Source organism: Aplidium turbinatum, chromosome 5 (genome assembly GCF_918807975.1).
Source record: "Aplidium turbinatum chromosome 5, kaAplTurb1.1, whole genome shotgun sequence".
NCBI lineage: Eukaryota > Metazoa > Chordata > Ascidiacea > Aplousobranchia > Polyclinidae > Aplidium > Aplidium turbinatum.
This window is the reverse complement of record NC_137476.1, coordinates 26,258,440-26,329,671: the sequence shown is the minus strand read 5'-3', so window position 1 is coordinate 26,329,671 and position 71,232 is coordinate 26,258,440. Positions and strand designations below refer to the sequence as shown.

Below are 71,232 nucleotides of genomic sequence, written 5' to 3'. Positions count from 1 at the left end.
CAACGGTTTAAGCCACCGAACGTCACTGCACTACGCAGTGACTCTATGAGTGGATTAACAAAATCAGGACATGCCAAGGCTTTGACAAATGCGTGATGCGATGCAAAGAAAATGAAAGCGTTGCAGCAAACAGAAATAAAACTATATTGTTTCTTAGAGGCATGTTACGTTTGCTTTGTTGTGGGCATATTCTCAAACGTTTTAACTTGAATTTTACAACCTTTTGGAGCAACTTTTTGTAATCCTTTTATTCTTTAAATAGCTCAGAATAAACTGCCTCACGTCGAAGATATTGGTAGTGTTGTCTAGAGGATTGCAGAGCTGAATGGTGGAAAGAGCCGAAGAGGATATTTTTTTGGCAATTTTATGAGGACGTCTTTTAAGGACAGCCCTTAACTCTTTTTTGTGCATTAAAATATAAAGGCATCATCAAAACGAGTAAGCACAGATTTCTTTTCTATTCCATTTTCTAGCTACTGCACTCTTAGAAAATTTGATATTTCCTACCGAAATTTCTCTTTCGTTCCATGTGATAGCAGGCCGCTGACAGTGAGTAGCCTATTGACACAGCCTGGCGCGGAGTCACGTGAATTTCCGATCGCTGCGGTTCATCGCGTTTTGTTCAAATCTGCATTTGACAAGCTCCAGTGCACACTACAGTGACTGCGCAGCAATACCTGATCGAAGGTAGCCTACACAGCGCAAAGCTACAGAGCGATTGAAAGGCAAGTTACTAGATATGTTTGAGGCTGTTTAGTTCAGTAACTCAGTTGCTGTTGTTTTTATTTCTAACCATCAAAGCGCAAAAAAAAAAAATCAATGCTTGCCATAGCGTTGCAAGAATTTTCAGCAGAAAAGAGTAGAAGCAACGAAACGCAAGGGTTAAGACGTGCGTGAGTCCACTGGCAGATCCAGCAAGTAGTCTTAAGGGGGGGGATTTCAACAAAACACAATGATGTGTAGGTCTACATTAATCTGACCTTGCAAATACGCAATGAATAAAACTACTTTTCTGTGTTTCAAGGATCGATCACTCCGATCGGCTTCCTTTGGATTCGCCAATGCTTGAGACCATTTAAAATAATTAACACGTCCGCAACACTCCGAAAGCAGCATGGCAAAACTACAAAAAAAGCAAATCTTGTGTTGGTTGGCCTGGGTGCCTTCTGCGTTGTCAAGCGTGTTGGTGGTCGGTGTAGCGAATGCAACTTTTCCAAAGAGCAAATTCTGCAGACTGACTTGCTGTTTGGGTTGCTGCATTAAGCTCAAGGATTCTTTTGACTGGGGACCGAGCGAAACTCCACGTTTCATCTAGCAAGGAGGTAAATACCGAACACATTATGAATGCCTAAAATCTTATCTGAGGAAGCTGTTGAGGTAAGTTTATTCTAAGACGGTGGTAAATGAGCAAGTGAAACTTTATTTTCCACTTTTCGACTGCCTACTAGGCTAATACTAAACAAAAGAAGGTAAGAACCTCCTGGTTTAGCTGATCAAAAAATAGAGAAAGGTAGACAAATAAAATTCCACAAAAAACTCTTACTGCAAACCATGGAAATTAAACAAAACCTTTTTGATTGCAATACACGCATTCAGTGGCGTAGCCAGAAATTTTGAAAAGGGGGGGGAGGGGGTTCACGGCCGGCGGGCGAAGCCCGACAGCGTGTTCGCCGAAGACGACACCAAGCGGCGGAGGGCCTCTTCCAGAAAATTTTTGAATTTGGTGCATTCTGAGAGCATTTTCAACAAAAATGTGGGTATGAATATTCCTGTAGAATGGTGCTGTCCGGTGGCATAGCAAAAGGATAAGATCATTTTTCGGAAATAAGGCTAAATCTCTATGTTTTCTTGTTGCTAATTCCTGGCTGAGATATTTGAATGTTTGGTATTTTCAAAACTCGCTCTTTTAATGCAGTTTCGTTTAAAATTAGGCAAACTTTGTTTTAGAGACAAAGAGACTGAAAACATCATTCTCAATATCGTGACGTCACACGCGTGCCAAAGAGGGGTTGAAACCCCTAACCCCTACTCCCCTCTTGGCTACGCCACTGCACTCATTGTGACTGGTAAGGCTGATACATGAATCATAACAATGCGGAAAGTGTTAACAATTCAGGTTGTTATTATTCCACTTAATTTTTGTATAGGCCTAGGCTACATACAAAACGTGTGGCACGTGTTGTTGTTTTACATTTTAAAGCAGGTAACTTCACTTTTGATCAGGATCACTCTGGATATATTGATGATAAAAATATATGCATGACAGGACTTAATGGAAAAGCGAAGAATAAGCTAGCAGTAAAGAAAAGAAAGCATGAGTTGTAGTGTGCTGCAACGACTTACCAGTCCGTAGGTGCACAAAACACCAATCAATTACCGGAACTGGAAGCATCAACTCATTTTGTTGCCTACGCAATGGCATGCGCTAAAGATAAACCAATAGTCTATGGTAGGCTACTGATTCACGTAAACAACATTATGTTGTTTATGTGAGTACCACTACCAGCGCTGCAGCATATACTTGAAATGCGGTAGCCTACTACTGCTTTACGCTGATCGGTAGAATCGAAGATTTATATTTTTACTTTGAGTGATAAAAGTGCATGTTTTCTGTTGCCTACTGCTAAAATGTTTGAATTGTTGTCTCATTAAGCGTACTCCCATTTAGCAATAATAGACAGGAGTTTAGCTTGAAAGCTAATTGTTTTATTTACCAGACTATTTTATTAATCTTGTTTCTTACTCTAAAACAGGGGTCACCAACTGGCGGGCCGCATGCGGCCCGCCACGCTTTTATGTGCGGCCCGCGGAAGGTATCAGCGTAGCCTACATGTATGCTATAACCAAAAATACTTTTCTTGAGGAGTTAAAGAGCATGAAGGCAAAAAATACTTTCCGGGAAGCATATTTTCGCTTCGCATACGATTCCACCGACCGACCAATCAGATTGCAGTTCTAGGTAGGGGTCCTGTAAAGTTATTCCAATGCAATGTCCAGCCACACTGTCCCAGTGGTTGATTAAAACGTCTGTTTTCGAATTTCGAAAATGTCGGTGAGCACAGGGTTGCTTATTTTAAGTTTGTAAATGTCCTTTAAACACTAGTGTGCGTTTCACCGTTATTGGGTTTTACGAGCAGTGTTCCTTTATACAAATTTTGTTGGCAAAATAGGTCGGTGTGCCAACTCAATTTATAATAAATTGGAAAAATATTAGCTTATATATAAATTTAAAGACTTTTTCTGGTATTGTGAAAATATTTAGCTTAGTACTGCAAAATGTTGTTAATCAACAATTCTTGCCATGCTAATAAGCACCGCAAGTGACATTTGTCTAATAATCAAGGAAAGACGGTTTTATAGACTCTCACAAAAAGGATGAAAAACCAACTCATTGCTTTTTTAGAGGGAACACTGTTCATGAATTACGATGGAAACGTTTTTTCGTTGATTTCCACAAGCGTTTGTTTCATGATGCCTGGTTTCTTTTTCCCTGTTATTGGAGCCTATTTTTCGCTGACTTGTTTGCAGGTCACTATTGTTGCCTGTATTGCGATGTGTCAAACATTTCCATGTTTACTGAAGCTGTTAATGGCAAGATATATTTTGTGAAGCGAAGTGACAACACCACGCTTGCTTGGCGATGAATATTCTGAGGAAACCGGTCGCCTCGCTATAAGTGCGCTAAACAAGTGGCCTGGTTTATTAGGCATTGTTATAGAAGTCAAAAGTGTTGTTAAAGGAGCTTGGCCTGGCGGTAGCGTTGTTCGACTAATTTTGTTGCTGCGGTATTCATTAACAAAATGTAATGCTGGATACTGGGTACGAAATGCGTTCTTTTCTAGCATAAGTGTCAACCTACCTAAAATTTTATTAGTGCGTCCCGCCACAGCTCTCCTGAGTGCTAAAGTGGCCCTCATGCAAAAAAGGTTGGGGACCCCTGCTCTAAAATGTCAAGAAGCTAGGAAAGCGGAAATTATAAAAAAATACTTTGCAGCATCACTTAGCCCACCTTTCTACAGTAGATCGACATGTGCAACATTTCTTTCTCAAGAAATTGAATAACTCATTTAGTTGAAGACGTTGTGTGATGACATGATCATCGTGCTTGGCAATGACGCGTTTTAAAGTTTCAAGTTTTTTTTATTTATTGTGGTAGCCTATATGGAACATTCACGATGGCTGCAAAACGATTATTTTTTGTGTTTTGAGAGTCACTTTTAATAAGTGTTTCTATTATAGTTGAGCATAGAGTGAAGTCGGAGTAGAGTGAGCCAGAGTTTGTCAATTTTTCAGAAAATAGAGTGGATTCGGAGTTTCTTTTTTTACTAAAGTTTCGGAGTGGAGTGGATTCGGACTTTGGTTAATAAACTTTGATTTTTAGTTAAACCAAATAAATAAGTCCCGCATATTTTAGTTCTGTTTATAGAAGAAAAAAAGAAAAACCGTTTCTAAGATTTTCAACCTGTGATAATGCTTACAAGCTCAGTGTGTGCCACAGAAAACATTCACGTGCTTCAGAAATTGACAAAAAAATTTTGAACCCTTGAGCTATTTCTTGTTAGCCTATAGTCCTTCGCATTGGCTAGTATTACGTTAACTCATAGTCATAAATAAATCGTGGAGTGGATTCGGAGTTTAAAATGTTGAAATTCTTCAGAATCGGAAGGAGTTCGGTTTCATGGAGAAGGAGTGAAGTCGGAGTCTCTAAAATCACACTCCGCTCAACACTGGTTTCTATGAGCAAGAGCAAGCTACTAGAAAAGTCTTTCAAAGTTGTTGTTAAAAACCTAAAATCTGCTGTGGCGAAACGTAAAGGTTCCAACATTGTCAATTTTGTTCGTTGAACTCGACTTTCTCTGAAAACCACTTTTTTAAAGATATTGGTTATGATTTTGCATTTGCAAAGTTTCGATAAATTGATCCTTGAATTATTTATGAAAATAAACTAATTAACATTAGACATTACTACCAAAATTTATTATAGATGTATGAATTGCAGTACATGCAATAATTGTGCTCATTCAAAGACTACATTTGGAGCACGTTTTCTATTGTATTTCGAGTTTGTAGCCTACTTTATATATCGATATTTTTCGTGGTGTAGAAAATTTTTATCAGCTTACTGTACCTTTGAGGGAGTAATGATGTAAAGATAATGGCAATTTGTGCAAATATTCAAGGGCAGGAAAGGGTTCCTCCACGGGAAAGAGTAAAGAAAAATTAATCGATTTTCACACGGCGGTTCACTGATTGTTTCTCTATAAAAACAATCACAGAAATAAACGATCACAAAGCTCTGAACATTCAATCTAAAACAGCTGTAGCGTACAAAAGCGATTGAATTTCTTGGTAAGGTCTTTTGTTTCCATCGCTTTCACTTGGATTGAATGTGTTATGCCGACCAGGTCTCACAGATCAAAACAGGCTGTAGGCCTACAAAGTGTGCAATTGTACATGGCTTGTTGTTTTCCAGCTAGCCTGTTGTCAGGTGGTTAGTTCGTTGCTCAAATGCTCAATCAAGTTTAAACCGTCCCCTGGCACTTGAATTTAGCCAAGGCAAATAGTAGCCCAAGGTAAAGAGAAATATGTTGCGATTGTGCCATCAGGCGTTACAATCGTGCCAAACATTTAAACTGGCTATCCTGTTTCTGTCTCAAGCACGCAATAATGTTCGCTTTTCATCGATTTTGCTATTGTTTTTCATTGTGATAATCAGAAACAAAAACAAACTGAACTATGCTGTACTTTTTAGGTAGGATTCAATTTTTAATTTAGCATCTATCAATTTTTCGGATTATCTTTTCGGATTTCCTGTTTTTGTTTTATTTTTGCGATTTGTTTTTTTGGGTTTTGTGGCGTGCTAACTGCTGATATATAGCCTACTACATGATTTTCCATTCAGGCACGTTTTAAACCTTTCAAGGTTTTGTCACCTTTTCCCGTTCATTAACATGCTGGTAGGTCTATATCGATTTTTGTATTTAGCCTATAGTATCTTTTTCGTCTCGGACGCGTTAATGACAAAAAATAAATGATTGATTAATGATTGATTGAATCTTTGTTGAGTTGTTGTGATTTAATAGATTGAGTTTCCCTTTTGCCAGCATGATCGTTACTTATTTCGCAACGTATTTATATCAATTTTTTCACTTACGTAGGTGAACACATTTAGAAAGACATTGCTGCAAATCTTGAGTAACAATGGCCGCATTTTTAGTATTAATACTGTGCGTGTTAGCTTGGATAATGATCACCAAAAGAAGCCAGATCTATGACCTCATAAAGTTTAGATCTATGATATCAGAATTGCCATCAGCATTCGAAACCGCTTTTCCATTGATTGGACATACTTATCTTTTTGTGGGAGATCCTGCTGAGTTTTTCAGTTACATTACTGGCATGGCCAGCGAGTTAATCGAAAAGACAAAGTTAAAATTTGTCAATCTTTGGCTGGGACCAGTTCCTCTTTTGGTCATGGTGCACCCTGATGCCGCAGAAGCAATTTTAAGGAGCTCTAAACATATGACCAAATCTTTTGTGTATACTTTTCTTCATCCATGGCTGAGAACTGGTCTTCTGACGTCTGCAGGAGAGAAATGGAAGCAAAGGAGGCGACTGATTACGCCAACTTTTCACTTTTCCATTCTGGAAGACTTTCTTCACGTAATGAACAAGCAAACACAGACAATGATCAAAACCATAAAAAAAAAACGGGAACTTGGATGCAAGGTGGATGTTGGGAAATCAATAACTATGTGTGCTTTGGACATCATTTGTGAAACAGCCATGGGTCAGTCAGTGAATGCGCAAGCGGATCCCGATTCAAAATATATCAAAGCTCTTTATCGGTAAGAATCCACGGAAAGTTGAAATTGTAGAGTTGCAAAATAAATGCAAGAGTTGATCTGTCAATGAACAGGCTATTACTGTAGCCTGGTGGTAAAACATAAATACCACATACCTTTTCTTCTACATTTGTTCATCACATGGCCCACCCTTAATGGATTTATCTCATTATAACAAACAGCTGTTGCAGGTTTTCCCGTCATGTCGCTTGTAATGTTTATAAATAAATGTTTTTATAGGAAAGAGATTTTACCATCTAATTGATTTTTTTCTTCGTTTTCTCTGTTCATCCATAAACGTTTTAAGATTTCTTAAAAAAACGACTTTTCAAGAAACAAAAGTATACTACTTTTTTTAAATGTTTTTTTAATATACCCTTTAAAGACCCCCACGTGATGATGTGCTCTGGCTGCTTTTATCAAGCCAACAACCGAGTATTGCCTAGTGGTGTAGCCACAGGGTCTACGGCAAAGAGTAACAATAGTATTTTTTGCGCCTCCTTGTAACAAGTGTGATCAAAAAGCACGATATTACCAAAAATTTTATTTTCTAAAGTAGTAATGCATTTGACACAATATGATACTGTGCCCGGAGACAAATGACCCTTACTCTCTCAACTACGCCACTGTATCCACTAGGTCGGTGTCCAAAGATCTCAAAAGCCCAAGCAGCCAACTAGATTAAATGCTTTTAAAGTAAATAGATATTTATTTTCTAACAAGCATTATACAATATTTCAGAATATCAGATCTCATTCAATTTCGACAAAAAACTCCATTTTTGTGGTGGGATTTTGCGTTTAAAAGAATGAAAGTTGGAAAAGAACAAGAGGAAACTCTGAAAACATTGCATAACTTCACGAAAAATGTAATTGAACAACGAATAGCATCAAGATCGGAGTCTAGAAATCTTCCAAAAAGAATGGCCTTTCTTGATATGCTGATCAATGCCGTTACTGAGGATGGTAAAAATTTATCACTTACGGATATTCAAGAGGAAGTAGACACGTTTATGTTCGAAGGACATGACACAACAGCTGCTGCTATGACATGGGCCATTTATCTCATAGGAAGACATCCTACAGTTCAGGAACGTATCCAAAAAGAACTTACAGAAGTGTTTGGTACTGATGTAAATCGTTCAGCCAGCATGGAGGACTTGAGAAGCCTCAAATATCTGGAACAAGTTATAAAAGAATCTCTTCGACTCTTTCCATCAGTACCCTTGATGGCACGTGTTACTACTGATGACTGTCAGGTTGATGAGTTTATCATTCCAAAAGGGACACAAGTTGCCATCTTTGTGTACAATCTCCACCACAGCCCTAAAGTTTGGGAAGACCCCGAGACTTTTGATCCTGATAGATTTACAAAGGAAAACTCATCAGGCCGCCATCCTTATGCTCACATTCCTTTTTCTGCTGGGCCAAGAAATTGCATCGGCCAGCGTTTTGCGATGCTGGAGGAAAAAGTCATTATTTCCGAGTTATTGAGGAATTTTACAATCACTTCCCATGATAGACGAGAAGACATCAAAATGGTTGGCGACTTGATCCTTCGTCCTGCTGCACCATTGAACATCACACTTACCAAAAGAACGCATTGATCTTTGAATATGTTCTATCAGATTATGTTGAAATAATTGTGAAATAATTAGGCTAATTCTCTGTTTACTTTCTAATCTGTGTTAGTTCACTGTCGTTGAAAAAATTGTTTTACGCCGCGATATGTTAATTTTTGTAAATTTTATAAATAATTTATTTCCACTGTTAATTTGGTGATGCAGTAGGCTTGCTTTATTAGTCTGTTCAAGCAGCCTACTGTACATCTCGTAAATGGTGAAAAGCAAACTGTTATGTTTAATTGAATCTTGCTTCATTGTTGTTTGCAGTTGTGTTTACGAATGATCAGCAAGTTTAGTCTTCAGTGAAACTAAAGTCAGTGGAATACCGGGACGACTCACTGTACTGATTTATCTTGCGAAATGGACGGCTGGAGGGTCACTGCAAAATTTAAAAATTAGCAGAACTAATTCTACTATTCCTAAGTAGAACTTGTCAACTGACAAGTTTTAGCAATCAAATGTACGTTATATTGTAAAGCCGTCCTCGAGTAACGAGGTGAACGTAGCTATTCTTTGGCTATTTTCATGTGGTTCTTAAAAATTGTTAGAGAACTATGTCGATATCTATTTAAACCTGACTTTTTCAAAGGAGTGATGCATTTTTGTAAACTAGAGTGATTGTTATTGCGTGGGGGACCGTGCTTTGCGCTAACTGAGAGAAACGGAAAATTTTAATTCGATAATTTGTTAGGTGACGTATCTTATTTCTAGATTCTAGAACAAATCAGTATTTTACGCCTGTTGTGGCTAACCCAGACATCGGTCTACTTGTGAAACAATTTTCGAAAACCTTTTAAAAGTTTGTTTCGTCTCTAATGCTTGTAGGCTATATCGGTTGTTCGTTTCTAGTACTTGATAAGCCCAATAACTTACGTGTTTTCGTGCAAACAAAAAAACACAAAAATAACAAGAGAAGGACCGGAAACAGACATTGCCGTCGGCTGCAGCGTGGGTCAGGTGTACGTCGGAAGGCGTACACCGATGCATAGCGCTCAAGTCCGCTTTCCCGCAATGCAGGATAAATATATGAAAAACAAACAAACAAACATTGCATTTTTAATAACATCTTTCTAGAGTTGAATAGCTAACTTTTTCAATAAATGGGTCATCGTTTTCAATAGCCGAGTTTGCAGCTGCATTTAGGTACTGGATTCGTTAAATAATTACTCTATACGCAATGTATTTAACAAACATATGCTTACATGTACAAGAACAGAAAAAGTACTTAACTCAGTAAATATTTAACTTTTACGATCATTTTAGCATAAAGTTCGCTCAGTTAAATCATTAAAAACTAGTGAAAACATTCATGCGTCCAATTGCCATGTAATAAAATCTTTGACATTGAATCGTTTGTTTTACAGCAGTCTATCTATGGAAAATAGCATTGATTGAATGAGTGAATATTTTTTAACAAAATGAAAACTTTTTTGTAAATTTTAATCATGAACACTTTCTATCCACCTGAAGTGTTGTTGACTGTTAATTATTCCCTTCCAGTCAGAAAAATCCGCTATTTTTACATTGGTTTAACGTCTGCAGACGTTAAATAATGACGGATTTTGCTATATGGACTCAAAATCAAGCTGCGCTTTTTCGACTCTTGGTGTGCGGTATGCGCTTTAGCAACCCATCTTCATAGACTGCTCTCCAGCGGAGTCTAGTGGATGGAACAACCGAAAACTTCATTCTGACACACTCGGTTACCGGCCCAGCGCCAGTTGTTCAAAGCTTCTGCAGGTTTGCGAAGCTGCCAGAAATAACCTAGCAGTAACTTTCTCAGTCCGCGTATAAACGTTGAAACTAACCAACCACGGAAACTGTCTTGTGGTGTTGTACAAGCTCCTTGAGGGTAGAATCATCGTTGCTTGATTTCCCCCCCTTTTTTTTTTAGAAAGGTAGCCAGGCATTTACCTGCTGAACTATCATGGCGGACTCTTGTTTTCTAGGATTTTTTCAAAAGAATCTGTCGTCGAAACAAAATTATTCACAATGAAGTTTAATTTGAAATCGAAACAACTAGTTTTGCATTGAAACAAAGTATTTCAAATGTTTGCGATACAGCCTGATACAACAGGCATTTCAACAATGTTTTGATATTCTTGAAAACTTGATACAGAAACGTGTTAAAGCAAGTCATTCAGTCAAGCTAAAAAGCCGTGTAAAACGCACACGTGCCCACAAGCGTTTTTGTAATAGCTACTGCTACTCCCTTGAACAGCAGAGGTGCACAGAGTCAGGTTTTCTGAACTGGCCTGCTGTTCCACTACGAAGACTGTAACTTCAAACTTCACTCCTGCTCTAAATATTTTAGGAATCTAAACTCCACTTCGACTCCGAACGCAAACCATAAACCACAATCCAGGTTTTTTATGCTATAACACATATACTTTCCCTACCCTATCTCTCTTGGGGTGTGCGCTTGAGCAACGCATTTCAGGACCTAGTGAATGGAATAATTCCCCGGCAACAACACTTCAACATTCGGAAAACTTCACTCTGCCAATCTCGGTAACCAGCCCTGTGTCAAGAGCCTCTACAAGTATGCGAAATTATCAAAAATAACCTATTAAGGCTTTGTCAGTCCCAGGATAAAGATTCAAAAATCAAAAAAAACATCTCTAGTCATAAAAAGAAAAGCATAGCATAGCCTACATTTAAATGAAACAACTATTGATTTGAAAAGAAAACCACAGAAGTAGACTATACAAAAATAACAACTGCATCAAATACAACGTAAATGTTTGCATACAAGAATCGAAAAGGGTCAACTGTCAAAAAATCAGCCTTCGGTTTCTGTTTTTTTTCCAAGAATTTTAGACTCTCTCTGCAGTCCAAATCAGGAAACTCCGGCTTCTAAATACTCCAAAACTCCGACTCTTAGAGCCTACACCTTTGATGAACAGCATGTTAGACACCCAAGAAGAGTTTGAAGTTGATAGTTGGGCAATGCCACTTGCAGCTGATGACAAACGCTCAGCTGGAATATTACTAATTTCTGACAATGCTGAAAGTCTGTGCTAACTTTGTCGCAATGCGATTTTCAGGCTATAAAACAGATTTTTTGTGCAAACAGATTTCGGTATGTTAAAGCCAACTAATACTGCAAAGTGCAGATACAACTTTGAAGAGTTTTCTATTTGTCATCTTTTTAGGAGGCTATTGAGGATAGCTTACAGCAGTAACAAGTAGTTGGTCAAATTGAGCACCATTGACAAAACTACGACATTTGACAAAACTGATGGATTTCATTGGGTTAGTTGGTTTTGAATCTTTATTCTCGGACTGACAAAGCCTTGATAGGTTATTCGTGGTAGTTTCTCATACTTGTAGAGGCTCTTGACGCAGGGCCGGTTACCGAGAGTGGCAGAGTGAAGTTTTCCGATTGTTGAAGTGTTGTTGCCGGGGAATTATTCCATTCACTAGGTGCCGCTGAATGGAGAGCAGACCTGCAATGCGTTGCTCAAGCGCACACCCCGAGAGTCAAACCAGTGCCACTTGATCTTGAAGCTTCTTCGTTCACGAAGTTACGCGCTAACCAACTGAGCTATCGGGACGGACACTGAGCTATCGGGGCGGACTGATTTGATTGTCTAGAAAAAACTGTCTTTCTGAAGAGGTGTATGCAGAAGTGCCACACCCTTGGTAAAGCAATGTTACCTTAGGCCAGGAGTCGGCAAACGTTTTATCTCGAGGGCCGCAATTCAGAATCGGAGTTTGTTCGAGGGCCGCACTACAGTATAATTAGGCTAAGATTACAAGCCAACACATAAAATCTAAAATAGTCAAAACACAAGTTTTTGTTTAATTTTAAAGTGAGCAAAGAAATGGAGATTTTATATATTACATAAAGATATACAAAACGTTTGTCTCAATTATTTATTACAATACTACCCACATCAAGATCACACCTTGCCAGACGCACTTTGAGCGATTTAAACAGAATACATTTCTGAGCGAATTAACATAAGTTAATTAGAAAAACTGTTGCAGTCGTCCCTCCTGTCTCTACCAAGAGTCTTGGCCTTGGTTCAAAACTAAAACAAGAAAGTCTCGTGATACGACAGGGCGAAGTCAGAAATTTTCATTGTTTTCGTGATTAACTGTTTAGCAATCGGCTGCTTTGACACTAATATGCAAGCTGGCTTAGTACACAAATGGCACTATACACAATACACATTGCTAAAACTGCACTTCACTAAAGAACACAATGTGGCTGGGAAAACAAACCACTACAATGCGGTAAAAAATCTATAATTTATCTTTATCAAAATGAAATATATGAAGAAAGAGTTTAATATCATTGTAGTAATGAAAATTTTCAAGCAATTTTATTATTATTTTTTTATGTAATTGCTTCAGGCTTTTGCGGGCCGTACGAAAAATTGTCTCGGGCCGCATGCGGCTAGCGGGCTGTAGTTTGCCCACCTCTGCCTTAGGCCAACAACAAATTTGCGTTTGTGGTTGATTTTGCCAGCACATGTAACAAAATCTGTCACTTTTGCCACTATGACTAGAAAATGTTAACAGGCATTTTTCACTCGCTGTCACAAACTTACACTGCAGAGTGCACTTGCAGCTTGCGGATTTTTCCAATTGCCGGCTTTGCGATGAACAATGGAATCTGGTGATCATGAATGTATTAGCCCAACAGAGCAACGGGTAGGCGTACATTTTCTTTTTGCGATGATTATAAAACATTTAAGCACATGATAGAAGATCACTACAAAATATACATTTTCAACACTTGATAGGTTTTTAGATTCTTGTACGTTTCGTTTCAAAAGCACCTCAAAACGAAACCTTTTAAATTTCAAAATAAAGTGAATCAAAATTATTTATTGAGAAACTTATTCCGAAACGAAACCAAGACAAGGAATTTTGCTTCTTTGTCAAAATATATTGTTTAGTTTCTAATACCCCTAGTAACAGCACGACAAAGTAGTCTTTCAGCCACCATGAGCAGAAATGACCTAATATTCATCTCCCTGTTCATTCTCTTTAAATTAAAACAAGCAAACAACCAATCATTGTTCACATGCAAGAACAAACAATTTACGGCAATTCAGAGTAAACTTTATTAAGTGATCTGCCATTGACTCAACTAATCTTGAACTTAAGAAATAGTTAAGTAGATAACAAACAATTGCATAACCTCTATATAAAAAAATAAAACAAATTTAAGCAAAAATGAATTTTATTGATAGCTGGTTCATCTTCACTAAAACTATCATGCGAGTTTTAGTACTTATAGCGTGACGTCAGTAAAGACTTATAAAAAACAAGAATGAGTTGCTGGTGTTTAAAAATTCGATAATCAAATCATTACAATGTACTTCAAGTACGACAATATATTCATCAAGCTCAACTTATTGAAATGACTAGACAAAAAAGTTTTAAAAATAAACTTTTATTAGTAGCTTGTGGCAAATTCTTATGCATCACTAAATTGTTTGTGGCTGTCTGATGAACGGCTAAACAGCGTGTTCCAAGTACAACCGAGAAAAAACTTTGCAACTGCAATGACTATAGCTATCAAAGCTACAATTATCAAGTCATGTAGCAGAAGAGCAACTAGATTAGCCCCAACTATTTCCCAGTTCATCCCTTCAATAGGTTTTGCAGAAGTCGTTGTAGTTCCTGCAGGCGTGGTGGCCATAGTGGTGGAAGGTATCTCTGGTGGCAATGCAGTTGCTAACGTTGTGGTTGTTGCATGTGTTGTTGTAGTTGTTGGAGGTTGCACAGTGCTGCCTTTAAAAAAATATTTGCTTCATGAAATGCGTTAGTTAGGCTATAAACTTGAAATACTGTCGCCCAACGGTTTCGAGAGAATTGTGATACAACAGATGTACTGCAGATATTAAAAGATAGCACGATAGAAGAAATTTTACATGCTGTCATACTAACCTACAATTCCATTGTCGTCACAACGTCCAGGACAAGCGCAAGGGCCGGTAAGAATAAATTCCTAAAACAATGAGATTTATTTAAGCTTATTAAAATAAGCATGCAAGCACGATACAAATTAATAAACCTATTGAAAGCTTTTCAATTGCTCCACAATTTGATCAACAAATTGTGAAAATTAAATTAACTAATTTTTTTCTCGAAATAGACAATAATTGCAAAACCCGATTACTCTTATACTTACGTATTGCAACGTAATTAGTTCTCCAATAAATTCAAAACGGTGCTCAAACGAGTCATATTCACATATTAAAAGAACAGAAGAATTTCTGAAAAATATAATTTGGCTTACTTTTAGTTATAAAAATTTATTCTTAAAAACAAAATAGTTTGAAAGACGATGTGAAGCGCTATAGTCATCTTTATGACAATGTTGTTATATTGTTGTTTTGTACAAACGTCAAGCAAAGCCCCAAAAGATCAAATTTTTAAAAACTTTCCGTTAGCGTATAACTTGTGCGAAGATTAAACATATAAGTACTGTTGTCAAAAAAAGTCGCACTCTATTTCTTTGGCAACAGAAGCAGGTCCCTTTGTCAGAAAGTTTTTGCGGTGGTGAAAATTGTGTCAATGACTATACTACTTTCCAAATTGCGTGATTTTATTTGTTTGTTTCTAGTACTAGTATTCAGCCAGCGAGTTGATTCTTGCCCTAAACTTTGTTTGGTAATTACTGAAGAAAAAAGAGTAATGACAGAGGTGGGAATCGAACCCACGCTGTAGAAATGACTACCTTTTAGCGCTAGCCTTAGCCTTTAGGCCACGCTGGCGACGAAAAAACGTTCGATTACAGTAATATAGAGCAATGGCAAGCTAGAAACACTTTTGATCTAAGCTTTTACACGACATTTAACGCCAACTTTTTATATCATATGCATATCGTAATGTTGCAATTCTAGTGGTAATACTTTTTGTGTTTAACCTAAAAATGTGCAATCTGTTAGCCTAGGTACTTTCTCCTTACTTCTTTCACTTGTTCAACAACCAAAAAAGCAACTTCACTCTGTCAACCTCTGTGACCGGGCCTGCGTCAGTGGTTCAAAGCCTCTGCAAGTATGCAAAACTGCCAGAATCAAGCTCTCAAAGAGGTTTTCCCAGTCCCAGGATAAAGATCAAATCAATCAATCAATCAATCAATGCTCCCAACTTTTGTAAGTTAATTACTAAAAATATGCTGAGATTACAGACTATTTTGAAAGCGGAACGTGACAGCTACAATACGTCAAATTGTTGTTTTGAATTGCTAATCAAAAACAAAGTTTGTAAGTGGCCTTCTTAAAATTTGTAAATATTTTAATTAGCTATTTATCCAGATCAAATCAAACCAGTAGGCTACAGGCCAGCCTAGTTTCTAACTAAGCTGAAGTAGGCCTAATTATAAGCCACTAATGCAACAGAGTTAATTACCTGTTGAAAAATCGCAAGCTATCGGCATATTGCAAGGAAAGTCCAGAGGATGAGGAGTATGAAAATTTTTCGGTTGTTTGAATTCCCAGGGCATATTCATCGTATATGTTTCCAGTGTTCAATTGAACAATCTGTGGGTTGCAGTGTATAAAACTAAACTTTGTTTTATTAGCCTACTTGTTTTCATTAAGTTCTGAACTTCTGGTTGATGCATAGTCTAGTAGTTGAAGATTTGAGTTATTAGTGAACAACATTAAATTCACTCTATCGGGAGTAAATTTGCTTTGCTTAAGGGGTAAAATTTGCACCAAAGAAATTTGTGATTTATTTCTTATAAACCAAGCATACAATTGCTCCAGAGTCCATTAAACTTTTTGTTGTACATTTGAACGATCGGCTATCGAAAAGTGAAAAACTTTGCTAGTGCAATTTTGTGCGAAGAAATCAGGGATTCTGGAAGAAATGGGTCAGGTAACCGCACATAGAGAGGTGAGGAAAAAGAAAATTTTAAAAACAAATAAGGAAGCTAATAGCTAATTTAAAATAAGGTGAAGTTGAGGAAATAAATAAATAAAGAAATGATAAAAACAGATTTTGAAGCTGCTTAATTTGGTGATGAAAGGGATTAACCAAATAAAAATGAAGAAACATACAAAAGATTAGTGGACGAAAAGATCTGTGAACCTACAAATTAAAGGAGAGACACTAAATTAAATACTTAATGACTGACAATAGTTGCAGTCTCAAAATTGAAACAAAAGCGTTTTGAAATTACCGATAAACCGGTATAATAGTAGCTTGAAAATGCATTGCAAGGATTGAATTGATACTCCCAACCGACGGCATCTAGAACACTGAATGCCGCAGAACCGTCATCCGATGCTATGCTTTTTAAGTTTACTTCACCGCTGTTGTCCGACATAGAGCACCTGCGCAATACATGAGTCGAAATGTTAATACGCTTGACTTTAACTTTTTTAGATCTTATGGATAAAAATGACGCAAAAATACTTTTGTTTTGGATTGCGATGCGCTGTAGGCTATGTTAGTGTGGTGTTAACAATTGAAAGCGGAAGCTAGACTATTGGTTTATAATTTTGAGATTTTTCCAATGGGTAAGCTAATTTTGAGATAATGCTTCAACACCAAATGCCTGCCCATTAGTTTCCGCTTGCAGTCATAGATTAATTGAGCAGTAAAAAGAAGCTGATTTAAAAAATAATTTATAATGCCGACAAGCTTTGATACAACAAAACGACATACTTGCATCTCTCCACTTTGTCACATGATAGTGCAACGCATTCGTGCAAACAAACTGCAGTACATACAAGCAAAGTATGCAATAGCCGTTTGCAAAACATGATACTACACTTGTTTCAATGATTAATTCAATGTGCCTGTAAATCAGTGAAACGAATTCAAGTTACAGCCTAGATTCTAGAAGCTTGTTAATTATTTAACAACAAAAATAACTTCACAGTGCAACTTGGAGTTGTCTTGTGCATACCTATGTTCTGGACATGACATTACTCATCACAACATTGGGCTATTCCTACTCAATGTTCGTTAAAACTGCAACCGGTGGGAAAGGTTTCGTTGAACTTGCTGTTGTTTAATACGATGTCTTCATTTTTAGTGTGCATAAAAGTTTTTGTGGAGGTGTTCTGGTGTTTCGTTAGTTAAATGTAACGCTTTTGTTTAGAGGGTGCAAACGTCTGGTTTGATTGCTCTCGTGGCGTTCCAATCAAACCAGCGCCTTTGTACTCTTTACCTCAATTTCATTCTTGCGTTGTTTTCTCTGTATAAATTGCGTGGCGTTAACATCACTTTAGGTGAGTCTACTACTGTAGTGCAGGCAAATAGCCTACAATATTTCACTTCCACTTACACAGTATTTTGCCTGTTTTGCCTTATTCTGTCTTTTCTGGTAAGAATACAACATTTCTGGATCAAAAAGTCCTGTAGCAATAGAGGAATGGCGAACGAGATGGTGCCGATACACCCAAGCTGTAGCCATGATCCCACACACAGGCGGCTTACACACTATGGTCGTTGTTCAATAAATCTAGAGCAGGAGTGGAGTACGGCAGCTCCCTGAACGACCGAGCAGCCCTCTCTAGGAATGCTCTGCTCGCCTCCGTAGTCTGAGGACAGGAGTAGAAAAGATGCCCTAAAATAACCTGCTGCAATATACCATGGCCAGCCTGCTGCAACTGGTAGGCTAGGGATCCTTAGGCCTACACGAGGTCAAAATTAGTTCATCTTCGGAAACGAAGGGCGAACATCATCACCATCATCATCAAATAGCCTACTAACTTACCTAAATTTATAGTTTACAAAAATTGTGCATGGGCTATTTAAATTGAATTCACTATCAAAAGTGGATCAGTGACCCTGATACGACGCTCGCAAGGGCATTGGTTCAACACGGCTGAAGAGCACGTAGCTGTGTCTTCGGCAGAGCACTTAATAGTAAGTCTGAAGATGGATACGAAGATTGGTTTTCTTGTCTTCAGGTCTACAAACTTTGATCCATCGCATGTAAGTTGACTATGACAAAAAAGTGATGAATGGTGAACTAAGATTCGGCCGGTTTGCACAAGTTTGCGTAAATCGCTTTCTAAAATTACAAAAGCTTGTGGAACCAGTTCCTGGTAAACTTTTTCGAGTGGGTCTAATATCATCACAGTAGCGTATGCAGGGTTGTCAGATGAGGCTAATTTTAGTCAAAGCAAATCGGTTTTTAACTATATTGAATCACCACTGGGTGAATGCATAGGCCTAGATAAATTGACAGGTTTATTTTTGTGACGCCACGAGGCCATCCACAAAAGCATCGTAAAAAATGTGACCCAAGAAAATAAAAAGAGTTAGCTTGAAAGAGTAGGCTATCCATTCTACGGTGTAGCTTTCAGCATGCTCTTGAAAGTTGACTGCCGACTATACTGTGCCATACTTTTATGTTTGTAGAACTCAACACTTCAAAACTAACACGACACTCTCATAAAAGGAATGAAAGCTTCATCAACACTATCAGCACATCATTATCTTATCTATCAGCTCATCTATTCCACCACTGACCAGGACGAGAATTAATAACTTAAACTGGATCTTGAACTTCAATCGTCGTGGACTACTGCGTGAGAGCAGTCTGACTTTAGGAAGAGCTCAACACTATGCTCTCCTGGGCCACATGAAACGGGGTTTTGCCTGAGGTTGGGTTTATTTTATGTCGTGTTTTCTTTTTTCATTCTGTTAGAATGACTGCTCAGTGCTCATCCACATCAATATTAGAACTGGCAAATTCAATTCACAACGCTTTTCATTAGGCTGCTATTTAATACTACTACATATGTGCTTCAGTGTGTTTTTGCTTTATTTTTTGCTATTTGATGTTTGAGTTTTGTGGCCGTGCTAACTGTAGACATATACTGCACTACCTGAATTAATATTCAGGCACGTTTTAAACCTTTTAAGGTTTGGCCACTTTTTCCTGTTCATTGACGAGCTGGTATAGGTACCGACTATTGTAGCTAGTGGTATCTTTTTCGTTCCGGACGCGTTAATGACAAAAATATAATGATGTGATATAAACTGTTATAGGGGAAATCCAATTTTTTATTTGATGGTACAGGTCAATGGTAAATAGACCTACGTACCTTAAATTCTGTACTGGCTGTTAGGCTTTAATTGATATTAAGCTAGGTGTAAGTCGTGCTAACCCTTTTTACCACAAATATCTTTTTTCTACAAACTGCTGCTTAAAAACGTCACAGAGACATGACAGCACAACGTATGTGATCCATCGAAGTATTAGGCAATATGTCCATATCAAAAGAGCTCAATTTAGTAATAATTAATCAATTTCCAATTGCTTGTGATCAAACAAAACCTCAGGAGTTTTATGCAATCGATTTTGCAGCTGGGGGGATTGCATTACCCTTGCAGACATATGACTTTTGAAAATCATTTCATTGATTGAACTCTAAATATATTGAAAAATTCAAGCTTCATAGATGATATAAACCCTTTGAATGTAACTGCTTGTAAGCTATGGCTATAGGCTATTGTCGATGGTCTTGATATTTAGTCTCACTAGGTCCCCGAGGTTAGTTAGAAAATTTTAAATTGTCGCATCATAGCAGTGGTTTCAACTGTTTTATAGCAAGTTAATAGAATCGTATACGGTACCAACTTCATAGAAACTCGTAGTCGTTTTAGAGTATTTCCGCATTGGTCCACCACTGTAATTACCGATAGTGTAATCCATGGACCGTGCAAGATTTACCATTAGACCATTACGTCTCAAGATTTAGGGGCCTCATAATTTAAGAAGCACCACGTATATTTAAAACGTTTTAACATAGCCTACTCTACGGTATATACTGTATGTGTAAATAGTTTCACCTGGTAGCCTACGTGACTTTTTGGGTAACTATACTGTAGTTGTAATAAAGTAGGTATTCATTTTTGGGTGTTCCGAATAAGGTAGTAACGCAAATTAAATTTCTGAGGTGTTTATTTTTTATGGAAAGGAAATTTGACACAGCTTACGGGTAACATTTTTTACTTGTTGTTTTGAAATTGTCTTGGCTATTCTTCTTCTTCTTCTTTCGTTTGAAACTAGATCAAATCGAATTTCAAGGCAGGTGGTGGAGAGCCAGGTGAGTGTAGCTTCGTCCAGCGTTGCTATACCATGCGTTCCATTTGGTGCCTTGTAGATGGGGCATTCGAGAACGACATGGTCAGCAGTTTGTTCCTCCGCGCCGCATTCGCAGGCCGATGAGGGAGCCAAACCCCACTTGTGCATGTTGGAATGGAAGCGACCGACTCCGGTTCGGATTCTGTTGAGCTTGACCCAAGTCGGCCGAGGCAGGTCCATACCAGGGGGGCGCGCCACCGGGTGGGGTGTAAAACCATGTAGTTTGGTGTCGGTGGCGCACCACGCTGCATTCCAAGTGTCTTCCATGAAGTGTGCTGCGCTGATGACATGATCGCTGAATGGATGTAGTAATTCAACAGCAGCTGGCACAAAGGAATGTCTTGACTTTAGTTGCCGGGGAGATTCCTGAGGTGAGATGTTGAGTTTTGCATGAAGCAAGTGGTTAGGATCCCCCGCCCGGCGAGCCAGGTGTATGATGGCTCCCTTTCGGCGGAGCTCAGCAGGTTGGATGCCTGCAAGGATTGGTAAATACTCTGTTGGAGTTGGACGCAGGCATCCAGTCACAGTTCGCAATGCGTCGTTGATTGGGCTGTCGATGAGGCGGGTGTGGGCACTGCGGCACCAGGCAGGGGCGCAGTATTCAGCAGTGGAGTGAACCAAAGCCAGGGTTGCAGTGCGCAAGGTGTCAGCACCTGCTGTTAATAGTTAATAGTCATTGAGAAAATTATCTGCTAATTTTAACAAGCTGATATTTTTGCACATCCTAGTTCTCTAACTTATTAGTTGTGAACGAATTCACACAAGGCAAAACCATTGGTCCACAAAAGAGCACGCTTTGTCTCATAGGCCACAGACATTTATCAAATTATATTGAAGCAAAGATTTAGATGGCCTTCCTAAATGCAGAATCAATCATTTGGATATTTCTTAGCTTAGTAGTAGGCTAACCAGCTGCTCATGAAAGATAGGTTTTATTCAAGACTAAAAAACGATTTAAGAACCACTTCTTCTTTGTTTAAAAGTTTTTTTGCCACTCCAAAGGTCAGGAGGTTCTGCCTTTTACCACCCTTGGCTTGGCGGTGACTAGGTCTAGATGTTTGGGCAGATGTCAAGCAGCAATTGGATGGATTTGTCATCTAGGTCGCGCAGACCACGCAAACGATTTGGCGCATGATAAATAGCGCAATTGCAGATGGTGTTGTCTGCGGTATATATTCTCCTTGTTACACTCACAGCAATTGAAGAGTTACAAACTTTGGTTATCTTCAAACGATTAATTCCAACACTTGCGTGCTTATTTCTCTATCACTAATAATTCACTATACATGGTATCAATGGTTGTTTGAATTATTGGTTTCTATGGCTGTTAGAGTGGAGGTTGGGGGGTCTCAAAAGGAGAATAGCCTAGGGCCTTTCTTTCTCTAAACCTGGCCTTGTCTATGGACAGTCTAATATCAAATGATCTACAGTTTGTTTGCTATTTTTGCAAATTAAACAAGTCGCTATAGGTTATTTTGATTTTCCTATCGATAAAGTGAAGCAGTTCGAGCTGTTTGAGTTGAATAAGACGAGACTTGATTGCAGCTAATCCATTCTTTCTTGTTGGATGCTACCATTTCGACCAACATACTAATTTAAATGTACTTTCAGTGCCATTGCAGACATTTTCAGAGGAAAGGAATGAAGCTGCTCTAAAATAACACAACCGCAACAGTGTTTGATGGTGTATTACAGTAATGTCTTGTTCAACACAGATTGCATGACTGTACGATGTATGACGATGACGAAATAATGAACATTAGAGAATTGTTTCTATAACACATGTAGTGTTTCATCAATAGCCTACACAGGATATTTCAGTTTTTTTTAACAAAGCTAAACGCTGCAACAAATGAGACAAGGAATTAAAAGTAAACTTGATTTTCAGCGATTTATATGTTTATTATACAAAATCAATAACAAAGAAAATGAAGTAATTTTATAGGAAGCAGTCAAAGCAAAAAGGAATTTCATTTTTTTTTTGGCAATGGGCTTGTTTGGTCGAGACAACCAAAAGAAAATTAAAAAATAACTTCAATGAGACTATAGTCAACTTTAAAATAAAATCTACAGTCCTTGACTTTTTATTTAAGTTAATTCTATTCAGGATGCACACCCCCCCTATGATGCTTCCTCCTTCCCATAATGCCATTACTGACTATACTGTAAATTTATTTACCTCATCATACGCCATTGTAATGGATAATATAACCTAGCTTATTGTACACAGTAGGCTTATACCGTACACTATAGGCTACAGTGTGCGCAAGTAGCCTACAATATAGCCCACTATGTAAAACATGTTCTACTTTATATGATGTTCTAACAAGACAAAACAAAAAGTGTTAAACACTTTTTAAAAATATAGTATTTAAAAATACTATTGAATCACTTTATGAGGTTTTTCAATAAAGGACTTCAGAAGCTGTTTGGTCCTACTATACCATTATGCTGTGTCCATCAAGAAAAAATTAATAAATTCGCTGAAGATGAAAATAAGTTTCACACTACAAGTTTCTCCACAAGTAAGCTTTTGCACAACAAAATTCTATGCATCAGTGAATTGCTTGTGATCCTGTGATGAACGGCTAGAAGGCAAATTACAGCTAAACCCCAGAAGATACTTGACGATTGCAAAAACAAATGCGATCAACGCTATCAGTATCAAGTCATGCAGAAGAAGGGAAACTAAATTAGCCCCAACTAAATTCCAATTCATCCCTTCAACAGGTTTCGCAGATGTTGTTGTTGTTGCTGTTTCCGTAGTTGTTGCTGTCGTTGTTGGGGGCTGTGTTGTGTCTTCTATACAGAATTGTTGTTTGTTTCACGCTTATTAGTTGTTAATAATTAAAATTACCACTGAGTGTACATAGCAGAACCTACGGCTCGACTGTTGGAGCTTATATTTGTATTACCTTCCATGACTTTCTCCAATGTTAAAAAAAAAACACAGTCGTTTTAGTTGTCCGAGGCAACCATCAGGAATAGTTTTTGCTTCCTAAATTTTGTTTTGAGTAAGACCTATGATTTATTATTATTATGGTATCGTATTGTCGTCATTGTCTGTATTACTATAGTTATATATGTTATTAGGTTATATAAATATAAAAATTACATACGTTATATTACTGTCGTCGTATTACGACGACGACCGTATTGTAATATTTGGCCTTGCCAAAAGCTACAGTATTCTACCGATCTTTCGCAACAACGCATGTTCGGTACTATAACTATTGTAGTATTATCTTTGTCCAAATCTTATCATCAACTGTTTTGAAATTTTTACTTGTGACAATTAACTTTCTCTTTTACTTTCTCAAAAGAAAGCTCATTAGGGTATTGTTATGAGCAAAACACAAAAAAATGTGGTTCGTTTTTTTCTATATCACAGACTCACAGTCACACTGTTTGGTTCAAAACTCGGACATTAAGCTTAGGCATTGGATAGTTAGTTTCATTTTGCTTAAAATATAGATTTTTACAAATAAGAGCTGTTAAAGATAGTATCTGTTAAACTTAAAATTGTGTCTTTAGCTTTAGCCGAAAAATAAAAGTTGGTATTTGGTTGATGAGTAGGTCTATAAGTGTTTGTACGTACTTATTATTCCATAGTCGTCGCAACGGCCAGGGCAAGCACAAGGACTGGTGAAGACAAATTCCTAAAAATGTGAGATTTAGGCTGCTGGTGCAACTAAACTCAAATGAAATTATTCAAATTCTTTAGCATATTATTTGATTAAAGTTTGGCTAATGAATGAATGCTTATTGAATTGATTTAACATAACCTTGAACCTTGGAACGGCAATCGAAAGGGCGCCGGTTCGACACCGCTCAAGAGCATGCGGCTGTGTCTGTGGCAAGACACTTAAAGGCATGCGTGAAGGTGGACACGAAGATTGGCTTCCTTGCCTTGCTGTCCACTTAATCTAAATCTTCAACCACTGGGTGTAAGCCTGGATACGACAAACAAAAACAATTTAACATAACCAATAATATGTTTAAAAACTGGTTGTATGCCCTATTGCCCTATTGCTATACTTACGTATTGCAAAGTAATCAACTCTCCAATAAATTCAAGATGATGTTCCTGAGCGCCGGGTTCACATATCAAAAGAACAGAAGAGTTTCTAGAAATTGAGGAAGACATGCTGAGGTTTTTTATCGTGATGTTAAACTTTCTTTCATTTAAAACTACGCTCACTGCAAAGGTGTGTTTTCAAATTATTCATTTATAGAATTGTATTTTCTGTCTTTGAGACCAAGAGCTCAAGTAAAGTTTGTGTTTGTATTTTTGGAACGGGTACAATAGAATGTTTAAATTCCAAAAAAAACTCTGATTTTCATGTAGCCTAACAGCACAACCGAACAAAAAAGCAAAAATGTTCCAAATAAAATTGCGATTTAATGATGTATGAAATGAAATATAAACAAAACTATGTTTTGTATTCCTTGTTTCTTTCTCCTTTCAAATGTCGCTTTTGAGTGAAGAGTTTCGTTTTATTGGTCTCAACTGAAATCTAGTTCAAAAACCCCCTACAAACTTGAAGTGGTGATACAGCAATAAATGCAATAGGCTAGAACTAACTCAATGGTTTGGTTTCGTTTTTGAATCTTTATCCTCGGACTGACAAAGCCGTAGTAGGTTATTCCTGGTAGTTTCGCATACTTGTAGAGGTTCTTGACGTAGGGCCGGTTACCGAGATTGGCAAAATGAAGCTTTCCGATTGTTGAAGTGTTGTTGCCAGGGAATTATTCCATTCACTAGGTGCCGTTGAATGGAGAGCAGTTCTGAAAATGTGTTGCTCAAGGGCACACCCCAAGAGTCGAACCAGCGCCGCGTGATCTTGAGCAGGGCGCGTAACCACTGAGCTAACGGGGCGGACAATCTAACCTGACAAAAAATCCTGCACTATCAGCATATTGCAGGGAAAGTCCGGAAGACGAGGAATAAGAAAAATCCTCTGTTGCTTGAATTCCCAAAACATATCCCTCGTCGATATTTACAGTACTCAGTTGTATAATCTGTAAAGTTCAATACAATGAAATCAGACCACTTTAAAATAACCCTAATTTTTTGCTATCATAGTTTTTACAAACGGTAAGTTTAAGAAAATAACATTTTTATGCAATAAATGGTAAACATTTCATTTGGTGGCGTAGGCTACAGACAGTTAATGGAATAAATCACATGTATTGCCACTTCAATAACAAGTGGAAACTTCACACTGTCAACCTCAATGACTGACCTGCGTCAGCAGTTCAATGTCTCTACAAGCAGGCAAATCAAAATTGTCAAGATAAAGAATGTAAAAAGACTCAGTTTCACGATAACGATTTCACTACTAGCTGCACGTCTAAGCCTATAAACAATTCTTTTGGGGGCACAAAAACTTCAATAGGCCTTAAACCAAATTTTGTCAAAAAAAAATGGACAATGTATTTGAGATCCAAAAAAGCAAATAGTGTGCTGAGGTAGCCTACTTAGAGACTTACCTCCCAGAAAATTTTGACAAATTTGATTTATTTGTCTTTTTGTGTGTGTTTTCAGGCACAATGATATTTTTTTAAGACGTACACATTTGGTCAAATTCATCAAATTAATGTTGAATTTCCGTAGAAGTTTAAGTTGTAAGGTAAGTGATTTAGATTTAAAATGATTTTTTTGACCACAGAAGGATTTTTATAGTTTATTGGTTGACCAAGATTTGTATATAGTGTTGTTTTGTCTGGTTTTTCAGTAAATTTCAAAAATCCGTTTGAAATGCCTCATCTTCCCCTATTGTATTGCAATACAAGTAATATTTCATGTCATACTTCTATTGCCACTGGAATAAGCTACCGTAACTTATCAGTTGGATTTAGCCTACTACCTAGAATCCTAGATAGACATTGATAAAAGTTGTAGTTTTAACATAGAAATGTCGACGGTTTTAAATCTATAGCCTACTTACCGATAAATCTGAAAACCCGAGGGACGAAAAACCAATGCAAGGATTGAATTCATATTTCCAGCCCGTAAATCCGTCTAGGACAGTGAATGCTGCCACACCGTTACTTGATGCCAAGCTTTTTAAATTCACTTCCCCGCTGTTGTCAGACATGGCGCACCTGCGCAATAGATTCGTTACAAGTTGTTTGCTGTAGGCTACATAACATGGTCGCGTCACTTTACATTCATGGTTGCGTCACTTGAGACTAAAAGTAGTCTCGGAAGGCGTTTTTTTTTTTGCTCTAGAACCGGTTCTAAAGCAAAACAAACTCGTTCCATAAGCCCGCTAAACAGCCTACGTAAACAATCCGAGTAAGCACAGCAGGCTGTTTTGCGAATCTAGAGTAGGCTACGCCTAAATGTCATAATACATTTCAAATGCCGATCATTGCACTGGCGAGCAAAATTGAATTTCTTAGATAAAAACCAAATTGCATGCCAATAGAATAATTTGCCGAGCTTGTGATGTGAGTTTCGTTTCAAATTGGAAGCAAAGTAAAATTACATTTCTTCTGAAATGAAATTAAGACAAAGAATTTTGCGTTAAGGCAAAAAAAAAATTCTTTGAAAGCACAAACTATAGGCTACTTGCGTTTACAGTTTCACTACATAATTATCATTCGCTCTCTCCGCTTGCAGCAGATTGCCCATCAAGATGGGCTACTTGACAGGGTTCCATGTGATTTTAGGAGCCGTACTGCTTCCATGCTGGCTCAAGGCAGATTACACTGGCGTAGTCAAAGCAAATTGATTAATACACAGGGCTTCAAGAAGATAATTGGGGCCCGGTGACAATATGATCCTCGGAATTCAAATCAAGAAACCATATCCAAAGAATTTGCGGTGTTTTTTTTCAAATTTCCGGACCCCTTGGAAAGGCTGTGGACCCCTATAATCATTCTGGCCCCGGATCCAAAATTATTTCCTAACCCCCCCCCTGTCAACACTACTGTGGATACAAGCATATCTCTATTACGTTCAGTTCAGTTGTTCCACTACATACGACTTTCTAAAATGAGGTTTTTGTATTTACTACACAAAAGTAGCGGTGGGATGGCGGAGCGGATGAGGCGCTCGCTTTGCAATCATGCAATCCAAGTTCGACTCCAGGCTTAAGCTGGTTGTTGAAAAATACCGCTCACCTTTACCCAGGGTGTGATAAATTGGGTGGGCGTAGCTGCTAAAGAAAGGAAGGCCAAGGAAAAGGAAAAGAAACTGGCCACCCTACTCTTGTTGGTGGCGAAGTCTTAGTATAATAAGAATCTTATCTTCTCATCGCCCAATGCTTGGATCAAGTATGGGATTCACCTTTACACTCAACAAAACAGCAGAACCGACCCAGACAGCCACTTTATCTGGCCCAGATCTGATAAGGATCTGGTCAGATCCGTACCCGATCAGGTACAGGACGGTCTGGACCAGATAAAGTGACTGTCTGGGGAACTTCTTTCAAACGAATTTATTTTCGTTATATTGAAACAAGATGGCTTGAAACATATTTAATGTTACCCACAGGTCCTTGAAGTTTTACAAGCTACGCAAAGTTTGAGTCTCTGTGAAGTATGTGCATTGGTGGCGCCGTGCTAAGCTGCATGTCCGCATGCTCAACTACAAATGTCAGTCTTTTGCGTAGTCAAAGCAAATTGATTAATACACAGGGCTTCAAGAAGATAATTGGGGCCCGGTGCCAATATGATCCTCGGAATCCAAATCAAGAAACCATATCCAAAGAATTCGAGGTGTTTTTTTCAAGTTTCCGGCCCCTTGAAAATGTTGTGAAACCCTATAATCATTCCCGGCCCGGATCTAAAAGTATCTCCTGAACCCCCCTGTCAAAGTACCTCCTGAACCCCCCTGTCAAAGCTACTGCGGATATATCAAGCATATCTCTATTACGTTCAGTTCAGTTTTTTTTTTTTTTTCTGACCACCAAGGTTTGACAAAATCTGATCGAGCCAGTTTTTATGACAAACGTAATTGTACGAGATCAAACGTTGCCAGGGAAATGCTTAGAGTAGAATGAAAATGAAGCCTGGCAAATATTTGCTGACAAGTTTTATAACAAAACCACGTACTTGCATCTCTCCACCTTGTTGCATGATAATCCAATGCATTTGTGTAAACAAACTGCCGCGCATAAAGACACAATAAACAATAGCCGTTTGCAAAACATGATGCCTACACTAGCTAATGTACAGTAATTATTCAATCATTAATTAATGACGTATGTGAACAAATAAATACGTTGTAACCTAGCTAGCATTTCGAGAAATATGGTATTTGCTACAGCATACGCAGAAAAAAATGATAACTTTGTTAAAAAAAATCGATGAAAAAAATCGATGATTATCCTGCGCTGTAGTCTTCCAACTTATACAGTAGACCTATAAACTGTCATTAGCTATAGTTTAATGCAGTGGTTTCCAAACTTTTTCAGCTTGTGGCACACTAAAATAATTATAAAACGCTCGCGGCACACTTACATAAATTTTCAAGCTATTTTCTGGAAATTAGAATGAAAACCGACTTCCTGACGTTTTTTCATCTCAAACACTTTATTTCAATAAAATTGTTGGAAAAAAATTAATTTCTATGCGCACAATAGGCTATTATCTTGTAAAATATTTTGGCTTTGATTTTCATAGCTCTCGTTATTAGCGATTAATTGGCACGGGGCTAAGATAGCCCTTGACGTACTTTCCGTGTACGAAAACAGGTCGTACTAAGATAGGGTTAAGTCGCTTATGCATGTCTGCATGCCTTATTTTAAATATTTATAGCCTACAGTTCTTTTCCAAAATTCCAAAAAGATTCGCGGCACACTCGAAAATATGTGGTGGCACACTAGTGTGCCGCGGCACACAGTTTGGGAATCACTGGTTTAATGTCTTCTACGTTTTAAGTCTTGATACCTTAATTTCTTGTCTCTGCTTTTGTTTTAAGTTTTTATGGCATTGTAAAATTCCTTATCAGTGCAAATTGTTTGAACATTTCACCATATTAAAAACTTATCTTCATATTAAATGCTTTTCTGAAGATGATTCAGCTGCAGTGTCTGCTCTATAGCTAAGTTATGTCCGAAAAAGCACGCAAAACATTTTGAAGAGGGACGCTAAGCTTTAAAGCTTATCAAAATGATAATTTTTTTTCGAAAACGAAATGAATTGAATTCAAAACAAATAATTTTTGCATCCAAACAAAGCTATTTTGGTGCGACATTTTTGTTTTTGCATATTCTTAACCCTGAGTAGTAGTTAGTAGGCTACAGCAATTCTTTCAAGACTCCAAAACAACAAACTTTGAAGAATTTACATCCTTAACTTTACACCCCTTCACTTTTTTTCCATCCAACAGTGCAGACGCCTCGTTCCAAAAGAAAGCGAATAAGCTACAATCAATGATTAACTACAAAATGCTGTAAAAATATTATAAACCAAATAGCCTACTTTCAATTGTGTAAAAGTAGCCTACAACAAATCCTGTATTTGCAATTGCATGGCATATTTACATTGCAAAAAGAATGAAATTATATTTTCGGCCTATTTTATTTTAAACTTTTAAAACTAAGCAATTGATCGAGTTTCACTTTTAACAGCATGATTTGCTTACTTCATAATGTAGTTTTTACAACTGATTAGTTTTTACAACTAATCAGTTTTAAAACTAATCTGACCATGCAAATCAATTTTCTTGAATTAAAAGTAGGCTATCTGAATAAGTTTCAATGATTTAATTTTGCTTTTCAAATAATTTTGAGTTGACTGCACTTTGTTAGGCTATTCGTGATTGTTATAGTCGTCATTTTATTTACGTTGAATATATGTAACTCGTGACCAGCGTCACTACATAATCACAGTTCAGCGTTTTCTGGTACAGACGTTGGAATTGATTACTACCGCACTGCGCGTGTAATCAATTGAGCGTTCTGTACCACGTTCCTTAGTTGATTGTTTTGCGTTTCTTTCTTACTATATATTGCGTTGCTTTTATACACTGAATCAGTAAGTAACAAGAGGTAAATGGTTTTCTCACTTGGTTGGCTATCGCTACAATTATTATTGTTTATTTTATATTAAACGTCTGGAAATACAACAGTGATAATAGGTTTTATGTGGTGCCTTGTGCCTGTGTCCAGCGAAGACATGCATTGTTCTCAGAAACCGTACAGAGAGGATAATGTCACCGACTGGACGTTTGAGAGCATAATTTAGGTCCAATACCAATGACATCCTCACATACATAATAAGACATCTCTAAAAGACGTCTTTTAAAAAAGCCTTGGTAGGTTATTCCTGGTAGTTTCGCATACTTGTAGAGGCTCTTGACACCGGGCCGGTTACCAAGCTTGGCAGAGTGAAGCTTTCCCATTGTTGAAGTGTTGTTGCCGGGGAATTATTCCATCCATTTGATGCCGCTAAATGGAGAGCAGTCCTGAAATAACAGTAAAATCATCTATAAAAGGTAGGTTATAGTTTTCTCTTCAAAAGCAGAAGTTCTTTCTAAAAACTGGATTAGACCCAAACGCGCTTTAGCAAAATAAAGCAGTGTTTGTGTGAGTTGTTCGATTTCTTGGGAAGATACCTGGCTTCTGAAATCGACCAGGGCCAACCCAAACCCTTGTAAACGAGACATTTAAGAACGACATGTTAAGCAGTTTGTTCCTCCGCTCCGCATTTGCAGGCCGACGAGGGAGCCAAACCCCACTTGCGCATTTTTGAATGGAAGCGGCCGACTCTTGTTCGAATTCTATTGAGCTTGACCCAAGTAGGCCGGAGCAGGTCAATACCAGAAGGGGAGACGCCACTGGGTGAGGTATAAAAACAATGGAGTTTGATAGCACACTATGCAGCATTTCAATTATTTTCCATAGAACGTGCTGCGTTGGTGGTACGCCTATGATCAATAAATGATTGTATTTGATAATGTAAATCATCAAGAATACGGTAGCTGGTACAAAGAGGTGTCTTGACTTTATAAGTTGAAAAATTTGGTGGGACGTGGAGTTTTGCGTGGAGAAAGTGGTAAAGATCTTCCGCTCAACGAGCCAAGTGTAGGCTAGATTGGCTCCTTTTTGGCGAATCAACATTATATTTTTGACTTTATTTATTGATTTAGGGCAAGGACAGGTTAGTTGATACAACAGGTTAGTTGATACACTTCCCAAAACAAAAACAAATAAACAATATTTTTGGGAAATACTGCCATCGGCTGGTCAAGTGTTATGATTTAATTATATCAGATAAAGATTTGGCAGCGTAGAGTTGCTTAATTTGGAAAAGATTAAAGAAAGTTAGAAATTTAGAGTTTTTTGTAATTTTTATCAGAATTTCATTACAATGAATTAGAGAAAGTTGAATTAAGGTAGAATATTTACTTATAGGTGAGATTTAGTATCTTGAGGCAAGGTAACAATGTGCAAGTGAAAAAGTTTTCCAACTCTTGTGTTGGCACAATGACATCCATGTTTTTCAAAATTTTAAGAAAAGGTTAGTTGATACATGGGTTAGTTGAGACACTATATCAACTAACCTGCATGACCAAAATTATCAAGGTTTTATGGCAATTTTTATGCAATATTTACATCCATCCCCTCTAACCTTAAGATAGGCCTAGATTGTATTGGGCAAAGTCAATGATGTGATAGTTAAGGGCAGTGTTCCCTCAAGATTTTGACAAGTCTGCTAGTGCCCCAAAATTTAATTGCTATGGGAAAAATAGCAAACTTAAAAGTATTGGCATGTGCCCAAAAAGGTTGCATTATGTTTTACAGATAATAATTCAATATCTTGTATAAATTAATTCAATAAATGGTCTGTGTATCAGACATAACTGGTATGCCACAGTTTTATGAAATGCCATACCCCAATGCTTTAGGAAGGTCTTCCAGAAGGAGCAACTGTTTGAAGTAGTGGGATTTGGGCTACTAATCTGACAATATAATTGTTTACAAAAAGGGCATTCGTTTGTGTGATGTGTTTTATTGTGGACGATAATACTCACTGCCAGGTTTTTTTTTTAAGGTTTGGTTTGGGTGACCGCTAAGTAGTTTTAAGAGACCGCAAGTGTTTCATTTAAATACCAAAAAATAGCCATATTTGCTTAAGACATAGCGAGAAACAACCGTTACTTCTCTACTGTAGTTGCAAGTCCAAATTTTGGGAAACCGCTGGAGAAATTTGGGGGACCGTTTCGGTCCCCCAAAACACCTTAAAAAAAATACTGCTCACTGCTTTGCTCATGAACATTTATTTCCTGATTTTTCTGCTTGAATACAGCCATGCATCAACTAACCTGCTGGACTGCAATGTGTGTATCAACTAACCTTTAGAGTGTATCAACTAACTTTTTTGAAAGGTTAGTTGATACATTATAGAATGTTGTATTCCAAGGTGCATAAACTGATTGCTATTTAAATGCAAATACGACTTGAGGCATTTGAAATGTGGATTTATAGAAGAATGCTTAAAATTTCATGGAAGGATAAAATCACAAACAAAGATGTACTATCCAGAATACAAACCAACATGGAAATTCTACAAACAATCAAGAAACAATCAAGAAAATCAAATCAAGAAACAATCTACAATCAAGAAAATTGAAATATTTTGGCCGCATGATTTGCAATAATTCTACTCAAAGACAACTACTAGAAGGAAAAATGAACGGCAAACGAAATAGAGGCAGACCACCAAGAATTTGGACTAATGATATTGAAGACTGGTCAGGACTTAATTACAAAACTGCAGTAAAAGAATCTCACAACAGAGAAACTTGGCGTATCATTGCCTCCAACCCTCGACGAGAGGAAGGAACTTAATGATGATGATTTAAATGCAAGGAGCCAAACTTGGAGAAAAAGTAACCCTATAAATGAGCTTTCATATGCACTTAAAGTTGCGTCGCTACACCTAGCGTTTCGTGAAAAAACGCATTTTATGTAAAATTTGTATCAACTAACCTGCCTTTGCCCTACTTTTATTATATTTGTCTGAAAATAATTTAATAGAAAACATCTAAAATTCATCAATTAGGCTACAAGCAAATAAATCTACTTGACCTGCAATGACTTTAGTTGTAATTTAGTAGATGTAGGCTAAGTTAGTAGCCTAAATGTTTTATTTGACGTTATTTTTAGGAAAATATAATATGATTGTCTATGCAGGTATTTGGACCATTAATGGTCTGGTCAGAGGTTTCAAGTACCGTAGGCTGAAAAACTTAGCCTATTATTTCATTATTTCAAAACATTGATCAAAACGTTAATTTACGAAGCTACAGCGCATCGTAAGTGATATGTTAGGCTATAGAAATCTACTTGTCAGTTTCATATGCAATAGGCTATGAGGCTACTATATATCCTATAGCATGTTCAGTCGAAAACTTGGGTAATCTCTGCTTGCTTCTTGGAATTTTGTGTTTACACTGCCGGTATCTTAAATATGATTTTTTGGTGCTTAGGCCTATGTTGAAGCGCGGGAACGCTTTAACGATTATTTTTTTAACATTTTATTTTTTCTCTTGTCGGCTATTTTAAAATGGCAAAATTGTTATTTCCGTAGGGTGGCAATTGACTAGTAGGCCTAGACCAGCGGTTCTTAAACTGGGGGGCGCGAAAGGTTCACAAGGGGGGCGCGAGCGATGTCAAACTATGTGACAAAACGCATGTGACTAAACGTCGCGTAATGAAATTTTGGGGTCGTGATGAAATAGTTTAATTTAGTCTATAGTGCCGGTAGGTTGTAGTCTTGCCATGATGTCAATTGAAGAGGAAATGCTGTTTTGCAGACCTCTCGAAACGACTACTAAAGCAGAAGACATATTCCAAGTTGTCACCACATTTTTTGACAACAATTGTCTGAAATGGGATAAACTTGTGGGTGTCTGCACTGACGGTGCTTCAGCAATGATTGGACCTAGAAGTGGATTTATTGCCAGGATAAAGCAAAAAAGTCCCAATGCCATTGGATCTCACTGCGTGATTCACCGTGAGGCTCTGGCCTCCAGGACTCTACCAGAGTACCAGCTGCAATGAAAGATAAGCTTACAGTAATCATACGAGCCGTCAACTTCGTCAAAACCAGTGCCGTCAATACGAGACTGTTTACCAAGCTGTGCAAGGATATGGATTCGAACCATGATGAGACTCTTCTCTTCCATACATCTGTTCGTTGGTTATCGATAGGTAATTTGTTAGCCCGCGTGTATGAAATGAGAGATGAACTACAAGAATTCGAACGCTATTTTCCAGACTTGGGTGACACCGACCTTCCAGAATGGAAGATGACAAGAAATTCCTTTCGTGTTAACGAGGACATTCTTCCCGACGGTTTGCAAGAGGAATTTTTGGAAATAAAGTGTAACTCCACTGCAAAAGACGATTATGAAGCAATGCCACTAACTGATTTTTGGGTTAAATATTTGCACATATACAAGGGAGTGGGTAGCGTGGCGATACGCACACTTCTTCCGTTTTCGTCCACTTATCTGTGCGAAAGTAGCTTTTCTACACTTTTGAACATAAAAACAAAACATCGAAACAGACGCGGATCTAGGAGTTTTTTTTTGGGGGGGGCCAGAAAATTTGAAAATGAATTAAAAAGTAAGAAAAAGATAAAACAGATATGAACAATCAGTGGCGTAGCCAGGAATTTGGGGGTTTTTGACGGCCGGCAGGCGAATCCCGACAGCGTGTTTGCCAAAGGCGACACCCAGCGGCGGGGGGTCTGGGGGGCCTCCCCCAGAAGATTTTGAAAAATTACTTTGAATTTGGTGCATTTTGAGAGCATTTTTAACAAAAATATGGGTATAAATATTTCTGTAAAATGGTGCTGTCCGGTGGCATAGCAAAAGGATAAGATTATGTTTTCTTCGGCATTTTTTCGGTAGCCTAATAAAGCTAAGTCTCTATGTTTTCTTGTTGCTAATTCCTAGCTGAGATGTTTGAATGTTTGGTATTGGCAAAACTCGCTCTTTTAATGCAGTTTCGCTTAAAATTAGGCAAACTTTGTTTTAGAGACATAGAGACTGAAAGCATCATTCTCAATATCGTAACGTCACACGCGTGCCAAAGGGGGGGCTGTAACTCCCAACCCCCACCCCCCTGGCTACACCACTGTGAACAATGATACTACCACATATACGATATGCTATAAAATAGACATTAAAACAGCCATGTTCTTCAATAAATTTTGCTGGAATAAAAATTGCTAAACATGCAAAGTAAACTGGAAATCTAGTTTAAAACCCTGTATGCAGTGTCCGTGACCAATTGGATATTTGTATGTTTGCAGACATATAGCCTACGGTAATTGATTGAAATTATGATGAAGACTAAAAACTATGAAACAATTCAGGTTTCAGATTGTTTCAACTGACGTCATTTGGCTCAGCGTTGGTTTCAGCTGAGCTAGCTCCAACAAATGTTGCTATTAAAATGTATAATCGATGGATAATTTCAACCTTAATAATAACAAAAAATAATATCTCCCCCCCCCCCCCCCCCGGGATAAGTTAAGTCCGCTGTGGGACTAATATCAGCTGTTTAGAAGCATATCAAACCATTCAACAATTTCTCACAAAATTTCGGGGGGGGGGGCCGGGCCCCTTGGGCCCCCCCATAGATCCGCGCCTGCATCGAAACAAACTTATTGATTGTGAAGCCGATCTGAGGTGTGCATTATCAGCTACAAAGCCTCGAATTAAACTTTTGGTTTCCGAAAAAACAATTACATCCCTCACATTGATGAAGGCTAAATATAAATTCCTGTAGTCATTACACTTTAATGTTTGCTAATTTTATAGTTTGGTGGGGCACAAGTTTGGATGGCACGTCAAAGGGGGGCGCGGCTCAAAAAGTTTAAGAACCCCTGGCCTAGACCGTATGGTCGTCTCGTTGTCTGCCTGTCGGTATGGGAACTTGTGTAACTTTTGCATTGTGTAGCCTATAAGTTATATTACTTTCATCTTTCAAACATGTAGGCCAACTATATGTTCCTGTTAGGCAGAGATGTAGGCTACGTATACGCCGTAGACTTTTTGTTTACGCTAACGCTTGCAGCCACATTTTTTAGGATAGTTGTCGCTTGAGGCTATGCCGTAAAGTTTTCGCGGTTTTTTAGCGCATAGCGTCAACGCATACTTTATAATGTCTTTTTTTCGCTACAACACGCCAATACCTTCCAGCACTGCAGTTGAAAGAATGTTTTCAATGGGCAAAAACATATTGAAACCAAAACGCAGCAAAAGGTCAGATGAACACTTTCAGATGCTTGTGTTTCTTCGTGGAAATTCAAAATAAAACTTGTTTGTTTTTAGTGGTTTATAGCCTACCGTGTGAATGTTTGGCACCAAGCAAACAAAATGAGTTTACGCTAGTGTATGCGCTGACGCTGACAACTTTTTTTACAGGTTACGTTGACGCCTACGGCGTATAGTTTTTCGAACGTTTGCGTTTACGCTGACGGCGTCAATATTTTTTGCATGTGCGTAGCCTACATCACTGCTGTTAGGTACTGACAAATAAACGATTGATTGATTATTATGGTTTCGTTGGCTTGGAATCTTTATCCTCAGACTGACAAAACCTTTGATAGGTTATTCCAGGGATTCCTAAACAATTAGGAATCCCTGAGTCATTCTTGGTAATTTAGCATAGCCTATACTTGTAAAGACTTTTGACGCAAGGCCTCGGTTACTAAAATTGACAGAGTGAAGTTTTCCGATTGTTGTTGAAATGTTGTTGCCGGAGAATTGTTCCATCCACTAGGTGCAGGTGAATGAAGAGCAGTCCTTGAAATGCATTGCTGATACGTACGCACACCCCTAGGGCCTAATCAGATCATTTATGGTAGGCACTTTAACATGCAGATATCCAATCCAGCACGAACCAATCAGAAGCTATGCTGTTCATGACGTCATCAAGGTTGCGTTGAGAAAGAACAAAGGAAAAACGCAAATTCTAGCTAAATTAAGTCATCGCTTTGCCATCGGTTGGCTTGGCGCAGAGGGTTAGGGCGGTGGTAGGCTAGTCATTTCATTGACGTGGGTTTGATTCTCACCACTGCTATAGCTCTTTTTTCTTCTGTAATTACCGAACAAAGTTCAAAGTAATAATCAAGTCTCTGGCTGAATGCTGGAATGGTCACAATTGGACAGACAACGTAACATCTGGTTGGTTCGTGGTGGATTGGATATCTGTATGTTAAAGTGCCTACCATCATTTATTTGCATTAGAGAAGAATTCAAATATTCGAACCACAAAAAAAATACAGAAATAAAATGCATAAGCAACTGTTGTATAACATCAGCAGCAGCGAGAAAGTATTAGAAATGAAATTACGAGCTCATTTTGTTCAAACAACCAACCAGTAAAATATAACTTTATCAAACGATGACTGTTGATATCTTTGTGCCATGGCAGCAATTAGGGCTCAGAAACAGCGTTCATAATCTTATTGTAATGAAGACCGTAGTTTAATTTACAATAGCAGACACACCTCAGTGACCTCATCAGGAAAGCAACAATAGAGTTTGACGACGATTTGCATCTTTCAACAAAAGATAAAAAAATATTTCCGTACCACAGTGTTCCGTACCTATGCATAACTAAGGCTATAACTGCTAACTAAATTGACATAACGCTAGCTAAAACTAAGGCCATCAATTATGTGGCATCGACAGTTCGACACCATATTTTGATATATATTTTTGTTAGCATTGCTGAAAGCATGTTAGGGCAATAGAAATGGTCGAAATCACTGCTGTTACGTGAATTTTATCTGGAAACTCTGTTTTAACTCACAAAAAAACCATTAAAAGAAGAAATTGAAAATGCAGTTCGAGTTTCGACTTCTTCGAATCTTCGAGGTTTGATTAATGTTAATTAAAAAACTGTGTGAAAAGTTGGTGAATGGTAAGGGACGGATGACATTTTATCATACCTAGCCAGCGAGAATCGCAGAATATAGCCATATATAATCTTCTTTATTATAGTACCAGATGGTGCTTATCAAACAGAGGGTTCTTAATCAAAAGTATGACTTGCAATGATTTGTCAGTTAATGCTCTGGCTCTTCATTTTGCATCCATGGTAGAAAGTACTTAGTGAGTTAACCAGACTTTTTACATTAATTCAATGTCTGTCTATAATTGCAAAAAAAATGTTCTCATCTGTAGTAATACAGATATATCGCAATGGTACAGGTCTCTTTATCTCGAGCATGAAGCTTGCCTTTTTCAATATATACGTAAGTGTTTGAGTTGTCAGCTTTTAGCAATAAACAAAAACTTAACTAAAGTATCAATTATTATGTATTTTTTGATTTTGTTCGCTTAAGTCAGTGATTCCCAACCTTTTTAGGCTTGCAACACCCTTCAGAAGATAAAAATATTTTGTGGCATCCCATGGCAGACAAACGATCTTTTACCTTTAATGCAAAAGGTTATTGGAATAAATCTTAACAGTTTCACACCAAGCACTTTAAAAAATGGTATCCGTAGCTTCTCTGCTTGACTTTCAGCTTTAATGCAGTGTTGAGAAAAGTTTGCTTGTTGTGCCCATGGTAAAAGCAATCAATAATAACATTTTTAGAAATCAATGTGATAATAGTACGGTAACACTTCAATTTTACTTGGAACTTGAGCACCACTTTGAAACAACATTTTGATAAAAAATAAAATAAAGTTTTCTTTTCAAAGTCAGTGTGAAACTTAATATGTTGCTCCTCTTTTAGTAGACAAAATGAGCAAAAACCTTTCTATGCAGAGCATTCATCTATTGAAGTAAGGTCGACAATCAGCACTGCTTGTACAGACATTGACATCACATGCCACAACACACAATGATATAAGGGTGCCACACGAAGAATTTGTGACTAGATTTCGGAACACTGTTCTCTAGTTATGTGCTATGACGAATGGTGTTGAAGTCAGTGAGTCGTTTAATGCGACTCTTTGGTTTGACTTGAGGCTTCTGTGTGTTGAGTTCCTGTGTTGTTAGTCGTTAATGCTCTGAAATGTTGTTGAATCAAATGATTAATAGATTCGGTGATGTAGTTCTTTCCTTACGGCATGATTGTTGATCTTTGGGTTTGTCTACTTATGAAAATGGCCTCTTTGAAGCATAATTGTACTGCATCATTTTCTCTGGCAAAGATTGCAAAGTCAAAGTCGGCGAGGCACTGTTGTTGATGATCAAAGACCGAGCTTTTGTCTGAGCTAAGGTGTTCTTTCAAGCGGGAGTGGAGTGGCTGGATCGTGCTGCCTATATAGCTTTTCCTGCATTTCATGCATATGATCTTGTATACACAGTTCTTGGTGGTACACATGTCGTCGTTCTGTAGTGGGCAGTCTTGTAGTCGGCAAGATTTGGATTTTTGTCGTTCTTTAAGGGCCGTCTCTATTGATCTTTATGGTGAAATCCACTAGTCAGATGGCGCTGTCTGCTGTTGGTAGTTCTATTTCAAAGTAAATAGCAGGGTGCGCTGGATTAAGGGCGTTTCGGATGGCTTAAAAAATTGTGCTTCAAAGAGGATATTTTCATAAATGGACAAAACCCAAAGATCAATAAACGTGCCAAAAGGGAAGAACTATGTCACCTAATCTATTAATCAACTGATTCAACAACATTTCACAGCATTAAACACAGCATTTCACAGCTTCCTCAAGTCTGGAAACTTGCCAATGTAACTCCAGTGTTCAAAAAAGGTGACCAACATTTGGCACTTAACTATAGGCCTATCAGCTTAACATCGATTCCTTGTAAGATGCTTGAAACCATTTTGAGAGAAAGAATGACTGAACACTTGGCAAAAAATTCCTTAATATCAGAGAATCAACATGGTTTCATGCGGAGGAGGTCTTGCTTGACACAGCACCTGGAGTCTGTTGCCAATTGGGTGAAAGCTATGGATGAAGGTGGCTGCACTGATGTGATTTTTATGGATATTATGAAGGCTTTTGATACGGTTCCCCACAAAAGATTGATGTTAAAACTGAAAGCTTTCAAACTCCATGACAATGTTCTGAAATGGCTCGACTCTTCTCTACAAAATCGTAGACACAGAGTAACAATTCACAATGAGTTTTCTGACTGGTCTAATGTGACAAGTGGAGTCCCTCAGGGCAGCGTCTTGGGCCCATTGCTGTTCATAATCTATATTAATGATTTGCCTCTTGGTTTGAAAAGTTCGGTTAAACTATTTGCTGATGACACTAAGATGTACTGTATAAGAGAATTCGAGACCATACTGATTTGGAAGCCTTACAAACTGACTTGGATCTTCTGACAAAATGGTCAAAAGTATGGAAACTAAAGTTTCATCCCGACAAGTGCTGCTTCCTCAGAGTTGGAAAAGAACATCAACACATGAAATCACAGTATAATATGGTTACAGAAAGCGGAGAAAAAGTTGTTTTAAAAAGTGTGAGTGAGGAAAAGGACCTTGGAGTGATATTCGATAACAATTTATCCTTCTCATCTCACATTGACAAGATGGTATCTAAGGCAAATCGTATCGTTGGTGTCATAAAAAGAACCTTCACTTTTCTTGATGTAAATATGTTTCTCCTTCTATACAAAACGCTAGTCAGAACAATATTGGAATACAACAACATCATCTGGTGGCCAAATTTCAAACATCAAACTGTAAAAGTAGAAGCAGTTCAACGAAGAGCCACAAAACTTGTGTTTGGATTTCGAAAACTAACCTATCCAGAAAGGCTGAAAAAACTTGGTCTGCCCACTATAGAACACAGAAAACTCCGAGGTGACCTCATCGAAACATTTAAATACATGCATGGCTTGTATGATGTCAATGTCAACAATCTATTCACACTGGACCTGAAAAACATTGCTACAAGAGGACACAGCCTTAAGCTGGAAAAGCCAAGGCCCAAGACCAGAAAATTTAGTAACTTTTTTACTTGCCGTGTGATCAATGGGTGGAACAGTCTCCCTGAACATGTGGTTACTTCGCCAAGTGTAAATTCGTTCAAAGCTTCGTTAGATAAATTTTTCCAAAACCGGGATATTGTGTACACCCCACAATGTTTCTAATTTTTATGTTGTGTTTTGTGTAAGCTTACCACAGTAAGTTTTGTTTCCAAAATTTTTAACGTTACCTTCTATTTATACTGTTGTTGCCAATATCTAATACTGTAGTGTACTATTTATTGTTGTGATTGTGTAGCCTACTGTTATTACTGTACCAACACTAGTGTTCAATTACACTGTTAGCATTAGGCATTCCAGTAGTCACTGCCTAATTGATGCATACCAATATTGCTTTAGTACAATAACAAAAATTTTGGTATTGTTTTTGTGTGTCTTTTTACCTTATATAGCTGTTTACTTTTGTGTGTGTATCACTGTTGATACCTCTGTTAATCTTAATATTGTTATTATCTTTATTAGTTGTTTACTGTACGTGATTGAAAGATGAATAAGCACTCTGCTTTACAACATCTCATATATTATTATTATTATTATTATTATTAACGCCTAACAACACAAACTCAACACACAGAAGCCTCAAGCCAAACAAAAGAGCCACATTTAACAACGACTCACTGACTTCAACACCATTCGTCATAGCACATAACTAGGGAACACTGAACAGTGTTCCGAAAGCTAGTGCAATTTGCTATTACCAGCAGCGAACTCGCAGCATCAAGCTAAAACAGGTCGTTAATATCTTTGTTGTGAAGTAAGCAACGATCATGATTCATGAGCTGCTAAAACCGAAACTCAATCTATTGCATAAATATTGTTTATCCTGCTTTATAGATTTTTTAAAATATTCTTGTAAGAGCTATAACAACATTTGTGTCTGAAAGATAGCATATCTAATTAATTTCTTTTTAAAGATTTTGTAACATGGCTAATTACGCGGATATGTTTTACAAAGACGCATTGGAGCATTGCCAAACATATAACAGTAGATTGATGGCCGAAAGAAGAGGTCGACTACCATACTTAGACTCCCAAACTAAAGTTGCTCAAAATGGTTGTGCTCTTTGGTTTGAGAAAAGACATAGAGGACCTGGTCTCAAAGCAAACCAGGTATATTCATATCCCAGCAAGAGATGGAAGAAGCGGCCAAGATTTAATCCTATTTCTGATTCTACATTTGATTCACTAACTGTCAGTGAAGTGGCACATTTGATAAATGAAAACTCCAATGACTCTGCGAGTATTAACGTCATCACAGCTGCCATGATGGAAGGTGATAATGAAATTGGAGAAACTTCATCTCTTGGAGGAGCAGGTGGACAAATAGATAATGATGACTTTGATTATTTTGATGATGATTATGAAACAAGATCAAGAAAAAGAGGTAAGAGAGGTCAGAAAGGATCGGGCAAACAAGCACGAAAAAGTGATGTTGCCGATGACAAAGATAAATTATTTACTTGCGAATACTGTGGAAAGAAGTACAAGAACAAACAAGGTTTGAATTATCATCTTCAGCATGTCCATCAAGATGAAATTGATGCCGATGATGAGTACATGCCAAGCGGTAGGCTTACTCCATCTTCAATCATGTCTGATGATCACCATTCAACGTCTTCACGAGCTTCGGCACTCAATGCCCAAAAGGCTGTAGCAGCAGCAGTGGCTGAAATCAGTGAGGTTGAACCTGCTGAAACAAGATCAAAACGTAAACAGCCGCATCAGTCCAATTTGTATTGCGATTTTTGTCTTGGTGGCACTGAAGAGAACAAAAAGACTGGCGAACCGGAGGAATTGATTTCTTGTGCAGATTGTGTGCGATCAGGACATCCTTCCTGTCTTCAGTTTACTGATATCATGACAATGAATGTTAAGAAATACAATTGGCAATGTATCGAGTGCAAATCTTGTCATCTATGTGGAACATCTGACAATGACGATCAATTGTTGTTTTGTGATGATTGTGACCGTGGTTATCACATGTATTGCTTGGATCCCCCCATGGAACAACCACCAGAGGGGAGTTGGATTTGCAACTTGTGTGAAAGCGATCGCAAAGAAAGAGAAAAGCAAGCTGAAAACAATAATGACGATGATACTCAAACTATAAACCTGTAATTGTCTATGTTTTTGTATTAATTATTGCATTGCCACTTTACTTTGTACATACCGGTATGTCTTGTATCTGGAATTTTTAATAGCAAGTCAAATACACAGAAACGTCACTAACTTGTATGGTATGTTGCCTTATTTCTTTGCAGTTCAAATATTGTGGTTCAATTCCACGTTATTCTGGTGTTTTTTATCTAGCGTGATAGCAATGATTTAACATATTTGATGTAGGATTTTACTAATTTTAACTTGCACACAACTTCCTTTCATTCTCATAATCATTTGCAGGTTATTGGAATAGTTAATTTACAATTAAAGCGCAATCATCAGTATATTATTCAATCAGTTATTCTCAGATGTCAAGTTTCTGCATAGCTTTCTTGTAGAATGTTAAAATTTTTATTTTATATTCTTAGCAACATCAAAACAACGAATGTTTTACGATTTTTGAGTCAAAGACTGTATTGTTATTTAGATTATCTAAGCCACTTCAAATTTTCCCCCAAATCGAAAAAAATTTTCCTTGTACGCAAAAGTTGTTGCAACTTCCTTTAAACTGCCCATCTATAAGATTGGCAAGATAAGAAGTTGTACTGTATGTAAATTGTGAATCTATCACTTGCTATCAAGAATGCAAATGAGTTTGTATGTATCTAACGTTTTGAACCTGTACATACAGTTGGAATTTTTTCACCAATTCTGTGCTCTTTTTGCTGCATTTCAAATTTCTAGAGCTTATACGAAAGTTAATAGTTTGTATGACCATCCATCCACTGGTCACATTTACTGCAAGTGAAGCTCAATACTCTTTTGCTGATATATTCTGAAGGTGAAGGTTTGCTCGTTCATATTATTGCAAGAAAAGAAATTTCGTAACAGAGGTAAAACTTATTCAAAATATATTTGAAACCTATTCTCTGTGCCACTTTTTCTTAACGCCTGGTGCTTAAAAACCCTGACAGTTGATGCCACAGCACTTGTCGATTATCGTGTGGCAAAAGGATTGAAGCTTTTTCTGTACATTGCACAGCTTTTCCTTGTCACTGTTCTTCAACATAATCTTGATTATCTTCAGTCACCTCATCAAACGCATGTTTAACCTCCACTAATTCTAGCATTTAGCCCTGTGTTTCTGTCACTTTGTGCAATCTTTTCTTGGGCAAAGTTTCCCACAACAAAAGTCGTCTTTTTACATCTGTGTTTGTCTAGATTTCATTTGCATTTTCATATGTTGAATCAGTGTAAAACTACAGATTTTTCTACCTTGGTTAATTGACATGTCCAAAGCGTAAAACAATAGAATCTTTAACTTTTCATTAATTATCTGATAATGTCATTTTCTAGAATGTCCAGTTCGCTTCCTACTGCCGTCGTCACGCCAATCGTATCAACTAATTCAGAGCAGTCAAGAAACGACGTAAAAGATAATTATACTACCGGGAATGATAATAAGCTATTACTCTGGAAGTATAAAGAAAACGTTTGGAAAACTGATGCAAGAGCTCCTCTTGGCTCCTTAAATGAAACAACTCCTCTTCCAAGTCTTGTCTTTCCGAGGCAAGATTCTGGCGGCGCTGGTTTTAAGGAGCCCACAATGTTGCAAAATGTCTCTGATTTTCCACTTTTAAACAATTGCTCAGTTGCCTTGGACCATATCGACAAGTCAGAACATGATATTTCAGAATTAACAAAATCACTTTGCACGACTGGTAGCGATTCAAAATACCGTTCAGAAACAACTAAAAGATCTTCTCGAAGAATCCCAAATACTCGCACTTGCACTTTAAATCGATACAGTGATAAAGCATACCCAACAGCGGAGTTGAATTTGCCTTCAAATGAACTGAAGGGCAGAAAACGGCAGTTGAAATCTAAATCTGCCGTTAGCCGCAAACGAAAAAGAAAGACACAATCCGTGTGCCAAGATGTGCCTTTGAAAGTAAAGAAAATGCCAGAACCGTCGAAATTATCGCCTTACTCAACAAGACGAAAAAAATTAAGGACTTGTAATAACAACAGTGACCGAAATAAAGCAGCAGAAACTGTTTTGTCTCAGTCTGAACATTTTCGATCATTTTCATATATACCCACAAGAAATGATATATTGCAAGCTTTTGCGAGTGATGTAACCATATGCGCGCTTTGCCATCTACCTGGAAACTTTTTACCTGGCCTTGGTGATCTCTATGGCCCCTATCGTCCTACGTGTGGTGAGCTTATGGAACGGTATGATGATGCTGACAGTAAATTTTCATCTTCTTTCAAAAGCGGATGCAAGAGAACATCCGTTGACATTGAACCTGAGGTAAATATCTTTTCTCATTTCATGATTGATTTATTTATGATATTATAGCTTTTTTTGTAGCAAAATTATTATTTTTTGCTCTAAATCTACTGGTTGCTTACGTGATTGATTGAGCTTGGGGTAATATTTTTGGTAGTGCAATTTTTGTACTTTTAGTTTCTTTTCAGTTGCATGTCGACCAAGAAGAAAGCACTTGTTACGTCACGACATCTTGTTTTAAGCCCGCAGTCAGAGACCAAGACGGCGGTAGGACAAAATTGTTACTTGATTTTGATCGAATTATTTGTAGTTGGATAGTTGAATTAATTCTCACTACAATTTGTTTATGATTTGTAACAAAATGTTCACCTGAAAAGTGAAACGTAGCTTTAATGGGTGACAGCTAGCTTATTTTCTTGATACTACTGTACATAATGATAGGAGAGCCTTGTAGTATGATTACAAAATGTCATGTTTGATGTTGTGTCGATGTAAAAAAATGCTTGTTTGTTGCTTCTTTAAATGTTGAGAGCATGAACGTGACGTCATTTTTTGCAGAGTCATCATTTCAAAGCATAAGCGGAGCTAAAAAGAACGTTCACTCGATGTTGCCTCGGATGAGAATGCTCCAAACAGTGGACAGCATTTTGAGTGAATGCAACCGAAAAAATGCTGCCAAGTATTCGAAAGCGAAACGACTTCATATTCCCGGGTTTACTGGTAAAATTACAACACCAAGTCAACAAAGACACCACCGCACCGAAAGAAATACAGACAGAAATTTACTGCACGATTTAAACACGATCGTTTTTGTTGAACCGACCGAACAATACTCTCATACGTTCTTCTCTTCACTAAACAGCACTCCAAGAAGAAAGCCGTCAAAGGATGGCACGTCTGTCGACGTACTTCATAAGTTTGACATCAAGCCCATCTGGGTCCATTCTTCATGTGCTGTTTGGTCACCAGGTGTGTGTTGTGCTAAAAATCAACTGCATGGCCTTGTGACTGCTGTACTTGAAGCTGCTAATGTCACCTGCACTTTCTGCCACAGATCCGGCGCCACTATTGCTTGCAAATACGCAAGAAATAGGAATTATCACTTTCTTTGCTGCAAAGCTTCAGGTTTAGCTCTTGATGAGGAAACACTAACGGTTTCTCTACCTGTGTAGGATGACATACCGATGTTTGTTTGTCTGCAAAGTTTTATCAAGTGCCCTTAATGTGTTACAAGCGAATACCTAACACGCGTTCGTGTGGCTTTCCCAGCTTGCAAAAATCCGCAGACGTTAAATCAACGTCCAATGGAGGAATTTTGCTAGCTGGGTTATTGATAATATTGGATGACTTTCATAGCCTACATCTCAAAGTTTTCGTTATTTCACCTAGAAAAGCTTATATTTTTTACGTTGTATTTATATTTCCATTTTCTCAGCGCCTGTTAAAGTTTTTTTTTTCGATTGCTCATGTGTCATTTTCTTTCATTGTTCTGATGTCTTGCAGTGAATGGTAGTCTAAATTCTTGATGTTGATTCCACTCAAAATAAAATGAGGTTTGATCTGATTGCCCACCTCGCGGTTGGACAATGGAAAAGTGAAAATCTTCATTTAAAGGCAGTATCATTATGACATTTTGATAGGCAGGGTTGCGAAAAAATTTTTCCCACAAACTTTTGTTTCATTTGCATATTTCTGTAAGTGTAGCCATTAGGCTACTGGGTACCGCGAGGCGCGCGTAATTGTTTTTACCGATTCATTTTTTTCCGCGATTTTCAAAGTCAGCAGCCAATTTTCGCCCTCCAGGTCCAAATCTAAACATTGAACTTGAAAAATAGCGTAGCCTGGAGACACACCTAGTCTAGTCAAGTTTAAAAAAAGTTGAGAAAAGAAATTGATTCTGGTCACTCTTAAAAGTAAGATTTTCCGAATTGATTAAGAATTAACCCTAACCCTACTTTTTTTGAAAAGCTTTTGTGCACCGCAAAAATTAATTTAAACAAAAATTGACGTCGATGGGCGTCGAATCGTTAACCTCACGAAGATAAGGCAAAAGATGTAACCACTGAACCAAACAGGCCAACGAAAAATGTTTGCATTCACTTCACACTGTATTGATACAAACTCTATGCGAAGTAATAAAAAGTTCGTAGAAAAAAAATTTCGCGAGCGGCTCAAGCACAGGTGCAAAAATACTTATCCCCTCCAAAAGTTTTGTGCTGGCTAGGCTTATTTTTGGTTTGCTTTTTGAATCTTTATCTTCGGACTGACAAAGCCTTGATAGGTTATTCCTGGTAGTTTCGCATTCTTGTAGAGCAGTGGTTCTCAAACTGTGGTACCCGTACCACTAGTGGTACTCGAAGGTCTTTCAGATGGTACGCGAGAAACTCACTGAAGTTGACACGTGGACGTCCAGGTTGACAGCAGTTTAAAATAAAATAACTTAATAGAATTTGCGCAAACTTTCAGATTACTCAATGTGCATTATTGTGTCATAATTAGTTTTATCGTAGGAGATTCAAGCGTTTATGACGCAACATCTAGGTCAGTGGTTTTTAAACTTTTTTCGTTGCGACGTTTTCGAAAAATTTTATTGGACTTGCGACGCACTCAGCGATAAGAATTTCAGCAGTGATGTGCGCGCATACAAAAAGTATTGACGCCGTTAACGCAAACGTTCGAAAAACCATACGCCGTATGCGTCAACGCAACTTTTTGGCGGCGTCAGCGCATACACTAGCGTAAACTCATTTTGTTTGCTAGGTGCCAAACATTCACACGGTACAGTATAAACCCAGTGACGATCGGTGAGGGAAAGCAAGGAAAGCAGTGCTTACCTGAGCGAAAACTATGCAAAATATAATGACTGAATTCTAGGTTTAACTTCTTAATATTTTTATCAAGTCTATTTTAACTTGAAAATTACTGTGTTCGTGACTAGAATTACTCGTAACGCTTGTGAGTAGTCTAAGTCCTCACCAAACCGCATGTCTTGCCTATAAATGCCAATTAACGCAAACGCTTTTGTCAGAAACCATCACTGAAGCTCCAGGGAAATCAACTTTCAAAATTGCTTACCCTACATTGAAAAACGCCTTCGTTTTATCCAATCCTCAATCGTTTTGCAAAACGACACCAGCTGCTTAGCCAATCAGATGTGTTATCTGGTGTTATGGTTAAAGTTGCTTTCCCAGTGACGTCAATGCGTATCTCAAAGCGGCTGCTTTTGGTTTCAGGCGAAAGGAATACAGCCTCTACGCATGAGTAATTTTCGGGCTTGTAACTATAGGCTACTGAGTACGCTGAAAATAAAGCTGGTTCTCTTACCAAAAAAATCATAGATTCTACAATAAAACATGCAATTCCAAAGGGTACATTAACCAACCAGTACTGAAACAGCACAAGTGTTTTTTAAATTCTTTGGGTCAACAGACTGACATCACAAGTTCAGAGCAAACATACTTGTGTTCTTCAAGAATGGACTAGCTTAATTTATAGGCTAATTATTTGCTCTTTACTAGTGCACCAGTCCAATGCATGTCGTAAATACTTACAGATGACATTGACAATAAGTTTTTGTGCTCAGTCTAAAAAAGCAGCCAACATTCTAGACTAGTCCCAGTTTGATTGATTGAATCTTTATCCTCGGACTGGGAAAGTCCGAAGATTTTGTTTTGGAAATGCTCTCAGAGCGCACCAAATTGGAAGTGTTTTTCAAAATTTTCTGGGGGAGGCCCCCCAGACCCCCCGCTGGAAGTGTTGCCTTCGGCAACACGCCTTCGGGCTTCGCCCGACGGTTACGCCCCTCGTGCCTACTACCTTGCTGCAGCATATTTCCAAGTTGCTTTCCCAATGGTTTAAGCCACCAAACGTCACTGTATAAACCACTCGAAACAAACAAGTTTTATTTTGAATTTCCACGTAGAAACACAAGCATCTGAAAGTGCTCATCTGACATTTTGGTTCCAATATGTCTTTGCCCATTGAAAACATTCTTTCAACTGCAGCGCTGGAAGGTAGGCTATTGGCGTGTTGTAACTTAGCTAAAAAAAAGACATTAAAAAGTATGCGTTGACGCTATGCGCTAAAAAACCGCGAAAACTTTACGGCGTAGCCTCAAACATAAACTATCCAAAAAAATGTGGCTGCAAGCGTTAGCGTAAACAAAAAGTCTACGCCGCAAGTATGCGGCGTAGAATTTGCGGCGTATAGGTACCGTACGTACATCTCTGAATCTCAGTCATTTTGATTTATTTGTGTCGCTCTCTAGCCTTTGTTTGTCGCGCGAAGAAATAAATTTAGAATTGCGCTATGTGATTGTTAAACCATAAGCACTTGCTGCAGTTTTGCAATGAGTTTTCATGCACATGTCAGGGGATAACAATATCTGTGAGCGCTTTATTATGCAATTGAGTTTAGATACGAAGCAGAATCATTGCTCAACGCCCTTGAAAAATTAAAACTACGCACCAAGAGCGCGGCGACGCACAGATTGAGAACCTCTGACCTAGCTTGTTTAACAGAAAAGCCAAAACTTTTCAGTTTTCAATGTTGCTACTGCTACTGATAGTAGCAGTAGTAGTGCACCCTATTCATGGGTCTTCTACTAATCCGACAGCTTAACAGCTTACTGTAATTTTATTTAGTCTAATATTAAAATCTTTTAGTCTTGAAGCGCTGTGCTAAAACTTGTTAAACTTTCTTGCCTTTTATTGTATATTTTTGAGATTTTCTGGTTGTAGCGTCGTTGGTGGCAGGCCCGCAACCAGCAAATATTTTAGGGGGGGGGCATTTAATTTTTATCAAAGAACAAACATTAAAATGATGCATTGTGACATTTTTATGTTAATGTCCACGCCCATTGATAGAGTGTGTGGCACTACCATGTTACGGTTCAGTGGTCATAACTTATGTCAATCACGTTTTTGTTTAGTACAGCATTAAAGGAAACTAGCCTTTGTAACCTTTTCTCATTTAGCTATGACTACCCAAGGAAGAAAATTACGATATCACAGTAATGTGTTCAGTCGATTACAAATAAACTACAACATCTGTAGGCTACGAACTGCATTGGCACGACTGGAGTAATAAATTAATCAATAACCTATATTTACATCAACATAAACAAACAGATAGCCTACATATGAATAAACTCAACACGGTAATTACAAATTACAATCCTGAAAAATTTGTTGGCTCAACAAGTTTTTATGTTTGTAGGCCCAAAGAAGTTGACTTTGCAAATGCAAAATTACATTTTAATTTAGAGCATAATGTCTAACTTTCTACTTGATTTGGCAAGTTCGTTTAACACCAATTCCGCGCTTGGAATTTGAGTACGATGGATTTGCATGAGAGCTAGTCCAGAAAGCCTGTCCTGCCCCATAGTGCTTCTGAGGTAACTTTTCAAGCGTCGTAGACAGCTAAATGTTCTTTCTGCAGAAGCAGTTGTGACTGGAAGTGTAGCCAAAATTATCAAGAGTTTGTAAATGTTTGGATAAAACTCTTTTTGGGATTCTATTGCTGACTCCGCATCAATCGCACTTGCTGGCCTTTCACTTTCAAGAATTCATTTAAAATCAGATTTACAAATGCCTAAGCCCAACTCCAACTGAGTAGCTTATTCACCACGCTATCGCAGCTGCTTTTGATCTCGAATTATTTAGTTGTTTTTAAACGCTTTTTATGGTGACGATGGATGCTGACATTATGTATACGCTAACGAAACAGATACTGAGGATGCCAGCCTAATTTATCGAACAAAATCGTTAGCATAGCTTCCAACCAGCGTAGCCAGGGGCGCCGGAACGATTTTTGACTGGGGGGGGGCAAGATTACGAAAAAAGGGCACATTTGTTTACTAAAAGGCCATTTTTTTTCAAGTTTTAAGATAAAATATAGCAATAATGCTAATCTATCAGCTCACTATGTATTGAGTAGCCTAATGATGGCCTACAAGTGTACGGTATACAAAGAAGGGCATCATGCTATTGTTCCAGACAATGGTTCACCTATTCAAACGTCATATAAAAACCGTTCAAGTCTACTGAATATTACGTCATGGAAGTTGCTAGAAAATGTGCCAAAATTGCACCATCGTTCATAGACTTGTGTCAAACCTGTTTGGACTTGTTTGGGCCTGTTTCAGTTTGAAACCTGTTTAAACAGGAAATATTACATCAGCTTTAAACACCTGTTTGAATGACTTCATAATTGTCTTTCATTATTGCGTCACAGTACTGCATATGTGAGTTTGAGATATTGCTATCTATTCTGGTCATTCGTAAAATGATTGTTTGAAAGTTGGCCGCACATTTAACTGTTGGCTTAGTGCTTGCTAGCTGGACAAAGGTTCCGTCTTTTATCCAAGTAATCTGTTCTGTAGTGACAGTTTTCAGTGGTGTACGGCGTTGCACCCCCCTCGTTTTCGATAGCCTCGGGCTAATTTTACAGAAATACACTGTTTGAAAAGAAGTTCAAGTGTGTGTTTCTTTGGTCATTATATACAGACGAACGGATTTGGGAATCTTATGTTACAATTTTCCCACGAAGAGATTATGGTTTACCGCTGTGACCATAAAAAATAAAAGACGAGTTCTTGTTAGCTGGTAGGCCAAGAAGCACTTGAAGACATAAAAAATAAAAGACGATTCTCTGTCTAGTGTTTGGCACAGAAGCACTTAGAAGCAAAAAAATAAAAGACGAAGTTTGTTAGTTGGTAGGCTAAGAAGCACTTATAAGCAAAGAAATAATAAAAGAAGATCTTATTGGTTGGTAGTTTAAAGAAGCAAAGAAAATTGAAGACATTTCTTCTCAGTTTGGTACAGAAGAAAAATAACTTTGACATTTATTGGCAAGAAAGAATATTAAAGGCAATCCATCTGTGCTTGAAGATTCAAGTGGAAGAATCCAAGCAAGTTTTGTGGACGTTTGGACTTCACATACTCGTACAGCTACGGTATCGTGCATTTAAATTCTTTTTTGTATTTTTACGGTCTTTGCAGTTAAGTTTTTTATAACTACTGTAATTTTGTGTGTTTGTGTAACTTAATTTTTTAATTGTTAAATTTAGCCCTAACATTTAATATGTCTACACTCGGTGGTGACAGGGACTCGACCGCCGTCGACTCGACTGAGTTTAAGCCTGATGATGTTCTTTGCGGTCGGGCAGGCCATTCTGGGGAGGGACCCATTAACGATGAGGCTAAGTCAGTTCGAGAGGCCCGGCATCTTAGACGGGATATTTTGACTCAAATTGGGAAAATTTCTGTGGCCCTAGGTTCTTTGAGTGATAAGCAGGAACTGTTAATTTTTCGATCTAACTTATCTACTTTAGAAGAGGAATTGCTGCATTTCCATGCTCTCTTGAGTAAAATTTTTAACTCTGCAATCTTAGCAGAACTTCGTGATTGGGTAGATCCCGAATTTAACTCGTTAAAAAATAACTTCGAACAAAAAGAAAGTGAGTTCTCAGATAGGTTGGATGCTGACATACATCCTGAGGATAGCGCCTCAAATGTAAGCACTAGGATGTCTGAGAGCTCGTCACGGATAGTGGCACAAATTAACCTACAGCTAAGACGAGAGGAGCTCCAGATACAAGCCGAAGCCGAAGCGAGAGCTGCTGAGGCTGCCATGAGAGCTGAGGCCGTACGAACTGAGGCTGCCGCGAAAGCCGAAGCGAGAGCTGCTGCGTTCGCACTCAAAGACGCTCAGTTGAGGGCTGAACAACGTAAGGAAGTGGCATTAGCTGAATATCGATCAGAGGTGGGCTCCCGGCGTAGCTCTAAGAAGGGATCTTCTAGGCATTCCAGAAGTGAACATCAATCACAGTTTAATTTACATAACCTTTTCCAGACGCCTGTTCAATCTGTAAGTGGACCAGTACAATCCACATCTTTTCAAGCTGTTTCAGGAGGTCTCGGGGCCGCGGCTAAGGGTCTTCCGAAGGCTGTAGAGCCAAGGTCTGCAAATTACAACCGAACTCCTCCCCCAGAGCGTACAGGTCACGGGGCCGCCATTAGCAGTAATGCTTTGCCCCCTTCAAAGTTTTCTGCGCCGCTAGTTGCTGATCGCCCAGCTACACGTAATTTGGGTGGTTGTGAGAGGCGTATCGTGTCTCCTGATTTTAACGTGTTTGAGGATCGTGATCGGGCTGTACATGTGACTGAGCCCACTCAGCCCCTTAAGGGATATAGCTTGTCTTCTCCCGCTAAATCGAGTTCTCAACAGCAGGATTGCTTTTTTGAATACCAAAATAGTAGGACGTTCTTCGATAAGGCGGCCTTGATTGGTTACGATGGTAATAATATGCCATTTGTCTTCTTTAAAAATCGTGTTACGGCCTTGATGGCAGCTTCGCCCTTTAAGGGAACTCGTTTGACTTTGTTGCAAGCAGCTTGTGTTAGAACAGCTGCACAAACGATTGCTAATTTGGTTTCCGACACTCCTGGCTTGTCAGAGGAAGACAGGATAGAAATGTCGTTAGCTCGCTTGTCCCAACGTTTTGGAGTTCGTGGAGGTCTTTTCGCAGAACCAGAAATTAGAAAGTATCGCTATGGTATCAAATTGACTTCGATCTCTTCCAGTGATTTGAAAGAGTTTAAAGATGAATTGTCGCAGTGTTTGCTTTACGCGAAAGCTTATGGTCAGCGTGATAAATTAGAAGGACGTTTTGTTTTGGATTTGGCTAAGCGACTCCCGTTTGACGCTAAGCAGCGTTATCTTGACTTTTTAGGTGATCAGTATGGTAGCACTGAGGAACCTACTTTTCAGAGTTTTTTTGAATTTGTAGTACGGGAGGAAACGCGCAAGTCGACTGATTTTAGCATTATGCTAAAGGGCGATTCTGGTGAGTCGCAGCATTTTAAAAAGTTTGGCAAAGGAAAATTGCCTTCATGTCCGGTTAGGCAGACGTCTGTAAAACCCCATGATAATGTCATGTCAGGAAGTTCGCAGTACTCGACTGCTGTTGGCGCACCGCGCGGTGGTGAGGCTAGACGTAAAGACCTGCCGGCATGTTTTTGTTGTTCGTCACGTGGTCAAGTTGAATATCATTTTTTGTCTAATTGTAAAGAATTTTTGCGCTTGACACCTAAAGATCGGAGAGATGTCATTGTGAAAGCTGGCAAATGCTTGAATTGTTTGCGCCAGCATATGGTTAGAGACTGTAATCATGCAAATAACTGTCGTAAGTGTGGACCTACCAACGATAGGAAACACTATTTTCTTCTGCATGACTTTTATGTGACGTCACGTGATTCTCTGGATTTGGTTGGCAAAGATGATACTGGTGCCAGAGTTCCTGTGCGTAATGTTAAGATTGGAAATGTTAAAGCAGCTTTTAACCGCGTTACTGCTGCTCGTGTTTTGAATCCAATGACTGGCAAATCGAAGTTGGTGTATTGTCAGCATGATCCTGGTTCGCAGTTGACTTTTGTTTCGAGTGACTTGGTGTGCGAACTTGGTCTTAAACCGTATGATAAAGCGTCGTTTAAAATGGATACTCTGGCTGGTCAGAAACCTACTTGTGCTGACCTTGTTAAACTCAACATCCAGTCGTTAAAGACTGATGAACTGTTTTGTGATATAACGTCGGTGGTTAACCCAGCTTGGGCTGACGATGTTAAGACTTTACCACATAAGCAGGATTTAAGTAGTTTCCGTCATTTTCATGACGTGAATATGTTTCATTTGAATGATTGTAGTACTGTAGATGTACTGATTGGAAACGACAACGCTTATTTGATGTGGGCAAAAGAAGAACGTGTTGGTGAAAATCGCAGTGAACCGCATGCTTTACTCACTCCTCTTGGTTGGTTGGCTTGTGGTGGTAAGTCACCCTTAGTTGAAAGCGTTGCTAAAGTGTGCAGAGTGCAGACGTCTTCAGAGTTGGATGTCATCTCTGGCTTTCAGTGTAAAATTGAGTCTCGTGATATGGAAATAGCAGACCTGAATAAAGTCATTCAGGATTTGACCTTGCAAAATGAAACCTGTGAATTGTCTTGCAATGACATTTTGGCTAGAGAACTTGTTGAACCGAATATTGAGTTGAAAGATGGTCGATTTGAGATACCTGTTCCGTTGAAGGAAGATATTGATTTACCTAACAATTTTGTTTTGGCGTCAGATAGAGCTGCTGCTTTTAGGAAGAAGGCTTTAAAACAATCTGAATTTCGAGGAACTTGTGTTAATGAGGTAATGTTTTCGGGTCCTGATTTGTTAAATCCTCTGGCAGATCTCTTGGCTGGATTTCGGCTGAGTAGATTTGGTTTCGTGGCCGATATGACCAAGTACTTTTTTCACATTTTGGACTCTTCAATACGTAAGCCCAATTTTATTGAACTGCTTACGTACACAGGCAGTGCCGTTCGGATCGTGAACGAACGCCCTTTGGTACCTTTGAGTGACGACCCTAGGGATTTTACTGTCATCACCCCTGCCTCACTTTTGACCCCATACTTAGACCCATACTGTGCTGTTGGGCAACCACATGATCGTGACCAATTAAGAAGGGATTATCAGTTCAATTTGTCACTTTCTCAGCAGTTTTGGAGTAAATGGATCGATTTTTACTTGCCAGGTCTTCAGGGCCGGAAAAAATGGCTAAAAATGGCCGAGAATTTGGAGCCTGGTCAACTTGTAGTGGTAGGTTTTCTCCAAGACATTGGTAAACGTGGGAAGTATCAACTTGGGAGGGTGCATGAGGTAGTTCCACAAATTAGGAAAGGGAAGCCTGTGGTTCGTAGAGCCAAAGTTGCCGTCTGCAACTATGATGAGAGTACGGGGAAAGTGAAAGTAGACTACGTGTTGAGAGATATTTCGTGCCTCGCCCCCGTAAAGAACACCTAAGTGTTAGGGTTTGAGCCTGGTTTTGTCTGCGGTGGCCGACCCTTGTCTGACCCCAGAACAGTCGGTTATTATCGCAACAATTGTATATAGCGTCATTTTAGCGTGTACCTATGGTACCAATTTCATGTATCGTCGTGTATTATTTCTTATTGCTGTTCATTCTTTGCATGCCCTTTGTATTTGCCTATTAACTTAAACGTGAGTGATTCAAACAATTAGTGTATCCTGTGTTTTTATTCATTGGCTCACAATTGTCGTCAATTCTTTTTTAGTTATGCCATGTCAGACTGTCATAACTAGGGGCCGCTATGTTCCAGACAATGGTTCACCTATTCAAACGTCATATAAAAACCGTTCAAGTCTACTGAATATTACGTCATGGAAGTTGCTAGAAAATGTGCCAAAATTGCACCATCGTTCATAGACTTGTGTCAAACCTGTTTGGACTTGTTTGGGCCTGTTTCAGTTTGAAACCTGTTTAAACAGGAAATATTACATCAGCTTTAAACACCTGTTTGAATGACTTCATAATTGTCTTTCATTATTGCGTCACAGTACTGCATATGTGAGTTTGAGATATTGCTATCTATTCTGGTCATTCGTAAAATGATTGTTTGAAAGTTGGCCGCACATTTAACTGTTGGCTTAGTGCTTGCTAGCTGGACAAAGGTTCCGTCTTTTATCCAAGTAATCTGTTCTGTAGTGACAGTTTTCAGTGGTGTACGGCGTTGCACCCCCCTCGTTTTCGATAGCCTCGGGCTAATTTTACAGAAATACACTGTTTGAAAAGAAGTTCAAGTGTGTGTTTCTTCGGTCATTATATACAGACGAACGGATTTGGGAATCTTATGTTACAATTTTCCCACGAAGAGATTATGGTTTACCGCTGTGACCAGCTATGTTATAATGATGTAACCTACTGTCAAGCCTTAAAGCAGCTTGCGGCCATGGCCGCTAAGTAGTGCTTGAATGACCGCCGGTGCTACCTCCTCAATCGGCCAAGTTTGGCCGCCGGTCTCTTCTAGCCAATTATTTAGTTTCGCAATAGAATGATCGTGGATTAGCCTAACTGTCGAAAATATGTAGCCTAGTGTCAAAGAGTGACGCAAAATTAGGTCAGCGCGTCATAACTGCCACTGTTGCATTGTGCAGGAATATTTTTTATTGATGGAATATATCCATCTGCGATCACCAGCGCTGTAAGTCTTGTTTGTAATTCCCGACGCTTAGCCTATTTTAACAAAGTCTTAATCCGAAGTGCTAATTTACATCGGCTGGCAATATTGTCGTTTTTATGTCGATTCGATGTTGTCGGACATTGAATCGTTGTTAAAAAGGAGAACTAGGTTAGTTGACATCCGAGCGAAAAACATTTTTTGATTAGATTTTGCAAAAATTATGCTTCTTTTAGTACCGGTAATGTCCTTCACATCATTGAAATACTTATTTTATTACCTTGCCGTCATCGTCAACACATGTCGAACGTTGTTTTTCGTTGCTAAAAAGAATTCTAGGGGAGTGGCGAACTTCTTTAAAATCAGCCACATTGGAGACACTCGTGCGAGTGCCGTTAGATGGTCCCGCTGTACTGGATTACAATCTCGATAAAGCAGTTTTTGCGTGGTGCAACGATTCTATTGTAGGACGTCGCCCAGGCCCAGACTTCAACAACGTTAAGTGATCATTTTAGCATTGTTGCAAGTTAATTCTATTTACTTGTGCTATCGTTATTTTTATTTTGTATTTTAGCCTCCAAGCACGCAGGTTTGACCGCCGAGAAGGAGCTCCCGGTAGGCCACGATGGCTGCCGAAAAAAAAAGAAGAGTCTTAAGGCCTGTTACCTGTGTTGCAAAATTTTGTGCTGTAAATATTATTTTAAGGCAAAATGAAAGATTATAATTTGGCTAAAAGCGAATAGCAGAAATTGTTATATTGCAAAATGTGCAGTAGCTTATATGATTTTAAAAAGGCACCATTGCTCCCCCTGCCCCTCCATCTGCAGAAAAATTGAGGGCAGGGGGGGCATCCGCCCCCCCCGCTTTCGGCGCCCCTGAGCGTAGCCTACTTTCGGTTTCGATAGTCTACACTCTACAGTATGGCTGTACGTGTACGACGTATAGTACATTTCATACTGCATAGAACGCTTAAAAAATTGTCAAAAAATTTCGGGGGGGGCAAATGCCCCCCTGGTTGCGAGCTTGGTTGGTGGTACCATGGTACGCGTGTACTGTATGAAATTGCTAAATCATGAATGGTACGCGAATAGAAAAAGTTTGGGAACCACTGTATGTAAAGGCTTTTGACGCAGGGCCGGTTACCGAAATTGACAATGTGAACTGTGAACGTTCCGATAGATCGATCCATCGCCTAGCAACGTCAGCCGGTCCCACGAATTACCCATAAGTACCCATAAGCACCATAAGTACCCATAAGCCCCATAAGTCGCGTCGAATTACCCATAAGTACCCATAAGTCGCGTCGAATTACCCATACGCCCCATAAGTCGCGTCGAATTACCCATAAGCCCCGTAAGTCGTGTCGAATTACCCATAAGCCCCGTAAGTCGCGTCGAATTACCCATAAGCCCCATAAGTCGCGTCGAATTACCCATAGGCACCATAAGTAGCATTGAATTACCTAGAAGTAACGTCGAATTATCCATAAGCCTGTATAGTGTAGAGTGTAGTCTATAGCCGTCTAGAAGCCTAGTAGTCGGTTGCATAGCCGAGTGGTGAGGAGCACTGGCTGGCCGTTCCAAAATATAGTTCGACACCGCTCAAGAGCAGGACACTTGAAGGCATGCCTAAAGGTGGACACAAAGATTGGCTTCGTTGCCTTCCCGTCCGCTTATGTGTAATCTGCAGTTTGCTGCAGCAGATGGAGTGTTTTGTCCGATAAAACACCTTAACATTGGACAATTTTCCCTATGAACCAGGTGACTGCAGCATAGCAATCGTTCTCGCACTCAGCCAAAGACTTAATTCTTGCTTTAAACTTGATAATTAAAGAAAAAAAGGAATAATGGCAAGGGTGGGAATCAAACCCGTGTCACCAAACTCAATAGCCTTTGCCTTAACCACTCAGCCACGCAAGAGCTCGTGAAGTCTTCGCTTAATTTGTTTATATGGGTAATGTTTCGAGAACGCTCACAATATTATCAGTTTAGTTTGTTTTTATTTCTGACCATCACAACGAAAAAACAATACACGACAAACTTAGCACAGATCTATAAAAGGTAGAAGCGACAAAACGCGGACGTTATAACGTGCACGATACCAAAGCCTGCAGATTACATATACGCTGACATGAGGTGTAAGTAATTCCACGTTGCTTATGGGTAATTCGACGCGACTTATGGGGCATTTGGGTAATTCGACGCGACTTACGGGGCTTATGGGTAATTCGACGCAACTTATGGGGCTTATGGGTAATTCGACTCGCGTCGAATTACCCATAAGTCGCGTCGAATTACCCATAAGCAACGTGGAATTACTTACGTCTTCATGTCAGCGTATATGTAATCTGCAAGTCGCTGTTGCGACTTGCGATCGTGTCACTTAAACTGATTGTCCTGCTTTGGTACATGCACGTTATAACGTCCGCGTTTTGTCGCTTCTACCTTTTATAGACCTCTGCTAAGTTTGTCGTATATTGTTCTTTCGTTGTGATGGTCAGAAATAAAAACAAACTAAAGTGATAATATTGTGAGCGTTCTCGAAACATTACCCATATAAACAAATTAAGCGAAGATTTCACGAGCGCTTGCGTGGCTGAGTGGTTAAGGCAAAGGCTATTGAATTTGGTGACACGGGTTTGATTCCCACCCTTGCCATTATTCTTTTTTTCTTTAAATTATCAAGTTCAAAGCAAGAATTAAGTCTCTCGCTGAGTGCGAGAACGATTGCTATGCTGCAGTCACCTGGTTCATAGGGAAAATTTCCCAATGTTAAGGTGTTTTATCGGACAAAACACTCCATCTGCTGCAGCAAACTGCAGATTACACATAAGCGGACGGGAAGGCAACGAAGCCAATCTTCGTGTCCACCTTTAGGCATGCCTTCAAGTGTCCTGCTCTTGAGCGGTGTCGAACTATATTTTGGAACGGCCAGCCAGTGCTCCTCACCACTCGGCTATGCAGCCGACTACTAGGCTTCTAGACGGCTATAGACTACACTCTACACTATACAGGCTTATGGGTAATTCGACGTTACTTCTATGTAATTCAATGCTACTTTTATATGGTGCCTATGGGTAATTCGACGCGACTTACGGGGCTTATGGGTAATTCGACGCGACTTATGGGGCTTATGGGTAATTCGACGCGACTTATGGGGCTTATGGGTAATTCGACGCTACTTATGGGGCTTATGGGTAATTCGACGCGACTTATGGGGCTTATGGGTAATTCGACGCGACTTATGGGTAATTCGACGCGACTTATGGTGCTTATGGGTACTTATGGGGCTTATGGGTAATTCGTGGGACCCACGCTCAGCCAATCAGAGCGAAGGAGAGCAAGCTATCTTTCCTAGCCCACTATCTAGCATTGCTTTTATGCAGTTTCCGTCACATTTATGCTGTGATTTTTTAGAAGTAGAATTTTATTCTGCGGTACTTGCAGGTTTGACAGCAAATACCTATTTGAGATATGCTCGTAGGTATATTGAAACATGCTCGTAGCACTTTAAAGAATACTGCAAAGTTGCTTGATCTTGATAGCCCTGCAACCTGCATTGAAGTTTATGTTATAAGCTTACAAACGTTTTCAGTTGCCCAGAAATATGTGTAAGCCTAAGGCAAAGCGCTGCACAAGCGACAACAATTAGGCTACATATGAAAGTTTTTTTCAACTATTGTTAAAGCATTCCTGTGACAAATTGGAAACATCTTTGAAGTTGGAAACCAAAACGCAAGCATACGCTAAGACTACATAGACAGGAAAAATTTGAAAACAGTGCCTAGCCTATCTATAGTAATGATTTTAGAAGTAGGTTTTTGACTTAGGGAACGTTCAAATATTACGTAACGCCTTCGAGGGGGGGGTTTATGCAAAGCGTTACGTTAGCGTCACATTGGGGGGGAGGGGGTTCAAGCAAAACGTTACCGTACGTAATGCTTTCGAGTACGGAATGGAAGTTTTTTGTGCTGAATTTGTAGTGAAAAAGCGTTACATGGGGGAGGGGGGGGATTGAAAAAAGCGTTACGTTGGCGTTACATGGGGGAGGGGGGGGGGGTGAAATTTCGGAAAAAAAGCGTTACGTAATATTTGAACGTCCCCTTATTAACTATGAATTAATTGTTGGAGGGGCCAGAGATCTACCAGAAGCTTCTTTGCCGTAAGTAAATCATAAATTAATACTACATTATAATAGTTTGTTGTCTGAATCGTCCATGAAAAAGCCTATAGGTTACTAAAAGAAGCGCCTTCGTGTGTGAATTCGCATTAAAAAAATCCAAGAAAGTTTGCAGAAGACTGTTAGGCTACTACTATGAAGTACACTATCAGAAACTAAGTCTAAAGATGCCACAAAGATCTTTGTTCTCAAATCCTTGCATTGGCCAATGAAGACAAAGATTCTCAAAAGAAGTAGGCTAGACAGCTATGTAAACTCAATTAAGCTGAAATTATCAATACCGGTATTACAAAGACAAATTGTAGCCTGCGTTACTTTTCATAGGCTACAATTTGTCTTTCTAATAATAGCCAGTAAGCCAGATAGCCTATACTGTACATCCTCATCTATTCCAAAATCCAGCCATACGTTTTGGTAAAAAAATAAACACAGCAACCCCCAATTTCACACCTACACAATGACTTGCAGGTCTGCCTTGAAAAAAACTGATGTGACACTAGAAGACTTCAGCGAAGCAATAGGCACTTTTTTATTATATCAGAAAAGTGGTCTGTTTAGGTACCACAAACAGTAACAAAATTTGAAACATCCAAAATTTTCAACTCCCATGTTCAAGGGAGTAAAAGTTATTTTTCAGGGCTAAAAATAAGATTTTTGGTGTTTTTGCATGTATCTCCATATTTTGAGGGGGTTAGATCAAAACTTTTAGTGTAAGTTTCTGCCCCCTTAGGCCTTAGTATTGGCAATGTTTTATTGATATGAAATGTGAGTTTTGCAGTTATTTGAGATTCAATTATCACATTTTGGCAATTTAGATTGACATCAGTTTTTGAAAATATATATTGTACGATATTGACTAGACAATACATCTAAAATTGTTAAAAAAAGTGCTTTTGTCTCAATGTTAAAACTGAAGCTCAATTATATGGAGACTTCGGCATTGTTCTTAAAGTACAAAGGAACCTTTGCAGCAGCATTGGCTGGAGATTGTATTGGAGGGCAGTATGAAAATTTGTGGGATGCTATTTCCTTAAGTGAACTTATTACAATGGATGAAAAATTACAAAAACGTCATAAAAATGGTACGGTATAGGCTAGTCTAGGCCCTAGAGATAAAATTGTGAAGAATTTCAATAGCACTGTTGTTGTCATATCCATGCTTATGCCCGGTCGTTGAAGATGTAGATTAAGTGGATGGAAGGTAAGGAAGCCAATCTTTTTCACCATCTTCAGGCATACCTTTAAGTGTATTGTCAAAGACCCAACCACGTGCTCTTGAGCGGTGTTGAGCAGGTGACCTTTCGGATACTGAGCCAGCACTCTCACCACTAGAGTATGTAGTCGACAGATGTATTATGTATTGCACTAAAATATAGCAAATGTCATTATAGGCCTACTTTTTCATGTATACTGTATGTATATACATTATTTTACTTTTTGTAAATTACAAAGTATGTATGATACGGTAATGTTTATTCATTGAACTGGTGATCTAAAAGTATTTCACAGGTCACATGAAAATATGCAGAAGGGTTGCAGTTCATAACAAACATTTAATTTTGGCAAGGATACAATATTAAATACACATTTATCCACTTGAGAACGACGACTATTTTTGTTTTGCTTAGCTTACAAGACGGCATTAATTTCAGAGAAAATTTTTACTTTAAATGTGTTTCTGAAAAATGGTTTTTCAGTTTGGTGGTTTTCCCAGTGCACAACACAATAATGTTGCCAATATTAAAATAAAGAATTGCTGAAAGTTTTGTGTGTATAAACGGCACTGTCTTTTTGTCAACAGTTAAAATGTGTACCGTATATTATATAGGCTATACGTCGTCCTTCTTGTAAAAGTTTTCTTGCGTGTATACTATATATTCATCATCTGTCCACAAGTGGGATAACCAAAACGAGTAAAGAGAATGTTATGTTCTTCACAATTTTATACTATTAAATTTGATCTTTGTTTGAGTTACCATCGTCATGTTATTTTATGTTTTTCGACTGACAATGCAAAAAAAACTGTTAAACTAATTTACCAGTACGGTATATGTTATATAATATGCGTTATTTTTTCTTCTTACATCTATATAGGTAAGTGCCCTTTATTACAATACACTGATGATACTGAAATGGCTCATGTGCTTGGACAATCCTTAATATCGGATAATGGTTTTGTTCCTGCTAATATTGCTTCTAGGTAAGATGAAATCTGTTTCTATGTGTGTACAGTGTGTTCATGAACTTTTATCCATTTTGTTCTACTTTTGAGCTCACAAAAGCTGCGAAGTACTCACACAAACCAGTTCATCAAGATCAGATGAAAATTTAAACTTTTGAACACTGATATCAATGCCAAGAGGAAGTGTCAATTCAGAGCTGGTTGTTAACCAGTTAAGCTACAGCAGTAAACTTTTTATTTTTAGAAAAGATAAATTTATGAATAGAAATTTGTTTACAAAATGATAGTTGACATAAAACTCTAAAGTTTTTGCTCGAAGTCAATCTTTATACCATCGACGACTAGCTATCTCCTACACATCTTTTCAATAACAAAGTGGTTCTTTTCAATAACAAGTTCCATCTTTCTTTAACTGGTTTCAACGCAACAGAGTTTTTGCTATATATATATACAGTACATAAAAATTATACTTTGTGAATTTGACTTATCGGTAACAATTACTCTTAAAAGTTAATTTTGTTTTGGTTTTTACAGGTTTTCAGAAACATATTTTAAGTCCGGTGGATGCCGTGGATATGGTGCTGGTGTTATAACTGTATTTAAAAAACTTCAACAAAGCAACTACACGTTAGAACCATACCTGGCGGCAAAAGAACAGTTTGAAGGTCGGGGATCTTTTGGTAACGGGTCTGCAATGAGAGTTTTCCCTGTTGGTCTTTACTATTATAAACAGCCAGAAGAACTAGAAAAGGTACTACAAAGTTGTTGTTAGTATGTTAGTAAATGATTGTTTTACGTTTTCCTTTTGTCATGAGTTCCAACCATTACACAATTTTATGCACAACCGTTAACTACTAACCTACTTTCAAAGTGGATTTATTTACCATAGACTGTTTTCATCTCTAAACCTTGACTTTTATTATGTCACTTACCTATCTTCTCTGTGTAGTTACATGTGATTTGGTATAAGTAATTTGTTTTCATGCATTAGTAAGTAACCATTGGAAACCATAGAGGACTATTTAATAATTGAATAATGATTTCAAGAATCCTGTGAAGTTGTGTAATATATTTGTCTGCTTTAGGTGGCTTCTTTAAGTGCACAGATCACACATTATCATGTTGATGCGGTAAACGGTGCAATTTTACAAGCCACTGCAGTTGAGGCTGCTCTTTCATGTACTTCTGATCAACCAACCACGTGGGAAAAGTTTTGGGAACAGCTGAAGCATTTGGTTGATCGACTAGAAGACCCATTAACTGTCAAGTAAGCATGGCCCAGTTCAAGAACAGAAACTAAAAAGGTTTTATAACTACTGTGATTCTTGTACCTATCGTGCTAATATTAGCACTCAGCATATGTATCTTATTTTGTATCATACAGGCATCTATACTTGTTGGGCTTAGGTTGCAGTTAAAAAACAATAGACCTTGTGTCTTGAAAGTAAATGCAATGTGCTTCCTGTTTGCAGTATCTATTTTAACATTTTACAAATGCTTAATGAAGCACCAGTACGACATAATTTCTTGTTTTATCATATGATGGCTTTTTTTCTATTTTTAATGAATGCTATTTTTAGTGTTAACTTTCATTACTGTTCAGGCCTTACACAAAGCGTTTTGATTATATTCACGAAATCTTAAGCAGAAAAGTTGTTCCTTCTGAAGAAGAAATTGTCGAAAATATAGGTTTGTCAATTATGTTAATCTACTGTATGTCCAATCTATGTAACAACCAACTCATTGTTTGTGATGTTTATTTTTGTTTCTGTTGTGGTGCGTAATATTTCACATCGATTTCAATATAATATGATAGTTGCTGATAAAAAGCATAAATAAAGGTTTCTCTTGGCCGGTAGCCTCCAAGATTATGATTTTTCATATCAAGCTAATTTAAGTTGAGTAAGTCTAATAATATAAATCTAATATAGTAAGTACCGTATGTACATTTGTGAAGTAAGCAACAACCATGCTGTTAAATGCAAAACTCAACAAAGAAACCATACTAGGCTTATGCAATAGATTGTGTACCGTCTTGAACAAAGGTATTTGCAACTTTCTGTGTACAGCCACACTGAAGCTGCATTACTCGTCGAAGCACGTGATCTGTACGTAGTTTCTTATATGCATGTCGAATTGGCGTTTTCACTGTGTCGTTGAGCTTGGGTTAGCTCCTTTAAATAGAACTACAAACGACAGTCTGGCTTATTGCTGATCATGATTTTTTGACAATTTTAACTCAAATTGTCCAATTTTTCAGGTAACGGAGTGAAAGCAACAGAAGCTGTGTCTGCGGCGCTTTTTTCCTTTCTGTGTTGCCTTGCTGAATTGCAGCCTTCTGAATTAAGTTCCTTTACCAAAATTCAGCAAACTATTTTATTTGCCATATCGTTAGGTGGTGATACGGACACCATAGGCACGATGGCTGGCGCCATAGCTGGAGCTTATTACGGTTTTGACATGATCCCTGATTATTGGATGTTTGCATGTGAAGCGGATGATGTCACATTGAATATGGCAAAGGATTTATTTAATATTGTATCGAAGAGACTAAACCAGTAGCGTTGTGACTTTTTCCAATGTCATTAGATCTAGATCGCTTCTTATCACAAAAACGTATTGTAATGCAGTATTTAAGCTAAATTAAGTGCCTTCAGTGTAATGAATTTTAAACATTGCCTTTTCTAGTTATTCATAGTTTATGAATATTCTCTATTATGTTAAAACCAGTTTATTAGGGTGTCCCACTTTTAGTCGACTTTTCAGGAAAATTAGGTTCGGTTCAAATTCTGACTGGATTTTCGTCACTGATTTCAAAAATGACGTTATTTTTTTATTATGACGTCATCTTGATGCGCCAGCTAGCGAATTTTTGCTATTTTGGCGTTATCACAAATATGGTAAGAGCTAGAGAGCAGGAACTTGCGCCAAATGACCGGAAGGAACGATTTTCTATTTAGTGTCAATACAATATGAAACGTTAACTGCAACAGAAAAAGAGTTATTTCATTATATATTTTTGTTTTTTAGTTATTTCCTGAAAAGTCGCCTAAAAGTGGGACACCCTACAGTTTATATTTGGGAGAAAGTTTTGAATTGTATTCACAGTTGGCCACACATCTCAGAGCATTGTTTTGCAAGGCTCTCAAAATTTTAAGTTAGGAAGAGTCAGCTGTGTCCCAGCTTATAATACCGTATTGGAGAAGTAAATTTTCGTAATTGTATTTTCAGTTTTTTTATGCGCTCTGTCTATTTCATTTTGTCATCAATTATAACACTTAAATTCTTTTTACGATCGAGTTTTGTTCAGTTCAGTTGTTCTTTATTTCTGACCATCATATCAAAAACAATAGGCTACACGTCAAAAATAGCAAAGGTCGAGAAAAAGGTAGAAGCGACAAAACGCGAACGTTAAAACGTGCTTGTGACCGAAGTAAGTTATTGAGTTGAGAAATTTGGCACGGTCGCAACACCTTCAGAAAAATTTAATATATAAAGGGAAACTGTTACAAAAAATGAAAAAAACAACATAGGTATTTAGGCTATAGTTTTATTAGCCCAAATAGCATTAGCTGATATATTTAAGATTTGTATGGACAGTTGCTATGAAGATCGGCCATGGTGCGTTATCAAGAGTACTGATAGTCGTGAGGGGAACACGTCTTGATGAGTTTAGCTCATACTAAAGAAGAGCAAGGCAGGCAAAGAAAACCCCACAAAGAAATCCTACCACGGGCAAAGCCATTTCAAGCGCAACGCACCAGGCCTTGCACGACTCACAAAATAGATACAACTTGGCGATACGAATCAATGACGAAAACAAACTAGCAAAACAACATCATCATCTTGCGGAAGTTCAATTTTACCCAGGGAAGTTATGTCTTGAAGATATCAAGCGTGCTTTGATATAAAGTTGCGTTAATAAAGCGATAATTTTATACCCCAGTCAGCTAAACCCGTCACCTCCACACCGATCCAACGTTGGCAAATGTTGAATTAATGCAAAAATGACAGGCATCGCTAGCTGGGATGTAATAGTGGCATGACACAGTAATATGAGAAATTTGGGTTACCGTATGTATGACACGTTAAACCATAATAGAAGTAAAAAAAAAAATTTGACATATTGCGTTAAAAAAAATAGATAAACAAACAGACAATAGCATGACGATCCAGTCCAAGATATTGATATAAAACAACTGGTTGGAGCACATGGCCACCGCTTCACCGAAAGATGGCGATTGGTCAAAGAAGATGGAAAAAACTTCTGCAGACTCTGTAGAACTTCTGTGGACAAAAAACACAAGAACCAGAAAATCAGTAGGAGTATTTACAACCTTACTATTTTGCTAATAAATCTACACACATTGGTCTATCATGGCTGGGCAAAAAAAAAAATATATATATATATTAGTATGTTTGGTGTATGTAATACTTAGATAGGATTATTTCAAGGAAGATTTAGCTTGTTCATTTTTGATTTAAAGCCTTTTACAGTTTTACATTCATTTCTTATAGTAGTTGGAAGCTTGTTCCAAACTGTTGGCCCCATGTAGGGGAGACCCGGGAGAATTGAGCCTCAAGGAGGGTTGATCCACCCCCAAAAAATGTAATTTCTAGTATTGAAATCTAATATTTGGGTTCCTCTGCGTGACATATGCAACATTACTGCCATTTTGACTCAATCAATTTTGTAGTTATATCTAGTATAGCTTGTTGAAGTAATACAATGTGAAAATTAAATCTAAAAGTGGATTGCTGAGTTACAAGTCTTTCATCTTATAGCCACAAAGTAGTGGCAGATAGTTTCCTTGTAAGATGTGTAATATATTGTCAATGTGATGCCTTTTTATCATGATAAGTATTATTAACTTTGCAGCGCTGTCTTAATAAAACTTTCATGTTTTACCGAACAAGGTGACATAAGGAGAGTTGAGCCATTGGTGTCTAGGAGAGTTGAGCCATGGCTTTTATGTAGTTTAGGTAGGCAATGGCTCAACTCTCCTCAATACTATTGGTTTACTTATTATCAAAATCAGTTTTTTGTTATTAGATTCATTGAAAGCTTGCAATTGACCAGAATAACGTGAATGATCAAAAGACTTGCTTACAGCAGGGGGCCAGAGGGCAATTGTGAACTCAAAATTTCCCTTTTGAAACGTGTGTGACGTCATGATAGTTGGATATTAATGATAACAGTATTTATTATTATTATTGATTCGATTATTTTGCTGTCAAACAATTTCCAAAGGGGCATTTCTTCTTCTACATTATAGCCTATCGCTTGAATTGCCCGCAAACGGCTGGAAAAGCGCTTGGGTTGCAATTTGAAATGGGTTAAACTACTTTGTAGACCAAAAAACTATCGGGGCCCATCATTGATGGCGGATAATGTTACCGCAACACCACCATTTTGAATTAAATAGTGAAAAAAATAAAATAAATCTAACAAGTGACATTGTAACACTGTGTACTGAATAATATTGGATAATTTATTTTGTATTAGATCTTTTGTGTTTATATGGTTTTGGTAGGCAATGGCTCAACTCACCTTGAGACTATGATCAACTCTCCTCGATCGGCGGGAGAGTTGAGCCAACTGACTTTTTTATTTCATCGACAAAATACACATATATGCAATGATGTTAGATTAATTTCCTTTTTTGTGAATGAAGGTGAATGGTTACCCTTCAGTTTAGCAAACAAATTATTTGTGTAACCTAAAAATTTCGATAGATATTTACCAAAGTAGAAAAATCGGCTCAACTCTCCTGGGTCTCCCCTACTGTATTGATTGTTTGCAAGTGTTAATTCTGCAATATATCGGAATATAAGGAGAGTTACTTCTTGTTGTTAGGCTACTTGATTGTTTACACATAATTATATCATTGAATGTTGTGGGAAGTAGCTTTTTTGATTATTTAAACATGAAAGTTGCAATCTCTGTATTTTTCATGTGGTAAATTGATTTTAAATTACTGAGTTCCATTACACTTTTTATGCTTTCTCTGCGGTCAATGTCAAATACAATACGAAGAAAGTTATTGCATGTACGTTGCAGTTTTTGCAATGTAGTTTTGTTTTCATGACACCATGTTGAGATACAATATAATATCTGACTCTCAACTAGAGAATGGTAAATGGAGAGAAGTGCTTGTTTGTTTAGGAAAGGCTTAATTTTTTTGTCACGCAGAGTGTTGATCTTATTTTTTGAAGCAAGATTTCCATATGAGATTTCCATGACAAATGTTCGTTTACAATTATTCCCAGAAACTTTATTGAAGCAACTTGTTCTATGTTGTTTTTTCGAATATTCAAGGGTGGGTTGCATGATAGTGACTTGCTTCCTTGACTTGAAAATAATAAATGTTTGGTTTTGGTGACATTTAAAGACAATCGATTTGTTGTTAGCCATTGATATATGCATACAAGCTCTTGATTTGCCATATCATACACAGTAGAAACGGTTTTATTTTTATATATAATGGTGGTGTCATCTGCAAACATAATTGCAGTTCCATGTTGAAGGCAGTTAGGAAAGTAATTTACATAAATCAGAAATAGAAGGGCAGGGGGCCTAAGATAGACCCTTGTGGGACACCCAAAGATATGTTGTTAACATTAGAAGATAGTGTGCCATTGAAAACCACTCTTTGTTTTCTATTACTCAGGTAACTCATGAACCAGTCATAGGCCACGCCTCTTATTCCGAAATGATACAATTTAGCTAGCAATATTTTATGGCCAATGGTGTCAAATGCTTTAGATAAATCAAGAAAGATTCCTAATGCAAGATGGTTGATGGATATTGCAAAGTTTTCGTTTATATTATTCCGTCCTTTCTTGATTGGCATATGTAATAGCCTATGTATAGTTTTACAATAATTTAGAGAAAACGTATCGCAGCTAATTATCAACTTGCATTTGTCCTTAGTTGGCATTAATTTAAAGACCACTTAATGTGCTTG

The 71,232-nt window shown here is 38.1% G+C and overlaps 7 protein-coding genes across 7 annotated transcripts; 6 read left to right on the top strand and 1 right to left on the bottom strand.

Moving 5' to 3' along the window:
- The first annotated feature begins 6,164 nt into the window (after positions 1-6,164).
- Positions 6,165-9,812, top strand: LOC145770026 (cytochrome P450 4V2-like). The gene is made up of 2 exons (XM_082581609.1): positions 6,165-6,848; positions 7,587-9,812. Exons 1-2 carry the CDS (start codon positions 6,202-6,204, stop codon positions 8,449-8,451), a joined length of 1,512 nt encoding a protein of 503 aa, XP_082437735.1. The 5' UTR covers positions 6,165-6,201; the 3' UTR covers positions 8,452-9,812.
- Positions 9,813-22,215: 12,403 nt separating this feature from the next.
- On the bottom strand, positions 22,216-28,717 carry LOC145770752 (uncharacterized). The gene is made up of 6 exons (XM_082582458.1): positions 28,610-28,717; positions 26,497-26,653; positions 25,437-25,567; positions 24,588-24,672; positions 24,144-24,204; positions 22,216-23,347 (listed from the first exon to the last, which is right to left on the bottom strand). The coding sequence occupies exons 1-6, from the start codon at positions 28,705-28,707 to the stop codon at positions 23,094-23,096; spliced, it is 786 nt and encodes a 261-aa protein (XP_082438584.1). The 5' UTR covers positions 28,708-28,717; the 3' UTR covers positions 22,216-23,093.
- An 11,607-nt stretch (positions 28,718-40,324) lies between these two features.
- Positions 40,325-40,819, top strand: LOC145771074 (uncharacterized). Its single transcript, XM_082582818.1, has one exon. The coding sequence runs from the start codon at positions 40,325-40,327 to the stop codon at positions 40,817-40,819; it is 495 nt and encodes a 164-aa protein (XP_082438944.1).
- A 98-nt stretch (positions 40,820-40,917) lies between these two features.
- LOC145771073 (uncharacterized) lies at positions 40,918-41,589 on the top strand. Its single transcript, XM_082582817.1, has one exon. The coding sequence runs from the start codon at positions 40,918-40,920 to the stop codon at positions 41,587-41,589; it is 672 nt and encodes a 223-aa protein (XP_082438943.1).
- A 691-nt stretch (positions 41,590-42,280) lies between these two features.
- On the top strand, positions 42,281-44,329 carry LOC145770370 (zinc finger protein DPF3-like). The gene has a single exon (XM_082581996.1). The coding sequence runs from the start codon at positions 42,409-42,411 to the stop codon at positions 43,600-43,602; it is 1,194 nt and encodes a 397-aa protein (XP_082438122.1). The 5' UTR covers positions 42,281-42,408; the 3' UTR covers positions 43,603-44,329.
- Positions 44,330-44,332: 3 nt separating this feature from the next.
- Positions 44,333-47,444, top strand: LOC145770369 (uncharacterized). Its single transcript, XM_082581995.1, has 4 exons — positions 44,333-44,477; positions 44,941-45,901; positions 46,069-46,147; positions 46,439-47,444. The coding sequence occupies exons 2-4, from the start codon at positions 44,942-44,944 to the stop codon at positions 47,050-47,052; spliced, it is 1,653 nt and encodes a 550-aa protein (XP_082438121.1). The 5' UTR covers positions 44,333-44,477; position 44,941; the 3' UTR covers positions 47,053-47,444.
- Positions 47,445-62,903: 15,459 nt separating this feature from the next.
- LOC145770530 (ADP-ribosylhydrolase ARH3-like) lies at positions 62,904-67,521 on the top strand. Its single transcript, XM_082582202.1, has 6 exons — positions 62,904-63,164; positions 64,177-64,282; positions 64,799-65,015; positions 65,350-65,531; positions 65,868-65,953; positions 66,525-67,521. Exons 1-6 carry the CDS (start codon positions 62,984-62,986, stop codon positions 66,824-66,826), a joined length of 1,074 nt encoding a protein of 357 aa, XP_082438328.1. The 5' UTR covers positions 62,904-62,983; the 3' UTR covers positions 66,827-67,521.
- The last annotated feature ends 3,711 nt before the right edge of the window (positions 67,522-71,232 follow it).

Excerpts from the sequence above, each read along its gene's own strand:
- LOC145771073 (XM_082582817.1), top strand. The coding sequence starts at position 40,918 with ATGGTTACAGAAAGCGGAGAAAAAGTTGTTTTAAAAAGTGTGAGTGAG.
- LOC145770370 (XM_082581996.1), top strand. The coding sequence starts at position 42,409 with ATGGCTAATTACGCGGATATGTTTTACAAAGACGCATTGGAGCATTGC.
- LOC145770369 (XM_082581995.1), top strand. The coding sequence starts at position 44,942 with ATGTCCAGTTCGCTTCCTACTGCCGTCGTCACGCCAATCGTATCAACT. Across the intron at positions 45,902-46,068 it reads CCGTTGACATTGAACCTGAG|TTGCATGTCGACCAAGAAGA; the intron begins GTAAATATCTTT and ends GTTTCTTTTCAG. Across the intron at positions 46,148-46,438 it reads AGTCAGAGACCAAGACGGCG|AGTCATCATTTCAAAGCATA; the intron begins GTAGGACAAAAT and ends CATTTTTTGCAG.
- LOC145770026 (XM_082581609.1), top strand. The coding sequence starts at position 6,202 with ATGGCCGCATTTTTAGTATTAATACTGTGCGTGTTAGCTTGGATAATG. Across the intron at positions 6,849-7,586 it reads TATATCAAAGCTCTTTATCG|AATATCAGATCTCATTCAAT; the intron begins GTAAGAATCCAC and ends ACAATATTTCAG.
- LOC145770752 (XM_082582458.1), bottom strand. The coding sequence starts at position 28,707 with ATGTTTTGCAAACGGCTATTGTTTATTGTGTCTTTATGCGCGGCAGTT. Across the intron at positions 26,654-28,609 it reads AACAAGGTGGAGAGATGCAA|GTGCGCCATGTCTGACAACA; the intron begins GTACGTGGTTTT and ends TCTATTGCGCAG. Across the intron at positions 23,348-24,143 it reads CGACGACTATGGAATAATAA|AAGACACAACACAGCCCCCA; the intron begins GTACGTACAAAC and ends AATTCTGTATAG.
- LOC145770530 (XM_082582202.1), top strand. The coding sequence starts at position 62,984 with ATGTTAAAACTGAAGCTCAATTATATGGAGACTTCGGCATTGTTCTTA. Across the intron at positions 65,016-65,349 it reads AGCCAGAAGAACTAGAAAAG|GTGGCTTCTTTAAGTGCACA; the intron begins GTACTACAAAGT and ends TGTCTGCTTTAG. Across the intron at positions 65,532-65,867 it reads GAAGACCCATTAACTGTCAA|GCCTTACACAAAGCGTTTTG; the intron begins GTAAGCATGGCC and ends ATTACTGTTCAG.
- LOC145771074 (XM_082582818.1), top strand. The coding sequence starts at position 40,325 with ATGACTGAACACTTGGCAAAAAATTCCTTAATATCAGAGAATCAACAT.